At 33.8% G+C, this 62958-nt stretch overlaps 2 protein-coding genes, 2 long non-coding RNA genes and 3 pseudogenes across 5 annotated transcripts; 3 read left to right on the top strand and 4 right to left on the bottom strand.

Moving 5' to 3' along the window:
• Positions 1-9999: 9999 nt before the first annotated feature.
• On the bottom strand, positions 10000-10623 carry LOC120210890. Its single transcript, XR_005524535.1, has 3 exons — positions 10601-10623; positions 10314-10391; positions 10000-10094 (listed from the first exon to the last, which is right to left on the bottom strand). It is a non-coding gene; the product is annotated as an uncharacterized LOC120210890 (long non-coding RNA).
• A 6072-nt stretch (positions 10624-16695) lies between these two features.
• LOC120210889 lies at positions 16696-17094 on the top strand. The gene is made up of 3 exons (XR_005524534.1): positions 16696-16782; positions 16862-16963; positions 17058-17094. It is a non-coding gene; the product is annotated as an uncharacterized LOC120210889 (long non-coding RNA).
• A 987-nt stretch (positions 17095-18081) lies between these two features.
• LOC120210885 lies at positions 18082-28459 on the top strand. 2 transcript variants are annotated; one of them, XM_039209539.1, is made up of 3 exons: positions 18082-18093; positions 26074-26213; positions 26959-28459. In XM_039209539.1, the coding sequence occupies exons 2-3, from the start codon at positions 26133-26135 to the stop codon at positions 28051-28053; spliced, it is 1176 nt and encodes a 391-aa protein (XP_039065470.1). In that variant the 5' UTR covers positions 18082-18093; positions 26074-26132; the 3' UTR covers positions 28054-28459. The 2 variants fall into 2 exon arrangements, with proteins under 2 accessions (XP_039065470.1, XP_039065469.1); XM_039209538.1 differs by lacking the exon at positions 18082-18093 and having other exon boundaries at positions 25918-26213.
• LOC120210886 lies at positions 21110-22118 on the top strand. Its single transcript, XM_039209540.1, has 2 exons — positions 21110-21342; positions 21461-22118. Exons 1-2 carry the CDS (start codon positions 21204-21206, stop codon positions 21925-21927), a joined length of 606 nt encoding a protein of 201 aa, XP_039065471.1. The 5' UTR covers positions 21110-21203; the 3' UTR covers positions 21928-22118.
• A 6702-nt stretch (positions 28460-35161) lies between the features above and the next one.
• Positions 35162-35872, bottom strand: LOC120210888 (annotated as a pseudogene).
• Positions 35873-40332: 4460 nt separating this feature from the next.
• Positions 40333-43714, bottom strand: LOC120210865 (annotated as a pseudogene).
• On the bottom strand, positions 43627-49787 carry LOC120210884 (annotated as a pseudogene).
• Positions 49788-62958: the final 13171 nt, after the last annotated feature.

The following is a 62958-nucleotide window of genomic DNA, read 5'->3' as shown; positions in this document are numbered from 1 at the left end:
AAAATCAACCAATAAAAAGAAATTCACATTTCAACCAACAAACTTCAAACTTTTTTATTTTTCTTTACCTTTTTTGAACTCTTTTCTTCTCTTTTTTTTCGATCACCCTGTTTTTGGAACAAGTTATTCTCTTGTCTCGAAAAAGGTAGCAAAAGAGAGGTAAAATAAAAGGATTCAAGTTTAAATTGTGGTCAAATAAATAAAATGAAAAATAACTCAAAGTGGCTAACAAAGGAAAAATACACGGGTAGACATTTTTTTGAAGGTATAAAAAATTGATAAATCCTAAGTGCCCCAATTATTTCAAAACATCAAATCCAAATTGTAGTCTCAACAAGTATTCAAAAGAAAGTTCTAGAATATATATTCTATGTTCGACACACTTAAGTCAAGAAAAATTAGCAAGAATATAAGAAATTGATCTACAAGTTCAGATCTTACCAAAAGGTGTAACTAGCATCAAGTCAATTGCACTTTCAACCAACGAACTCATGAGATATCATCATAATATTTTTAAGAAAAAAACTAGTCACACTATCCACTTTCATGCATCTTAATCCAAACAAAAATATATCCAAGACTTTCATGGCATTCAAAGATGTTCAACAAAATCAAGATATTTAATAGAAAATTCAGCATATTCAAACTAAAGTATGTCAAAATTCAAACATATGAAAATAAGGGAAAATTTGATTCTATCTCATCCCTTCACTTAAAGAGTATTGTTCTAATATAAAATAAAGGAGAAGGGATTGAAAAACTCCCCATGTCTAGTGTCAGTGGGTTGTCTGATAGTGTAAGAATGTTGGCCTCTATTTGAATCAACGACATGTCTGTAATCCCGAGCTCGATTAGAAAAATACTTAGGAACCTAAAATAAAAAGAAAAAATTAAACACAAATAATGATAAAAATAAAATAATAATAAAAACAGGTTCTGCAATAGATACTTCCTCCACTTCATACATTTTTTCCAACTGAGAGTTTTCTTATGAGAAATTCTATGATTCTCGTAGGCAATTTTTGGATCTTTTCCAACTTGTTTGAAATAATAACCGGTAATACATCTCATTCGACCAAAACCGTGTTCTTTAAGTTATCCAATAGTGATTTCAAATCAATCTTATGTTCCTGTAAAATCAAAGGTAAAGGTTAAAATTTAGAAGAATTTAGGCATAAATCTAAAATGTAACACTCCTAACCCATACCCGACCCGGATACGAGTCTGAGCTGTCACATTGACTTTTCGAATCATTGACTATTAAAAAGTAGGGGAAAATTTAAACTTTTATTTGTATTAAAATGGTGGAACCCTTGAATTAAAGTAAATAATAAAAACTCGCATTCATATTTAAATAAACACTTAATAATTTACATAAATACAAAAAGTATAAGTTTACAAAATAAATCAGAGCACTTCAATTGAAACTTGTAGAACATGCCAACCTTTTACAAAATATCAAGAAACCTACATTTTAAATTGTTCTGATTTGATCTTTTGTGGGAGTATGTTGTCCTCGGCTAGTTTTAACCTTTTGTTTTCTTCAAACCTACATGTGAAACAGTAACACGCTAAGTCGTTGACTTAGTGAGACAAATACGAGTCAAATAAAACTTTGTAAACTGAATTTTTATTCATTTTAATAGAAACATTTCATAAGGAATTCAAATTGCTTTTCATAACAAGAATGTATACTTTTATACATTGTTCGGTTATATAACTTTGTTTTAAATGCCCAATGTATATTACTGAGAACTCTAGATATTTGAGTACATTGAGGTTGTGCACTAATGCTATCACTACAACTCACATAATTTGCACCGAAGTGCCACATATTTGTCCTGAAAGACCACATAGTTTTATCCTGAAGGACCACATAGTTTTGTCCCTAAGGACCACATAGAACCCTCGACTCTTGGCATGCCAACTATACCTCTAATCCTCATACATATACCTTGGGCTTTTAACCACATAATTATTGATCATTTCAATATTCATAGTGTATCTTGTTCACATAGGCGCTTTCACATCGAACATTTTCATATATGTATATTCTCATATCACATTTTCATACTCATATACATATAAACATTAAAACATAGCTTAAGTAATATAACTTGAATAAACATTGTAAAAATATAACATAAAAGAAATAGAAAGGTTTTCGATCAAAAACTCTGAGCTTGGCTTATCGCAAGCCACCCTCGAATCTAATTTAAAACAAATGAGTTGCACTCACATATGCCTCACATAAGTTCTAGCCAAAATCCTTATCACTCTTGATCAATAACTTATCACATCGAATCATCCAAAATTTGTCTTCGTTAAATGTCTATACAATAATATAATCGAAATGAATATCAAAATTCATATTACTTATAACCAACCATTTATAACTTAAGTTGAAAGAAACACCTAATTCACCATTTCAGGCGCACTAGTATTGGTACCCTTCCTACAATACCGACATTTTCCTTCTATGGTATCGATACCCACTTCGGTACCAATACCATTTTGGCATTCTCAATTTCATACTTGATAATGGTATCGATATCTTAATCTTGGTATTGATACCTTTGCCCAGAAATTACCATTTTCATTTTGAACAATTATCCAAAACTTACCAAATCTCCCACTTTTATCTACTTTCATGCCTTAAAACTCAACTTCACTAATCAAAATCAACTTGTCTCAATTTAATACTCTTAAATATCCAAAATCTCACTAGAACACTTGAATCTAAAAATCATACCATATTTTCAACCATGTTCTTAATCATTTCTAATCCTTCTAACTCCTTAATTAGACATTTGACAAGTCAAATTTATCAATAGAAATCCAAAAACTAAACCATATCAACAATTCCCTTGAAAACCCATTTTACATATTCATCATTATTTCACTCATCTTTTAGTTTTAATCAACCATAATCTTTTCTAAAGCTTATTCAAAACGAAACTGAAATTTGAAGAAACAAACAACTTGAATTAACTTACTTTTGCAAATGAAGGTTAACGGCAAGAGAATGAAGAAGAGAAGATGACCTAAGTTCCAGACTTTTCCTTTTTTTTTCCTTGATATCTCACTCCACGTGTTTATATATCTAAAAAGGGGAATATAAATTCCTTTCCTTCAAAAAGACCTTAGTGCCCCTCCAAAATTTCATCTTTGATAACAAGTCCTAATCAAAATTTCCAAAATTAGTCCTTGAACTTTTTAATTTATTCAACTTAAACCATTAAATTTTAATTTCTTACATTTTGGTCACTGACCCGATGTTTGGGGTGTTACACTAAATCAAAGTTAGAAATATTTTCTAACTCTGTTGACACATCAGCTTCATTATTCAAGTCCTTCCACAATTCGTTAGAAAATTTATGCTCAATAAATGGTTCAATTACATCGACAAAGATAACATTTTCCATAGAATTATGATATTTCATGGCTTTGTAAAAATCAAACTTTAATACTTCACCATCAAACTCTATAATAATTATTCCGCTTTGAACATCGATATTTGTTTGTGTCTTACTCAAGAATGGTCTTCCGAGTAGAATTTCAGAAGAACTAATGAATTGATCATTCTTCATATTGACGACATAGAAATTAGTTAGAAATAATAATTCATTTACCTTTACTAAAACATTTTTCGACACTTCTTTTGGGTATGCCACTAGCATATCAGATAGTTGAACTATCGCACATGTCTCTTTCAAAGGTTCAACACTTAGTAAGTTATAAATAGAAAAAGACACAACATTAATTAAAGTTCATAAATCACACATAGCCCTTTTAATTCATACCTTACCAAATTTACAGGTAATTGTGAACATAACTTGGTCCTTGTATGTAGGTGGGATTTTATGTTGAATAACAACAGAAAATATTTTCACCTAAATTTACATTTTCATTTCTAGTGATCTTTCTCTTTTTAGTATAGTGATCTTTCAAAAATCTCTCGTACTTTGAAACTTTCTTGATTACATCGAGGAGTGGAATGTTGATTTCAACTTTTTCTTCAGCCTCCTTATAGGGTTTGCCATATGGTGATGGAACAAGTGGTTACATTGCGGTTTTGGTTCTTTCTTTTTCTTCATGGGATTTGTGTCAATATTTTTTAGGGATCCATATTCAATACAACTCTATTATAGAGGGTGATAGCGCATACACTTTTTCTTGGATTTGGTTGTAACACCCCACATTTCGGACTAGTGGTTTCAAGTTTACCTCGGAGGTTTGTGAGCCCAACTCCAAAAGCAACACTTCCTCCTCCTCCCCTAATTAAAGATCATCCGAGCGTTGTTCCAAGTCCCTATGATGAACAAATAATGGGATCAAACCAAAACCAAAACCAGCAAACTTACCAGAAAACAAAATTTTACGAACTAAAATAGCAAAATCCTAGAAAACTACTACACGGTAGAGAAAATAAGGGCAAAACCCTAGTTGAGTCATGATTTTTATAACTTATTCAAACAAGTTTAATATTATTTTATTATATACTATTAAAATAATATTATAATATCATATATTATTTTAATATAATTGAATATATTATTATTATACTAAAATTATAATATTATATTATTAAAAATTTTAATAAATATATTTTAAATATTTTAATAGTTAATATTTTTACTAAAATGATAATAAATTATTATATTAATATGAAATATATAAAATAATATTATTTTAATTATTTATGCTTTGAAGTGAATAGTTTGGAAAATAACTTACGGAAAATCAGACAGATAGCCATTTTACAGAAATGTAAAGGAAATTCTATTAACTAGAAAAAATATTTTACATTGACCAATCTGTTTTCCGTCAACTAAACACTAATGAATGAGAAAAATCTTTTCCGAAAAATATTTTACGTCAAACAAGCATATTTTACATTTGCATTGATTTATATAACACAAATTATTAATGCATTAAAATTTAATATGAACAAAATCATTTTTCTCTTAAATCTTTTTATTATAATCAATGGTCCTAGACCACGGTCAACCCTCCTACATCTCACTCTATTCTTTCACTTTTATTTTTCTTTTCACTTCACCCATATTTTCCTTTCTTCCCACATATCAGTTATATCGATCTAATCAATATTTTTAGATAATTCAATCACCAAAAACCTATATTTTACATATTTATTATATATATACTTTTTTTTAAATTTTTAGTAAACTATGTTCTTTCGAAAATGGTAAAATGTGTATCTTATATTTTCTAAGTTTTGGTCTTGTTTTACAAAAAAAATTATTTTAGGGTTGCTTTTTTTTTTTGTCACGCCTTAAATTGATAGATGCATAATTCTATTTTAATATATCTATTTTCATTGAATCTGATGAAATGCTAATAAGATGGCTCATTGTACTTTTAGGTTATCTTATCTCGAAAAGTTCACTACTTTAATTTAAATGTTATTCTTATTGTATTTGAGAAATATTCCATTAAAAATTCAACAAACAGCTTTATTAACAAGAAAGTAAAAGAATAAATACCATTCCTCCAAAGATTTAAAGTATGCAAAAAAGTCTTGGTTTTATTGATTTATTTGTTGTGTTGTTTTAGGTTTCAAACTTTGATTCATTCAATTCCGTTTGAACGCAAAATTGGAACCATTGGTTTTAATTTTTGTGTAGAAATCTAAAACAGAATGTTCGTTAGAGAACTGAGATGGGAGCTCTGATGAAATTCAACCATCCCCTTAAGGTGTCATCATACTAGTGGTCCTCCCGGAATGGACCACTGCATAGTCCATGCATGCACCATCGACGTTGAATCTATTCTACCCACTCCTTTCCCTCACCTCATTCCCCAATGGGTCAGATATTGTTTTCATTCAAATCACGGTATCTAAACCCTAAACGAGAAGATTCGTTTCCCTCGGAAATGTAATCTTCATAATCATATGCATGCAAGAAATTGATGTATTATACTGATTACGATATACAAAAATATTTAAAAACGAAATCGGCAACCGCGGAACAAGGGAGACAAAACCTGAGAAGAATCATGTGTAATGTCGGCATAAACACAAAACAATCGACAGCGTCGAAACCAGGCCACACGCACACACACACAGTATCATTTGTTTTCTCAACCACAAAAACCATGCTGTGTTGTTAAGCCCACCGTCTTTTAATTTGGTATATGAGATTCCAAGATCATTACAAAGTCGAGAATAAAAAGATTAATGTAAGGAACCTTGTTGATGGTCGACACGTGTGACGTCAACACAGATTTTGAGAAGAAAAAGACAGCCGACTTTCCATGGCTGTCGGTGTGGGTTTGCGTGTTAAAAAGCTTGGGTGTCTAACTCAGACATGAAACCTCCCATATTACAAGTAGCAGAAGTGGGTCCATGCCACGTGTATTTAGGAAATGTAAGATCTGGCTTGTAATGCCATATCCTATCTATCCCACACGGTATTCGTTCAATAGACCGAAACAGATAAAATATTTTTTATAAAAACTTAAATAAATAAAGAAAAGGGCTTATTCGCTGGCACAATCTAAGGCTTATGCAAAGGGGAAAGCCAAGATATTGACGTCTTTTAATTTGGAAGGTAAAATAAACTATAGTTTGCCAAATTCGTACCACTCTATACGTTTTTTTATATAAATTGTAATACCATTCTAGTTCTACTTTGAGTGAAGGAAAGGATATTTAGGGAAATAAAGAATACTTTTGATGAGTCTAAAATCTATAACTTAAAAAAATATGTAGAAATAAAATAAATAACTTAACCGTTTATATTTGTTTTGTTTTGTTATATTTTTAAGAATTTGAAAGATGCACAAATCAACTCTTGTCAGTGATTTAGAAAATCGTTATTGGTTTTAGAGATTATGGGTTTGAACACGAACGATTATAACAGGATGATTAAACGTTTATTGTAAAATGATTGAAAATATTTAGAATAAATACTATTTTATAATTACCTTAACCTAAAAAAAATGTGATAGATTTTGAGTTTAATTTCTTCATATTCGTCCCAAAAAGTTACCATATCCTACTCGTAACATTTCTCTTATATTATTCATTTTATGTTGTTTTTATAACGGTCCTATTGCCTATTTGAGCTTTTTTTTTCTCTTCCACTCAATGTTTAAAACGACATCAGATTTTAGTCTGATTGAAAAGGAAAAGAAAAAGAAAAGAAGTTGAGGAAATTTTAGATTTGGATTCATATGTTACCATGAAGCTTTTTTATTTGATTCACTTTCGATACTCATTAGGTTGTGGGTCCCAACTGTAAGATGTTTTATTGAGTCATTCAACTATTAAAAGTTACAAAATAATTACATAACTATTCATTATATTCCAAATATGTTCTTTCCGTTAAAAATTTAACGACTATCTCAGCTGAATATGTTAATATGTTGTTTGAGATACGATAAAATTTGATCCCAGAATCTCAAACGATTATCATATCTCACACAACAAATTAACATTCAACTCATACTACTATAAAATTTTTAACAGAAAAAACGAGTTTAGAACATAATGAATAGTTGAATGACCATTTTGTAACTTCTAATAGTTGAAGAACTCAATAAAACAACATCGTATAGTCAAAGGGTCATTTTATAACTTTTAATAGTCAAAGGACTCAAGAAAATAGTGTACTATAGTTGGGAGACCATTTGTGCATTTTACTCAATTATTTATATGTTTATAAATGCAATGGTATAGTCAAAGGGTCATACACACCACTTCCTTCACTACAGCAAAAGTATTCTATAGCGGCGTTTCTAGCAGCGTTTCAAGGGAAAACGCCACAAAATTTAAGCATGTCGCGGCGTTTACAATACAAACGCCACAAAATGATACTTTAGTGGCGTTTTTAAATAAACACCGCAATAGAGTGGTAATTTAGCGGCGTTTATAGCTCAAACGACGCAATAGAGTTGTTTATAGTGGCGTTTTTTCAACAAACGCCGCAATAGAGTGGTAATTTAGCGGCGTTTTTATACAAACGCCACGATAGTGTTGTTTATAGAGTCATTTGTTCAACAAACGACACTATTGAGAAGTAATTTAGCGGCGTTTATCAAACAAACGTCGCAAAAGGTTTGTTTATAGTGGTGTTTCTGTAAAAAAACACCGTAATAGAGTAATAATTTAGCGGCGTTTGTCCCACAAACGCCGCAATACATTGTTTATCGTGTCGTTTTTATAAAAACGCCACAAAAACATGAACTATAGTGGCGTTTGTTTTTTATTAAACGCCGCAAAAATACTCAAAAATACTCTTAATTTAGTGGTGTTGTGCGAAAACGCCGCAATAGCCTTGTACTTATCTGGCGTTTGTGATCAAACGCCGCAATATCCATGTACTTTAGCGGCGTTTGTAGAAAAATGCCGTAATAGTTTTGTCATTTAATGGCGTTTCTTTAATAAACACCACAGTAGTTTTGTCCTTTAGGGGCGTTTTTGTAATAAACAACGTAGAAGTTTGGTCCTTAGAATTTTAATATAAATGCCGCCATTGTCCATCGTTATATCATATATCCCCAATTCTGGTCGATCCCTTTTTTTTATCCCTAATTTTTTTATCGATGGGCAGTGCGTCTTCATCAAATCGTCACCACCGTCGAGCCTCTACTGAGCAATGTTTTAAGCGGCGTTTAGAGAGTAAATGCCACAAATTTTAAATATATAGCGGCGTTTACAATTCAATTGCCGCAGTAGGCAATACAGCAAAATAGTTTTATATTGGCATTGTTCGCGGTGTTTTTATAAATATATGCTGCTAAATTGGTATATATAGCGGCGTTTATAGCCAAAACGCAACAAAATTATTACATTTGCGGCGTTTTTAGACAAATGTCGGTACAAACTCATAATTTAGTGGCGTTTTTGAAAAACGCCATAATATATTAAACATATGGTGGCGTTTGTATAAATAAATGCCGCAATTGTTGTCGTCCTATACCCATTAGAGGCGTTTGTGTTTACAAACGCAACAAAAGGTTCATAATTTGGGGCGTTTTTTAAATAAACGCCGCAGTAGTCTCATTAATCTCTGGCATTTTGTGGCGTTTGAATTTAAAAACGCCACTAAAGTGATCTATTAACTCTTGCGATACCATTTCTCTTCTTTCAAGAACATTTACGATCGAAAATAAATGCTGCCCGTTTCCATTCAAAGTCGTCATCACCTATACTAGTTCTCTGAATCTTCTACTGCCCCTAAACATAAAACCCCAGTCGAATTGTTTGTATAAAAGCCTAGCACGAGAGAAACCCTAGTTCTCTGATTATCTTGCAAAAGAATTAGTATTTTGAAACCCTAGCTCAGAAGAATTAGGAGGGAAATTGAAACATCAAAAGGATATTGGATATCGTTTAGGTTAGTATTTTGTATGATGAACACTCGTATATTGAATCATGTTTCTTCTTCTTCTTTTAATTATGTTAAATCATGTAAATTGTTAAGGTTATAAAATGATATTCTCATGTTACCATCTTTGACAAAATCATTTACGAAAGTCAAAAAAACTCTAAGATATACCCGTGTTCTTGTAATTAGCATGCGTTTCTTATGTTATAGTCACGGTCACCACTCACCAATCTTTTTTCTTTCTGCCATTGGGAGTTTCTCTGTTGTTAATCCTATTTTCCCTTTCGACACAGTCGACAAGTTTTATTCTTTTCAACTGATAATTATTACAAAAATTGTTGTCGTAGGACTTATTGGCCAATCGCAAATGTTCATTGCTTGTTGCTAGATATCCTGAGGTCAGAACTGATTTAGTAATCACTCTGCATGGTGATGCTATTGTTGTAAGTTATTTGTAATTTTCGTTCTCCTGTTACTCATCCTAATGATTTGGTGTTCTAAAGTATTTGAGATGATGTTTTGTTCAATTATATAGGTTTTGCATTTGTTTACAGTAAAAATTTTATGGTAAATAAGAACAATTATTTTCATTAATAAAAATGAAAAAATAATCAACACCATTAACATTAGCTGCAAAATTTAGAGAAAAAATGCTCCTGCTGTAGTTGCCATGGCTTATGATAATCTTCAATCCGAATCACTTTCCACACTCCCTATGGCCTTCAATCCCCTTGGTCTCTGCAAACAAAAACAGGGAAGAAGATAACTACATGCACAATATATTCAAAAACTTCATAGAAAAAGATGAGGGTAGCCAAGGATTCAAATAACAGTTTTGGTCACGATTGTGGCAATAGCGGGTACTATTGCGGTTGTGAAATAATGGTTTCGATTGCAGCCACTATTCCAATAGCGGACCACTATTTAAATCCCTGGAAATAGTTGTCATATGTTTACCTTCTTAGAACTCTTTTTTTCCCTAACTTCGTATCTTTCTTGGCACATATCAGTCAACCATGCCCCAGGGCTCACCAGCTACACAAAATTGAACCCAGGGCTCACCAGCTACACAAAATTGAACCCAAAATTATGAGAAATCCTTATCCACAAGATAAGATCATCATATACCTCAGCTTTTGATACATTTATCTCACATACACGAACGAATACAAGATTTTATATTAGAGATTAAAACAGATTATCAACGTAAAATACAAAGGAAATTCGACAATTGGATTGCTTACAAGTAAGGTCCTTTGGATGATTTGGACCTAGAGGGCATAACACTTGGTGATGATTAAATCAAGGAACATTGACTAGTTCCTTAATTGGGAACATTAATTTTGTTTTGAGGTAAAGTTGAAACCTTAATTGGGATGTATGATTAGTTTTACATATTTGATACTTTGTTAGTACTTAAGTGACTTATACAAACCTATGTTCAATGTTAGTTTATGATTTGATCATCAATAACAATACGTTAAAGTTCAAACATATGTTCCTGTTTGGCTGCAACATATGATTATCCCTTCTCATTTTATTATTTCTATTTTCTGTCTATAATTTCAGCTCATTTGCATTGTCACTCCATCATCAAGTAACATATAAGAGACACGCAATACACTGAAGTTTGCTCACCGTGCTAAAAACACAAAAATCCAAGAGGTAGAAAACAAGGTATGCTTGTATTTTAGATTTTTAATACTTTGTTGTTGTTTCCAGTTACATGCGTGTCTGTTCTTTGTATGTGAAGCACATGCTAGAAATACAAACATGTATACGCATGCACATGCTAGAAATTATTTCCGTATTGGCTATTGAACCTTTGTTAGTCCACATTAGAGACTCCACAGTTGTTTAAAACCCTATTTGACATCTAAAAAAGAAATGGTTACATAAATATATTTAAAAGTCTAGCAATCATCGACAAATAAGGCAATTCAATTAATCCAAATTTCCTCTCATTTAATGGATTAAATGTAGACCATTGTCAAACATTTAGAATTTAGGTTTGGCTCATTCTTTACTGTCACTTTGTGGACCGATGGTGGATGATTAGAGGCTAATTAGTATCCGAAAATGAAAGCATTTGTGAAACCGTTCGTGTTTATTCAAGTTTACCCATCTCGGAATTAGGAGGATGTAGGAGTTATCAAAGGTTTGAACTTCGAATTAGGTTTTAATTGAAAATTAAGTCTTTTATCACTGTACTGATGATTATTTTTTAATATATATATATTTAAATTTTTATATTATACATTTATATTTTATGTGTGATATAAATTATAGAACAAATAAAAATAAAATAAATTATGATATTAGAAAACTAGAAGATGAGCAAGGCTAGATTAAGTGCGTGATTGAATATTGAAGTTCAAACCCATATACCCTTCTGAATCTGATTCGAATATAACAAAACACTTTTTCATTTGTTATTTGATTTAACCTAGATTTAGAGAAATTTCACCTAAACTAAAATTTGATACAAATTTTAAGGTAAAAATACTCATATAATTTGACATAATTATATATAATTTTTTATTAGATAAAATAATGACCTAATTAAAAAATAGATAGAGGGATATTATAAAAAGTATATTTAAATATATAAAGATCAATTATATTATTATTATTGAGTCGAGATTGATAGTTTTCACTCTTAATTCAAACTCAACATAATTTTATTATTCAAAAATCTCAATGGATTAAATGTAACATTTGAATTTGAAACTCCAGAAATACGAAATGGATAAGAGTTTGATGGATTTCTCAAGGGTAAGCGTCGAATATCGAAATGGAGTCAAAAAATTTCTAAATTTAGCTTTTCTGAATGCAAGCCAAGAGAATATGATTCTTTGCCCTTGTAATAATTGTGTTAACATTAACTAGTACATTCGTGAAGTTCTGTACGAGCATCTAGTTAATTTTGGATTTATTCGGGGGTATAGAAAATGGATCTTTCATGGAGAGTTTGTTCATATAGATCTGCTTCCATGAGTTATTCGACTTATCTTGCTCCTTCTCACCATCTAACTTTTAGAGAAGATGACATACAAGAGATGTTACGAGATGCATTTAATATGCACACTCATCAGCCGTATGTTACAGAAAATTATTTTCAGAATGATATTAATGATTTCATTGAGATGAGAAGAATTGGAAGTACTGAAGAGCCAAATGGAGAAGCGACAAAGTTTTACAAGTTGCTGAATGAAATGAATGAACAACTTTATGAGGGATCAAAGTTTTCAAAGCTTTCTTTCTACATTCGTCTTTTCCATTTAAAATGCCTGGGAGGGTGGACTGGTAACTCCTTTACACAATTGTTGGAGTTACTAGGAAAAGTGTTTCCTTTTACAAAAATCCCTCAATCATGCAAAGATATGAAGAAAATAATAAAAGATTTGGGTATTGGATATGAAAAAATTCACAGTTGTCCAAATGATTGTATGTTGTATTGGGGTGATCGAAAAAATCAAGACTCTTGCCATGTATGTGGAAAATCTCGATAGATGATTAGGGAGGCAGAAAATGTTACTGAGGATGAAGCTCAAGCATGATCAAGAAAGAAACCGATTAAGATTCTGCGATATTTTCCTCTCATACCTAAGCTACAAAGATTGTTTATGTCCTCCAAGATTACTGAGTCTATGAGCTTGGAAGCCATTTGACAACAAGTATCCAAGTTTTACGAGAGATCCTCGAAATGTCAAGCTTAGTCTTGCAACTGATGGGTTTAATCCATTCAAAATCATGAGTACTTCGTATAGTACTTGGCCTGTTGTACTTGTTCCATACAATTTGCCTCCCTGGATTTGCATGAAACAATCATCTTTCATCTTATCCATGATAATCCCCGGCGAGAAAGGCCTCGAAAATGATATTGATATTTATATACAGCCGCTAATTGCAAAGTTGAAACAGTTATGGGAAGTGGTCGAAACGTATGATGTGTTGACGAAGGAGAATTTTAATTTACGCGCGACTTTATTATGGACAATTAATGATTTTCCTACGTATGCAAATTTATCGGGTTGGAGTACCAAAGGTCGTTACGCTTGTCCTTGTTGTGCTGTAGAAACATGTTCGAAGTGGTTGGTTAATGGAAAGAAGTTCTCTTATATGGGACATCGTCGGTGGTTACCTGATAATCATAGATTTAGAAGTCAAAAGAATATGTTTGATGGTGATGAAGAGTTTCGAAATGCTCCTGACCAAACAACCGGCTCTCAAATATTCAGAATGTTGAAAAATATCAATTTTACTTATGGAAAGATGAGTCAACCAAGTAGTGCACGATCAAAGAAAAAGGCAAAGCAAGTCAATGAAGAGGTTGAAGTTGACGAACAAACTGATGATGAGTCTGATGAAGAGGATGATCCAAACGAGGTAGACTTGTGGAAAAAAGATGAGTATATTTTTCGAGTTGCCTTATTGGAAAAAACAGATTTTGAGACATAATCTTGATGTAATGCATATTGAGAAGAATGTTTGTGAGATTATTATCGAGACCATTCTGAATGATGGCAGAAAATCTAAAGATAATCTTAAGAGTCGACTTGACTTAGTGGACATGGGAATTCGGCATGATCTTCATCCGCAATTACGTCCAAATGGAAGAAATTTCTTGCCGCCTTCTATTTTTTCTCTTTCGAAGAAAGAAAAAGAAGTGTTTTGCACGGTGTTGAAGGATATAAAAGTCCCAGATGGGTATGCATCAAACATTTCTCGATGTGTCAGTGTTAAAGATCGAAGACTTTATGGTTTAAAGTCAAATGATTATCACATATTAATGCAAGATTTGCTGCCAGTAGCTGTTCGCGGTTTTATGTCGAGTAAGGTGAAGTCTTGTATCATTGAACTTTCTAATATAATGAAAGCCATATGTGGGAAAATTCTAATGGTTGAAGAACTTGATAAACTACAAGATCGAGTCGCCTTGACTTTATGCAACTTAGAGAAGATATTTACACCTTCATTCTTCACAATTATGGTGCATCTGCTAATTCATCTTCCTCACGAAGCAAGAGTTGGTGGTCTAGTTTTCTATCGATGGATGTACCCTATAGAGAGGTGTTATTTGAATTACACGTTTCAAATTACTACTGATTATACCTCTCACTCAAATGTATTTACGTAATGTTGTTTTGTGTTTAGGTTCTTGGGCAAGTTGAAGTTTTATTGTCGTAATAAGCGTTATCCGGAAGGATCAATTGCTGAAGGGTATTTGGCAGAGGAATGTATGACATTTTGTTCTAGATATTTGGAAGATGTTGAAACAAGATGGAATAGACCAAATCGAAATGATGTGTTAAGTACTGATGACTTACCTCAACATTATTTCTTTGGAAGTTATGGTCAACCATTAAGGAAAGTTGAAATTGCACACTTAGATGACACGTCTTGGGTACAAGCACACTGATATGTTATTTTCCATCACGATTCAATAGATCCCTTTCGTACATAAGTCTTTCGGACCCAATCCTAATGAAATCTCTTTATCTTTTATATTTATCAATTCTTAACGACATAATATTCTTTATAGTGAGTTTAAAGAAGTATTGAGATCTCGAGCATGCTCCCGAAGATTAAATTAGCGAGAGCTACATAAGTTATTCACATAAACTTTTCATGAATGGTTAGGCCAGACGGTAAGCAACTAAATCTTACGGAACACTTATAAATTATTTATGTCTTGCTTTTTATATCCACGTCAATGCAAATTAATTCACCATTCATGTGTAATAGGTTTGGAGTGGGAGAGAAGTTAGTGAAGAAGTTAAATGGCTTTCTCAAGGTTCAAATAGAATAGTTAAAAGATATAATGTCTTCCTCATTAATGGGTTCAGGTTCCACATGAAATCTCGTGAAAGATTAAGAAGGACACAAAATTGTGGAGGAGTAGTTACTTCGTCAACTACAAGTTATGCTACTGTAAGGGACAATAATCCACATGAGGGAGAGGTCGATTATTATGGAAATCTTACGGACATTATTGAGTTAGATTATTATGGAAAACGAAAGGTTATGTTGTTTCGGTGTGACTGGGTTGATATAAATAAATGTATAAAAAGAGACAAAACCGGGTTTACAATGGTGAATTTCTCTCGATTAATTCACACGGGTCAACATTTAATGGATGAACCATATGTATTTTCTTCTCAAGTGAAATAAATATTTTATTGTCACGATCCAATGGATGACGGTTGATATGTTGTGCTTCGAAATACTCCAGAGACTTGATAGACATCGGGGATGGAAGTAGAGACGACATTGAAACAAGATCAGAAAGTTTACCTCTATTACCACAAAACTTAGATGAAGCTATCATTAATACAACACAATTTCAATGGGTCCGGGAGGACGTTGATGAAGATATTTATGACAACTGACATTATATAAGACTTTTGTACGATTTTATATCTTAATTTATTTATTTATAATGTTATAACCTTTAACATGTTGTCTTTCAATATATTCATTAATTAATTCATTTTTTTATTACTCATGTTTGTTTATTATAGATATCATGCCGAGGAGAAAAATAAATGATTTGCGGGTTGTTCGAGCTTCTGAAGACCATGAAGAAAGAAATAACGAGGAATCAAATGCACCTGAGTCTTCCAAAGTTCCAGAAACTGTTGAAGAAGACGTAGAAATTCAAAGTAATCTTCGAAATATTATTTACTATTTTGTTCATTTTCAAAACTGGCATTTAATAATTTCTTATATAGTTGAAAATGCTGGAACGCGCAAGAATCGAGGACGTACAACTTTGAAGGAATTATATCAACTTACTCCTGGGCATCGTGTCAAAGTTTCAAGAAACGATGTCGGTCAACCTATTGGCCCAGAATCACGTCTTCTAGCAGGTTACTTAGGCATAGTTGGATGTAATGTGAATCTGTTACTGATCAATTACGAGTCATGGCGCGAAATGCCTAATAGTAACAAAAATCAAGCGTTGGATTTTTTAAGGTAATAATGTCATTATAATACATACTCTATAGAAATTCAATACTAATTTATACTTACGGTGCACACTTATTTGCTATATAGGAGAAATTTTCTTTATAAGTCTCTGATGATTATGTGAAGCAAACGTTAGGGAAGAGATTGAGGGATCACAAGAGCTCCTTAAAGAAGAAATACTTCAAGAATGGTCTCAGCCTTGAAGAGAAGTTGCAAACAGTCCCACCAGGAATGCTCAGGTACCAATGGGAAGATGCAATCATATTTTGGAGTTCACAAAAAGGACAGGTATGATGTATTTTTCAGAAATAATTGTAACGAATTGTAAATCATCATTAAAAGTGGTTGTTTGACATTGTAGGACCAAGAGCATATTAGTGTTGCTAGCAAGCAACAACAAAAGTTTACGCACACGGCTGGATCGAAGAGTTTTGCTTGTATAGCTCATGAGGAGGTATTATAGATTATTGAAATAGTTTTTTCCTTTCCATGTACATACTAACTCATAGTAATTATATTATGGTACATTGTAGGAAAATACATTCAGTTCTAAAGTTGGTCGAATCCAACTCTTCGACATAACACATACGAAGAATGATGGCACTCTTATGACTGCTGACGCTGCAGAAATTATGGTACATTTTTTGGGTAGATGTTTTAAATTTACCTGACTTTATTTATATTTGTACAATGTCATTTTTTATTTTAATTAATTATTCACTTTATTAGGAAAAATTGAGGGAGAAAAAGGCGGAGTATCATGTTACTGCTTCGAGTCAAGGTATTGTTAATGATGATGACATTGGAAACCAAGCTATTAATGACGTTTTGGGTCCTGAAAGATATGGTTGGGTGCGCTGTCAAGGATCATTCTTTACTCCCACCAAATATTTTGGATCCAGTTCATCACAGTACATGTCATCACAGTCTCGATCTTCCCACCAACAAGTTTGTCGTTTAAAAGAAAAGTTGGCTGAGATGGATCAACAAATGGCTAATTTGAAAGCGAAAAATGAAGCAAGGGAAGCAGAGAGAGCAGCAGCAGAAGCAGCCAGAGCAGCAGCAAAAGCAACCAGAGTAGCAGTGGAAGCAGAGAAAGAAGCAGCGGCAGCACAAAGAGAAGCAGCATATCAGCAGAGATGTGAAGAATTTGAAAAACGACTCAATGATATGATGCTGATGATTCAGAAAACGCAACCTCAGAATCCACCATCGTAGTCTCATTTATGTTATGAGCATTCTATTGAACCTTGTTTAACTGAACTTATATTACGTTAATGAAAACTTTTATTTATTATATTGGATTTGATGTTGTTTGTTATGGATATAGAGTTTGATGTTATTATTGTTTTGTTTGTTGGATAATGGAACATGTTGAAAAAATAGTTTTGGGGTAATCAAGCATAATTTTTATGAATGTTAATTCTGTGTTATTTAGCGGCGTTTGTAACAAAAAACGCCGCAATATATATACAGACCTTTACCGACGTTTTTAGCAAAAACGCTGCAAAACATCAAAACCTACTACGGCGTTTGTGGAAAAAACGTCGTAAAACATCAACACCTACTGCGGCGTTTGTGGGAAAACGCCGCAAAACATCAACACCTACTGCGGCGTTTTAGAGAAAAACGCCGCTAAACATCATAAACTATTGCGGCATTTATCTAAAAAAACGCCGCTAAATATCAACACCTATTGCGGCGCTTTTTGTTTAAAAACGCTGCGAACTTTAGCGGCGCTATTTTTAACGGCGGTTTTTGCGGCGTTTGTTTTAACGCCGCATGTGTTTTTAGCGGCGCTTATAAACGCTACTAAAAGTAAAAAAAAAACGCCGCAAAAAATCTGTTTTTGCTGTAGTGCTTCTAGTTTATATCTTAAATCTCTCTTCCCACCTTCAATTACTCGCATATTCATTCTTCTCCAAATTGGACTCCTCCATTGGACTGCTGGCTCACACTTTTACTGTCTTTTTAACTCTAAAAAATTAGGCAATACTGTAGAGAGTTCTATAAAAATCGGTAAGTATGCTCGACTACAAATAATTTGTCATTGACAATGACGTTAGTAATTAGAATTTGAATTCAAGATATCAACCATAACCAGGTATGTGACACAACTAATAATCTCACATTTAAAACGTTGATATGATTTTCCCAAACATTTCCCAATTATTATAAAACCTTTCATGTTAGATTGTTAGGCACACATCCTAATGGACAATGACTCGATATCAAGCTGCATGAAAACTACCTGACCTAAAAGTTTATTTTTTATCCAAAATTATCAAATTTAAGTGGACAGTGTTAAAAAGTAGGAGGACCACAAAGAGCAATATCCAAAGAAAGTGGAAGGGCATATCCAATTTTACAAGTTGAAATGTGTCGAGTGAGTTAGGATCTTCAGTCATCCTCGACAAACGACGAGGCTGTTGTCGTTGATTCACTGCGTCTCGTTTCACGGTCCCAAATTTGTGAATCTCACGTCGATTACATAATAAAATCTGATTAAAATGCAATTGACCTATAAGAATATTAAATATGTTTTTAATGAATATCGAGATTTAATGCATTGAAATGGTGTCATTCGAAGAGATTTAATGCATTGAAATGGTGTCATTCGAAGAGATGAGTCAGAGAAAATAGTGATTGATTACGACTCCGCTGCCCTTCGGGACCATTTGTCCAGCATCCAAAAAGCTTTCGTTTGAAGGACAAAAATGTAGATCATTAGAAATAAAAAAATAAAAAATAATTAGTGTGGTTGGTAATAGAAAAATGTAAAATATTCTTTTCCATTTCCCATTTAGAAGCACAATTCTTGTGGACTTGGAATTTCTGTTTTAAGTACACAAGTGGTTCCATCCACCACCGTGCGTGGAACAAAATGCGTAGACTGTCATTCGGGGTTAGACAAACTAATGAAATTAAATTTCCCGGAAAGTTGGTTTCATCTACAAGCCCCAAAAATTTATAAATACCGTCCAGTCAAGTTCCTTTAATTAATTCTTATGTTAAGATGTTTAGAGGATATTTCTACATACTACAAGTAATCAAACCTTTAATAGAAAGATAAAAACAAGTGTATAATTTTGTTTAAGTCAATGACATGCATGATTATAGTGATGTAAGATTTTATAATTCTATTTAAATTTATTGATTAATTACTCAACTCATACTATCCATCAACTTCTTTTATCCTTTTATAACCGTCCCTATAGGCTATAAATATGTGTTGATTATCGATAAACATATATTTTGTTTGTGAAAATTATTCACGACTTGTGAATTAAAGAGGATATGAAATACGGTAGGGGTGTATTCGGTTCGGTTTGGTTCGGTTTTTTATCAAAAATTGAACCGAACCGAAATAAACGGTTTTTCAAAATTTAAACCGAAATCGAATGGTTAAAAAACTGAAAAATCGAAATTGGTTTTTTCGGTTCGGTTCAATTTTTTAACGGTTCAGATTTTTCGGTTCGGTTTATCGGGTTTTCAATGAAAAAATCACTTGAAACTATAATTTTTTTTAAAAAAATTGCATATTCGATTCAATATGGAACCCGACCCGACCTGACCTGAATATCACACTTAAAAAAACCCGACCCGACTCGACTCGAATATCACACTTAAAAAACCCGACCCGAACAAAATAAAGCTTCATCCGACCCGACCTGAATATATGAATTAGAAATCCGACCCGACCCGACCCGAAATAATAAAAAATTATTTTTATTTAATAAAAACAGTGACTTAATCCGACCCGAATTATATATATTTTCGGGTCGGTCCGGTTTTTTTCACCCTAAACCCGAACCCGACCCGAATATCACACTTAAAAAACCCGACCCGACCTGAACAAAATAAAGTTTCACCCGACCCAACCCAAATATATGAATTAGAAATCCGACCCGACCCGACACGAAATAATAAAAAATTATTTTTATTTAATAAAAACAGTGACTTAATCCGACCCGACCCGAATTATATATATTTTCGGGTAGGTCCGGTTTTTTTCACCCTAAACCCGAACCCGACCCGAATATCACAATTAAAAAACCCGACCCGACCCAAACAAAATAAAGTTTCATCCGACCCGACCCGAATATATAAATTAGAAATCAAACCCGACCCGATCCGAAATAATAAAAAATTATTTTTATTTAATAAAAACAGTGACTTAATCCGACCGATCTGAATTATATATATTTTCGGTCGGTCCGGTTTTTTCACCCTAAACCCGAACCTGACCCGACCCAACCAGAATATCACACTTAAAAAAACCCGATTCGACCAGATTAAAATAAAGTTTCACCCGACCCGAATATATGAATTAGAAACCCGACCCGACCCGAAATAATAAAAAAATATTTTTATTCAATATATGAATAAGTTACCAAAGGATTGATGAAGGTAGTATGTTCAAATTTCAATTCCGTCCAACAAGAGAATTAAATTACATCCATTTTTAGATGAAATTCACTTTCTCTCATTTGATGGAATTCAATTCCATCAGGGATTCCAATTCTATCGGGGATTCTAATTCCCTTAAAAAACTTGAACAAAATATAGAAAAGTGGTGAAATTAGATTCCAATTCTCACCAATTATAAGAGATTCCATCCAACCAAACGCTATCTAAAAGTTTTACCTTAAGAATTGGAATCTTTGACGTAAGCATAGTGGGTTCCTCTCCACTTTTCTCACCCATCCCCGTTGCCGAATAGCATAAGCTAAACTCTATAAATACGGTTCCAAGGATGCCAAACCTAGGCTTGAAGGCGCCACCACACAGCAGCATCTTCATCCTCCTCTTCCTCCGCAGCCGAAAGCTACAACACTGGATCTCTTATCTACCGTACCCAATCCACCAAAAAGAATGGTCGGAACTAACTCCACCGTCAAATTCCTCTGCAGTTACGGCGGGAAAATCGTCCCTCGCTACCCTGACGGGAAACTTCGTTATCACGGCGGTGAAACCCGTGTACTCGCCGTTGATCGGTCCATTTCCTTCGCTGGTTAGTATTCTCTCCTATCCTTTTATCCATCAACTTCTTTTTTTTATTAGAATAATTTTAAGTTGAATCGGGGTTGTTTTAAGCATGGAAGAATGATAAAGAATGATATAATATACAGAGCTATCGTTGAAGATGGGAGAGATGTGCGGGACACCAGTGAGTCTACGTTGCCAGTTGCCTACGGAGGATTTAGACGCGCTGGTTTCGATCACTTCTGATGAGGATATCACGAATCTCATCGAGGAATACGACCGTGTGGCGTCGCCGCCGTCTTCTTTAAAGATCAGGGTCTTCCTTTCGCCGCTGAAATCGGCCAGAAAATCGATTTCTTCGCCGCCGAAACCGGCCAGACAATCGATTTCTTCTACGCCAAAGCAGCCCACAAAATCGATTTCTTCGTCGCCTTCGTCATCGACTTCGTCGTCGTCCAGTCCCAGATATTCCTGCATACGTCAGATCCCGGGGACTCCCGTAGCTTTCCCTCTTTGCTCTAATAAATGGGCGGGGAAGATGATTCCTTACTACGGTTACCATGGTCAACCTAGTCATATTTACCTTGTTCACAGCGGGAATTACAGGCAATAGCATAAGCTGGAAGGGGATCATATGATTTATTAGCCAGTTATGATCCTTCGAACAAGTAATGATCAATACTACCCATAGAAGAAGTTAAACCATATATGATATTTGTATTTGAAAATGTATATCCTTTAAGAAGAACTGGTTTTGATTAATGAGTAGCCATTAATGAATTCTCAGCTCCTATATTCGTTTTCCATCATCTCCCAAAAATCCCCTAGTTTTTTTTCCTCTCGGAATGTTTTTGTTTGTCGAGTTCCACTGAACTTCAATTTCTCTCAGCTTCCCCAATAATAATTCTCCGTTCTGTTCAATCTCCGTTCGCGCTTAATCATTGAAGCAGGTTCCAGAATTCTCTCCCCACGTTCTTCTTCCTTATCCTCGACAGTTTCCCCTCATTCAGATCCACGAGTGCAATATTTTCGCCGGCATTATCATCTTTTACTTCTTGTCCTGATCTTTTTTCCTTTTGCCTGTTAATAGATTACATTTTATGTGCTCTATCATAATGGTGTTTAATGTAATTTTTTTTTGTTATTCGAATTTGGCAGGTCAATGAATTGAGGACTTGAAACACCAAACAATCTTCGGACGATTGGAGGAGTTTTAGCTTCAATGGGTAAGTTGCTTTTACTTTATAATTAAGTCGGAACATTTTATTAACTAAGAATCGATTTATAAAATTTAATTTAAATTAAATAAATAAATTTATGAGTATTATATTTATGAGCAGAAGCAGATAAATATAGTTTCTCTGTGGGAATATGTAAAGATGATACGGAAAGCCAATGGGCATAGATAAGTCGTGATGAGTGATTCAATTTATTGGTTCATTTATGAGCCAGATTGGATCCATTAGTTGCAAAACGGCAAAAGCAGCAGCACCGAAGCAATGGTTGTTTCCAGTAGCAAACAACCCAAGTAGCAATTGCAATAAATTAGAGGGACCATTGGAAGAATCAGATGACTCATCACTCGGATTTATTGAAGAAAAACTGTCTCATTGGACAGCTGGTATGAATTTTTAACTAAATTAAAAAGAAAAATACTAATTCCAACTCAAATTAGTTAGATATTGTTTACAAGTGATCGTATTGATGAATGGAAGCCATGGTCTCCACACATTCAGCAAGGAATATTCCTGTGGGGATATACAAATATTAAAATTGGATTAAGAAAATCCAAATAATGAATTATACTTGCCTTAGGGGAAAATGGTAAAGTGAATTTAAGGTTATCCTATTCCTACCCCACCATTTGCTATCTTTTCTTTCTATTTAAATAAGAGAAACTATGTGACCAAGGTTGGTATCGAGAAATCATGAATTTGGCAACTGTATTGATGGTAAGGAGCAAGAGACCGGGTGTGTGTGGATGGCCTACTGAATGATGAAGTATCCTTGGCCTCTGTGTCGAAACGTTTCCAAGGTCGGGAGGTGCATCCTTTAAAGTTTTGCTTTGATATGTGTATTGAATCATGGTTCTCGATAGTCGCTACTAATTCTTTAAGGTGTTATTGAATCATTCAAAAACTTGTTAATTTAATAAAATTAAAATAAGAAATTAAGTCTATTTATCGGTGAAATAGATCCGAGAATACGTGTGACGAAGCATTAGCACACTATAATGCTCTTTCGATACCTAGTCGGTTATAATGTTTTCTTAAAAAAATGATTAATTTAATTTGTGATCCTATGAGAAATAAATTTTGATTTTGCACCTAAAAATAGAATTAGTTAGTAAATATACAAATAAAAACAGACTTGGTAAGAATAAAATATATATACAAAAATTAATAATAATAATAATAATAATAATAAAAAGAAGGGAATTAAAAGGAAACATAAGAAAAACCAAAATAAGAAAACCATATCAAATTATAAAACATAAGTTGCTGACTAAACAAATTAAATTAAAATTTTAAACAAGACGTGAACCAAGTAAAATTACAATGAATAAAAGTAGTTTGTCATAATTGAAAATTAAGGTAAGTTGAATTAAATTTAAAAATGAACTAATTGGAAACAAAAAGTATGGTTTTGATTAGAGGAAACTTGAAAAAAAAAAGTTAGATTAATATAGAAACCTAAGAATTTAATAATCAAGAATAGGACTAAATTAAATATAAAAAAAAGTAAATTAAATAAGCAAATGAAAAGGAGTTAAAGTGCGATGAGAGTCAGATCGAATAATTCAAAAACTTTCAGGGATTGCAAATGTTATTTTCTCAAGAACCCATGGAGGCACATGTAACTTGTTTGGTAATTGATGTTCTTCTCCTATTTTACTCACTGTATTTTTAATCCTTTCAATTTAACCACTGAATTTTATATATTATTTTTTTATTACTCCGTCGTTAACTGTCTAACAATATTATGATGTGAATAAATTAAAATATTTCCTAACCTTTAAATTTAATATCAGAAAAAAGTTAAATTAAATAATATTCTGAACTCTTCCTGCTTCTTCATCCAATTCGCTTTCTTCTTTCAACTCTTCATCATCATCATCCACAATAAAGCTACCATTCTTCCCCTGCAGCAACAATTTTCTTATGCACACAACTTGTCGTTTTCCAGCCATTCTTCTTTTGCTTCTCACAGTAACCAATTTTAGAAACCAAACACAAATTTAGTTCAACAAATTTCAGAAATAAGTAATCATACTTTGTACTTCAAACTTACGCTCAATTACAAATTATATGATTACAAGAAAAATCAAGTTCTGCAATTACTAATTCATTGTCCAACTAGGAAATGAATAAGTTATAAATCATTTAAAATAACGTAAGTGAATGATTTTTCATGATTTTCATTTTCTTAGTAACCAAACACAAATCCAGCCTAACAAAATTGAAGAATTAAAAAGTGAATTTTACCTTTTATAGAGTTGATATCTTCAATGTCAACATTCTTTGCTCCACTCTCACTACCCAAATTCATTTTTTCTTTTTCATTTTCTTCCGTTTGCTTCAATACAAACCAAACAGGATCCCGACCCAATACACAAAATCAATTGCAGTTTTCCACCTGACCTTTATCAGAACATTTAAAAGAATTTGATCTCTCCGTTCGTTATGCTCCTTACACAAATTGGATTTGTGCCAATTACTTCAAAGCAAATCCTGGGCTCATTTCAGGTCTCCTTGATTTTGTTGACCAGAGTTTCAAGCTCGAGTTCAACGTGACAATGAGAGACGATTCGATAAGTGATGTTGAACCCTCTTGAGTTTTGGGGTTTTGAAAGTGGGGAGGAAGATGATGGTTTAAGATTTAGGGATCCAAGTTTTACGATTAAGGTTTGAGTGTAGATTTTTAAAAAAAATTATTTTTCATTTTTTAAAATTATAAATCTTACATAGAAGAATTTATTATTTGAAATAATTTATGCAATAATTCTGTAAATGAAGAAACCATTAAGTGATAAAAAAAAATTAACGTATAAAGTTAATGATGAAATTAAAAAAATTAAAATTATAGTGAATGAAATAAGAGATATAGTAAACTATAATCATCAAACGTGTAATTTACCCAAATCTGGAATTAGGAAACATAGTCGTGAAAAATAACGGGATTAGTTTAAAACAGATAAAAAGAGATTTACGCTTTTCCAATTCCGCGCCACTCATTTCCAACCCGTAACCGACCCGGTCCATTTCCAATCCTTAAACCTACCATCTTCTTATAACTCATTCACGAGTGAACTCAGTTTGATTTACAAAAGAATCATAGATTTAATTAGAATTAAAATTACGTATTTTATTATTATTGCCACCCATGAACAATGACAGACAGCACCAGGCTTTTCATTTTATTTTATTTCCTGTTCTTGGATTATTGTTTAATTATTTAACTCCATCAATTCAAAAAAAATATTTAATTTGATAAAAATAATTTTAAATATCTAATTCAGATAAGAGTTTAGTTTAATTTTTTTTTATACAATAAAGCCTTATTAAACTATTTAAGCTGGATAAGCCGTTTAATTGTTACAGGCAAGTCTCTCTCTTTTTGGGCATTTTGGGTATTCCGTTGCTAAAGAGAGAAAGAGAGAGAGATGATCGTAGGCTGTTGAGGTAACCGTTGGAGAAGAAATCAGGGAATCGGAAGATAGGGAGAGTGTTTCTGGCAGCTCATCGTCTGGCTTTCGCAGACTGAGCTCAAAGGTTTCTATTTGTTGTGTGCTTGTTTCTTTTGTTTCTTTAAGAAAAAATGATGTGGATGATGAACGAAGGAGGAGGCCATAATTGTCCGAAGAAAACTGATGACACCTGTGGTGATGTTTGTGGCCAGGTACTTCACTATCTTCATCTCCTCTTGTTTTCGTCTTCTCGTTTCATCTTTTTTGGTTATTCATATCTTCAACAGGAATGTGGGGGTCGTTAATGGAGCTGAAAAATCTTCTTGGATCTTAGTTAAATTATAATAATTAGCTGCTGTATGTATCTTGTTAATCTCTTTGTTTTTTGGGTTTCGTATTAAACTTTTGAAGAAGAAAAAATATGCGTTTGATTTGATTTGGGGGATTGATCGTATTCATGTTCATTTTCAATCGATCTGAAATTTTGTATAGCTACGTGTGAAACTATTTGGTTAATTTTTTCTGGATCATGTAAAATTCAGTACAATAACAAAGATTCGAATAAACCTTAAAATCGGATATCAAAGATGTAAAAAATGCTAGGTGACAAGTAATTTGGGAACTTATTTTACAAAAGAATTGGTTTGCCTTTAGTACCTCGAGGAAACTGGCTGGAAAGGTATTGGATTGATGCTTTTGACAGGTAGCTATTTTTGAAAGCAAATATTATTTTGCTTTGTAGCTTCTATTATACTTCTCTAAGGATCTTAAAAGGCATTACAAATTTGTATATGATCTGCACATATTTTATTGCTAGAGATTATTATTTTTCCTGAAAATTTTATACTTCTTTTATGTGTATGGAGTGCCCTGTGTTGAAATATTACTTTGGTTCATAATATCCTAATGTATTTGATTAGTATTGAATTATTGATATAGTATTGTTCTGTGCTACAGGGATCTAGCCGGCTGAGCATGTCGAGAATCCGCTGCATATTGCGTGGCATTGATTTGAAAACATATATATTTCTATTTGTACTAGTTCCAACGTGCATTTTCGGTATATATGTTCATGGACAGAAGATTTCATACTTCTTGCGGCCGCTATGGGAGTCACCGCCCAAGCCTTTCCATGATATCCCGCATTATTATCATGAGAACATGTCGATGGAGACGCTCTGCAAACTTCATGGTTGGGGAGTTCGTGAATTTCCAAGACGGGTATATGATGCAGTGTTGTTCAGTAATGAAGTGGATGTTCTTACCGTAAGGTGGCAAGAGTTGTACCCTTATATTACACAATTTGTTCTTCTCGAGTCTAATTCGACATTTACCGGAATTCCAAAGCCTATGATTTTTGCTAGTAGTCGAGATCAATTCAAATTTGCTGAGCCCCGATTGACTTACGGATCCATTGGGGGAAGGTTCAAGAAAGGAGAAAACCCATTTGTTGAGGAGGCTACGCAGCGAGTAGCATTGGACCAGCTTCTCAAGATCGCTGGAATTACGGATGATGACTTGTTGATCATGTCTGATGTCGACGAGATACCCAGCAGACATACTATCAACCTCTTGAGGTGGTGTGATGACATTCCTCAAGTCCTTCATCTTCGGCTAAAGAATTATCTTTATTCTTTCGAGTTTCTTGTGGATGATAAAAGCTGGAGGGCATCGGTCCATAGGTATCAGACGGGTAAAACAAGGTACGCACATTATCGTCAGACAGATGAGATTTTGGCGGATGCAGGGTGGCACTGCAGCTTTTGCTTCCGCCACCTTAGTGAGTTCATATTTAAGATGAAGGCTTACAGCCATAACGATAGAGTAAAGTTCTCTCATTATTTGAACCCGAAAAGAGTCCAGAGAGTAATTTGCAAGGGTGCTGATCTATTTGACATGCTTCCGGAGGAGTATACATTCAGGGAAATAATTGGGAAAATGGGTCCTATTCCCCATTCTTTCTCGGCAGTTCATCTTCCATCATATCTTTTAGACAATGCAGAAAAATACAAATTTCTTTTGCCCGGAAACTGTTTAAGAGAGAGTGGTTGATTCTTATAATAACTGGAGATGGTTTGGCTAGTTGGAGGTTCTACCGGTGTGACTCCCCACGATGGGTTCGATCGAACAATGGATGACTGCGGTGTCTCATCGGCTAAAAGTCATGTTCCTTGGATGAATGCTTGGGAATTCTAGGTTTGTATATAGCTTTTCTTTTTCCCTTGATTAGAGTTTTAATTAATTGGTGAAGGGATGTTTCATTTACTGAGCTGAGGCCTGAGAATCTTCTTCCTGTTGCGGGTGCGTGTTGATTACCTTTAGTTGATTACCTTTAATTGCGTATTTCCATTTCATCTTAGCAACAAGCAAGAGATGATATTCCAGTCCACAAATCTTGTTTGAATACGTCTGTAAATTGTTCAATGCCACGTTCGTCTATACTATTCAACACAGGTGAAATATGGGTATGAGATGCCATCTTATCTGGTCTGCCCAAAGTGAATGCATACATCCAATCTTAAAAATATCATCAAACTTACAAAAACGGCTATGGATTTGGCCAGCACCCAGCAGAGGTATTCTAAATTTGTATGCAGTGCACCAGGGAAACTGCCAAAATGGGGCCTAGTAGTAACCAGCGGAACAAAGAAGAGACTAGTGGGGGCATGGTGCCTCCAAAAATATTAAAAAAAATAAAAGGTAAACTATATATTTAAACTTTTTTCTTTCAAAATCATACCAACCATTAGTTTAGGTTTCAATTTGGTATTATATAGTTTAAAATTTAAAGGTGATGTTGGCGTGTAATTATAAGATATATAACATCATCATTAAAAAAATTTAAGAAAATGACACATCAATAGTTTCTATTACAATAGTTTCTATTAAATTTTTTAACAATGAGATACCAAATTGAAACCTAAACTAGATGTTAAGTATGATTTTAAAAACAATAAAATTTAAGTACTAATACAAAATAAAAATAATAGTTTAGATGCTAAAAGTGTAGTTTTCACAAATAAAATGTATATATTTATTTACTTATAATATATATCTATATCCATATATTAAATTTGGTCCTTTAAAAAACATGTATTATAAATTATTAAACTTAATTATCTAAAAAAGTATATTTTACTTTAAAATTTAAAAACCACTTGAATATCATTTATTAGAAGATATTAACATTCATTTAATTGAATGAAAATACATATATTATTATTATTATTATTATTATTTTCAAGATACTATATATATATATATATTATGTTTGATTGTCCAACTTCTTTAATATGTTCATCTAAATCATCAAACATTCAACATCAAGCATTCAACATTTAATTTTATTTCAGTTGAAATTAATTTTTTTAATTCAATTTATATTTATAGTTTTATTAGAAACCTAAAAATAAAAATTTAAACCCCTATTATTTTCTTAATTTTTTATGTAAGTAAATGAATTTTAAAAATTTATAATTTTTATTAATATGATACTGTAACTCCTTAGGCTCGGCCTGAGAGTTACGATCGAATCCAGGCAATCCATGTCATATATAGAAATCATTTTAGTTAAAATAATACATGTAATGATAAACATATACATATACTAACATCAAAAGTATGTATATACACATCCATAAACAAAATACAAGTAATACATACACATAGACAATAATAAAACATGTGTCACCAAAATATAACATAAAAAGTGTATAGAAATTTACAATGATACAAAACGGAGAATAGTCGATCATCCTGATGCCAAGTGTGCTAGCCTAATTTTGAGTAGTATCTGAAAAGTTAAAAATTAAAGAATGAGCTAAAAAGCCCAGTGTGCTCCTTGCGGTGTATAAAAACATTTAGATAAAATACTTTGGTAAAAGTTACGTACGAAATAGGTTTTGAAAACATGAACACTACCCTAATTTGAACACTAGAGTGTGTAGGTTTCTCTGAACCATACACCCAACTGTACACCTGGTAAGGACCTTATACTAATAGCATAAGGGCTTGCAGTAAGGACTTACCATGTGCACAAAGCATATGAGCTTACGGTAAGGTCTTTCAAGTCATAGAAAAAGCTTGAGATACTTTCTCCAATCATACCCCCAATGATAGTAAATTTGCATGTATTTGAGTGAAAACAATAGTTTAATTTATTAAAATGTTAAAACATGCCATATACTAGAATCAGATACAAAAATATAGTAACTAGAAATTATGCTGAAAGTATACGATAATCAGATATCATACAATCAAAGTGTTTAATAAAATTAGAAATTTAAAACAATTCAGACAAATATTTCAAAACAACACTGTAACACCACTAGGAACACACTTGTACCGGTCTGAGAAGTCAAGGACGGTAGCCTACTCTTGAATCTGCCTTCATGGTCAATGATAGCTAGATCCTACAAATTGGAATAACTAAATCAAAATACTAATAAAATACGTAATAAACTTTAATTCAACTATTTATAAAAACCTACGAGTAGGTCTTAAAGTTCACGGATCGCCCTGATCTACCAGACAAGGAGCATCGGATCTAATTAACTATCGATCAGAGGATTCACGAGCACCTTCATGAAAATATAATTCAAGATCAATTATATAATCAAATCTCAAATAAATAAGCATAAATGTTAAAATTACTAAATATTTTTGATTTAACGCGCTCAATTCGAAGCTTTCAGGTCAGAATTTGGCGAAACGAACCGTAAAAGCAGACTCAGGAAATCAAAAAACCTCAACAAAGAGGTTTTTGGAAAAAGTCAACGTTGGTCAACGGTGGTGATTAACGGTCAAGTCAACTGTTCAACGCGATTCGATGTAACTCGACTCGACTTGGTCCAGTACGAAAATAGGCCGGTATGGTTAGGCTTGTTTGGATTTGGGTTTGGGCCATACAGGTACACGGGTCGAGTCGGATACGGGTATGGATCATACATGAGTACGGATCAGGTAGCGGGTCGGGTTGACCTACTTCTAGAAGCCCACCAAATCGGTGGACAAGCCCTATGAGCAGCGGTGGAGTGAGCGCGTAAGGGGCCACTAAGCGTAGGAAAAATTTCAGAAAATACAAAAAATTATTTTAAGGGATTTTAAATCACTTACCTAGCTCGGTTCATAAGGATGAATGACGGAGAGTTCGATATTGACTCATCGAAAACTTGTTATCGCTCATCCCTTCACACGATGTGCGAAGATGACAACATGGTGATCACTGTTAGACTTAGAACGACGCAAGGAACACAATGGTGTAGGCAGTGTAGCAAATAGAGCTATGGTCAACGACGAAACGATGTTTGAAATTTTTGAGAAAAAAAAATACTAAAATGGGAAGGTTTGGAGAGAGATAAGTTTGGTTTCTAAATTAGGCAAATTTCTGTATTTTTTATATAATACTAGTATTCGATTTATTGGTTGACTGATTCGGATCGAGTATTGTAGAGATAATAGTGACTCTTTCAACCCAGTTTCCTCCATTCGTAAACAAAATTTATTATTTTTATTTAATATTAATATATATTGATAACGAATGTTTAAATACATTGTCGTCTTTGGTGCTCAAACCTGAGATCTCTAAAAATAACAAATATTTATTTAACCATAAATTGATTTGTGTAATATATATGATTTTAAAATCATAATATTATACATTTATTTCGATATTATGTCCTAAATCAGAGACGTAACTAAATCCCCGACAGAGAAGACTCAACCACTGTTAACACAATTTTATTCTTGTAACCGGAAAAAATCGGAGACGTAAGTAAAGGGGTTCATAATGGCCTTGGCTCTTAAAGTGAAGGATTAATTTTAATCTCTTTATATTTTGAAGTTTAAAGTTTTTTTTTATTAATTGGCGTAAGTACATGAGAATATCTATTTAAAGATAAATCTCATTTATTTGACATTGAATGCTCCCACTTATACCAACAGTCAGTTGGTCTAGTGAGATGAGCTATTAGATCTCTTAAGCAAGGTTAGAAGTTCATATTCTGACGATTGCGAATGGAGCAAATTGAGTTGAAAGGATTGTCATTGCCTCTGTAGTAATCCTGAATTAGTCGATTAATAGATCAGATATCGGTGGTTACACCAAAAAATAAAAAAAAATACTCATACCTCTGACATTCTTAGTGCTCGAATCTGAGTCCTCAAAAAATAACAATAATCTTTTTTCCACTAAGATCATTTAATTCGTGCCGAAACTTTAAATATAGATAATCAAAACTTATACTTTACCTCTCTAAACTAAAAAATTATAATAAATAAAAAATTATAATATTTTTTTTATAAGTTAAGTCAATAGTAAAATTACCTTTTCTTCTTTTAAAAAAACATAATTTACTCTTGACATCCTCTCGAAATTCCTAGCTTCATTATTGATAATCATTTAATAAACAATAATTAAAAAACAACAAATAATTACACCAATAATAAAAAAATAGTATGATCATATTATTTAAAAGTAATAATTGAACATACTTTTAACAATTTTAAGATAATAATTTCATCTCCCGCTATTTTATTATAGATATTTTTAAGACAAATTATGTAAATATTACTAAATTTTATTAGAATATTTATTTTAGTTACTATTTATTCGATGCAAGATTGAGATATATAGTAAGGTGGATTGTGAGAAGAAAAATAGAAAGATCTTCAAAGATATTAAATTTATTAAATTTGTACAAAATTTTAATTGTTTCATATTTATAAAATCATAAATGATTGGAGTTTTTATCATGTTATATTTATTAAACAGTGATAATTTTATTAAATTAAAATATAAATTTTAATTTACTCATTTAAATTTTTAAACATATATATTCGCATTTAAAGGCTGAGCTAGAGGAGTTGACGGTGGTATTAGTTCTTCCTTTATATTATTAAATTTTAAATTTACATAATAATTAAATTATATTCCGATCCTCTAAAATGATCAAATTTTAATTTTTTTAATAATTATAAAATTAGAAATTAAATCAATAATAAGTTTATGTTTTTTAACTTCAAAAAAATTATAATTTATTTTTAATGTCTTTTTTTTATATATAATTATAGATATTCGATCGACTAATCTAGATTGACTATTATAGAGAGACAAGAGCGACTCTCCAAATCCATTTTGCTCTATTAAAAACTGTCTAGATTCGAACCCCAGACCTTACTTAAAGGATCTAATGTCTCATCTGACTAAACCAGTTGTTTTTATGAATAATTTATTTTTTGGATAGAAAATGATTACAAGGTAGTATATATTCAAAATCTGTCTTAACTATTGATCCCCACACACATTTTATAAACGCAGTTGCTCGAATTTTTCACATTTAGTGAAACCAACATTTTTTTTAATCACTAAGACCATTTTATGAGTTCGAATAACTTGAAACTTCATCCGTACCCGAGAATGAAGAAGCACAAAACAAACTTCCAAGGTAGAAGGACTTTAAAAAAAAAAAAACATCAACCCATCACTTTCTTAAAGGCTTTATTCCCTTGCCACTAATTGATGCGAAAACAGACTTTATTCCCACCACCACTCACCTAATTGATGATATTAGGGTCTAAGGTGTAATTTACAGTTTTAAGAAGCTATATCCAATGATGGGTCAACCTCGACGTCGCTAATAATCTTGTCATCGGATTTGGTTTCGGAGAAAAGGTTCCATCGGTACAGATTTGGATACGCGTTTTAGGAATTCGTTATGCCTTTGCTTTTATCTCACCACTTGGAATTACTTGTCCTCTTCCTTCATCGTCTTCTTGTTTGGTTCGAATTCATTCAGTCCACCAACTTGGCTTCGTACTCTTAGATATTATATTGATGGTGACAAAAGGATGGGAATTAGATTCGTTGTCATCTTCAAAACGTCGTCATCTTGTACTATAAAACTGCAATCTCATAACTCAAAAGTTTTCATAATTCAGATACCTTGCAAGCACGAGTGAGTACTACACAATGTATAGCCCTCTAAACCATGACAACCGCCCTAGGGTCAGATGGGGGGACGCCTCGTATGGCCATCAAGTTTATGTTAGGACAACAGAGCCGATGCCTTCCCCGTCGAACCACCAACCGAGGCATCCGGTTGTCGATTTCGAGTTCCACAAGGGTTCCGACGATAAGCATGTTCATGATGTTCCAAGAGCCCATATGATGGGATTCGAGCATTATGGCCATCCCCGACTTGTGAAGACTACTGATAGTTTTCAAATCGAGGAAGACGTCGACCAAGAAGCTGAGGACTTTATCGCAATAGAGCATAAGAAGTTTGCGTGTTCGAGGACGGGGATGCCGACGAGGAGTGGTTGAGAAAGGAAGAGTGTAAGCATAGGATGAATAAGCTCCACAGATTATTATAAGAGCATTGATAATTTATAACTACGCACATGCTTGGTGGGGAATTATTGTCAATAGGTCAAGCACTTGTGCTTTACTTGTTCTATTTCTTTTGATGTTACTCTCTTTTAAAATCTTATAATAAACAGTGAGAAACAAAACCGTTGGAACAGAATGTGAGGCTTTGAACACCAAGACAAAGCATGTGATTCAGCTAAATCCCCCTGTATTCCCTTGATTTCAACCTAAGAACTTTGCCATTCACCTTTACCAAAACAGAAAGCAAAATAATGAATGTAACCAGAGTTCTCTTCTTTTATTTCTTTCCCCAAATCTTTCAGACAAATTTTATGAGGCCAAATTTGTTGTATGATCTGTTGGTAGAATATCGAATTTTATGAAGAAACTTCTGGATTTTTTAGATGCAGAAACCAACCAAGTGTCCTCATCCAATCCAGATTTTGAGTCCATTTATGTAGTAAAATCAACATGCATGGGTGATTTTTCATGTAGGTTATTTAGCTTACAAAAAGGGAAATTTGTGATTCTTTTGAACAATAATAAGATATGACAACACTGAATCTTACATATCAGTTGCCTGCATGTTGTGGATCCTTCTTCATGGTTCCAAACTGTTCACTTTTAGTTCAACTTTTGTCTCAATTAGCAGCAAAACGCCCTAATAGACATCACAGACAAATCTGAACAATGCCCATTGTTAAGCCCAGGAGAATATTACACCATACAAAAGGCTACTTCTATTGAAGAAATATGGTCCATCTGATATCATACAATATAAACATAAAGGATCAAAATTTGTTCAATCCCTCCATTAATTCTTTTATTGATACACTGTCTGTGATACTTGTACACAATGTAAACACACAGAAGATAGAGCAAAAGGAAAAAAAAATAAGGACAATCTTGTATGCTCAAAAATGAACCAAGAAGGGAGAAAAAGAGAGAAGAAAACAGTAGGTCTGATCTGAATAAGCCGAATCTGTCTAGTTAACAGCTCGGCAAAGAGGGCAGGTGCTATATATGCTTGTTGTTGAACCATTTATCCAAGCAACCTTTGTGGAAAAATGCGTACAAGACAACTCACTCACCTCCTCGTCAGCTTCAAACCCACATAAACACACGCAACATCCGGCGGCGGAGTAGTAGTGCCTGTTGTGGCACAAGGATTTGAATCGAGTTATGGATACCCTTCTCTCCCTTGTATTCCTGGACTCGTCCAGTAACTCATCCGAGTGGTCGATATCTAAATTGGAAGCAGTGAAAGTAGTCGTCCAAGTTGCAGCCATCACTTGCAGCAAAGATCTCAACATGTTCTTCAACAAAGCCGCTGATAGAACCGTGTTCAGCACCAGCATTGGAAGTATACCTTCGGATGCACTAGGAAAGTTGGACAACCCCATCCTTCTTTTCCCAGCAAAAAAAAAACACGCTACAACAAGAACCCAGTTTTTATTTCAGGGGAATAAGCTTCCTCAAAAAATGCATTAACAAACGAGCTCCTGTTGTTTCACCAGGGGTGGTTTCATTGGGTACACGTGTAGGATTTGTGAGAGATTAGTGATGTATTGTGTTTAGGTGATTTTAAAAAACAAGAGCTGGGAGGGAACCTGGAGGATAAATAATAAGAGGCCACGTGTCTGGTGAAGTATGATGTGGCCAATGAGGTGGGTGATAGTGGCAAAAGGATGGGGCTGGCTTCTTGTTTTGGGGGGCTGCACGAAGTTTCTTGATTTCCGGATGCCGCGTAAGCTTACGTCGGTCAACTCTAATCATTATTCCCCAGTTTTATTTTTAATTAATCACGGTATCTTATTTATTGACCGATTATTCTAGATAGTGCACTGCAGAGGTGAGGATGATCCTCCTAATCTAGTTTGCTCCATTCGTAAACGCCAGAATTTGAACATTTGACATTGTTTAAGGAAACTAGCGCCCCATCCAACTAGATCAACTAATTGTTGGTATTCTCTTGATTCTTTTATTCAAATATACTTTAATATTTTGTTATACTCAAATTTTAAAACAGAATGTTATACTTAACTTCGAAATCTCGAAATATAATGAAAATCACTTAATTATTAAGGTGTTTGTGCAAAATAAAATTACTATTAAATGTAAAGGTTTAAATATTTGTTACAATAACTATATTACCTAAACTCCTTTTCACTTGTTTAAACTTATTTATTTTCATATATTGTGCTAATGATGATGTTAACAAAGGTAAATTCAAATGCCTTACACGCAAAATTTTAATTGTGCTTATAGTTATAAGTAGCAAATAAAGTAGGGTTTTAAGATATATCACTCTAATCTAATCCTATTTAAATTATTTACGAATATAGTCTTTAAGGGTAAATTACGTGTTTAATATCTATATTTTCAGTTTTGATCCGTTTTAATACCTAAATTTTTTAATTTTTTAAAATCATACTTAAAGTTTATTTTTTTGTTTCATTTTAGGATTTCACCATTAAAAACCTTACTTTTGTTTCATTTTAATACACCGTTCAAAATTTAACGTTAAGTTCTGAAAAAAATTAAAAGATTAGATACTAAAACTTATCAAAGCTGATAGTTTAGATATTAAAAGTGTTAAGTTTTTAACGACGAAATATTAAAATGAAATAAAAGAAAATATTAGGTATGATTTTAAAAACACGAAAGTTTAAATATTAAAACAACTCAAAATTTTAAGTACTAAATGCGTAGTTTACCCAATAATTAAATATGACTGAATCAAATATATATATATAAGGCAGAACTTTCGAGATAATGTTCTGGAAAAAATTAATTCACGAGATAAAGCACTCCCAAGATTACTTGCTTAAATAAGGTGAAATCCACAGTGTTGGCCGTAGGTCGCCATGCCTTCCGGGCGACCTACTAGGTCGCCATGTCTTCCCGGCGAGCTACAAGAGATTGCATGTGCCATGCACGTCCCAACACGCTGGGCATCTGAGGCTATCCGATCGAGGCCATCCGACCGAGGCCATCCGAGAGCATCCGAGGTCATCTGACCGAGGCCATCCGAACGAGCTATGTGAGGGCATCCTAGGGCAACCGAGCGAGCTATGCGAGGGAATCCGAGGGAAGCCGAGCGAGGGTAGGTCGCCCGGAGTGCATGGCGACCTACAAGGTCGCCCGGAGGGCATGGCGACCTACAAGGTCGCCCGGAGGGCATGGCGACCTACAAGGTCGCCCGGAGGGCATGGCGACCTATGTGTTGGGCGTGCATGTGCCATGCAACACGTTCATTCTCTCTGTTTGAGCAAGGGTAGGTCGCCCGGAGTGCATGGCGACTTACAAGGTCGCCCGGAGTGCATGGCGACCTACGGCCAACACTGTGGATTTCACCCTATTTGAGCAATTAATCTTGAGAGTGTATTAGCTCGTGAATTAATTTCTTTCAGAACATTATCTCGAAAGTTTTGCCCATATATAATTATAATTGGTCAATCATAACTTTTTATGATATCGAATTTCGAAATATACGTTTTTTTATTATATTTAATTTTTTATTATGATATATCATCAATTTTTGTATTTTTAATTTGATTATGGTTTAATTAAAAAACTTAAAAAAATCAATTTAAAGTACATAAATGAAATATAGAATTTAAGTATAATATAGAGAAAAAAAAGAAAGGTATCATACGTCTGTGTACGTTTGAAAAAAAAATAATGTAGTCTTCTAACTCAAACAATAAATTTAATGTGGTCTTTTGATCAACGCTTTTTGTCGTTTAACTGTTATAATATTGACGTGGCGGTTCACGGTGCTGATGTGACAGTCTATCTGCTATGTTTGAATTATCAATTTAACCAATCTATCATGTTATTTCTCACGTTATCAACCATCATAGATTGTCGTGTCAACACTATGAACTATCATGTCAACAATGTGGACCATCACGTTAGTACTATGAATTACCACGTCAGCACTGTAATAATTAACGACAAAAAATGTTTATTAAAGAACCACATTAGACATATTTTCTAAGTTAGAGGGTCACATTGAAAGAAAAAAATAATACAAGAGTCACATTATTTATTATTTATTTTTGAAAAGTACAAGAACCTCTAATGTATTTTTGCCTATAAGAAAACTTAATAAATTTAATGATATTGTTTGGATCAATATCAAAATCTTGTCATATTATCTTTGTATTGTTTAGGTCACAACCAAAATCTTAAAATATAAAAATATAATAATTAAAATCGACCAAATTAAAATGTAATGACTAAATTCAAAACTTATACATAGTATGAGACTAATGACATAATTCCACCATAAAACAAAACTTAATATTTTTCCATTATTATTAGAAAGGAATAAACATTCCATTCTTAAACTATAAAATTCTCCTAATTTGTCTTTGAAATATCTTTCCATATTACTATCAAAATGTAATATTTTTTAATTTAATAATTGAATTTAAATTATTAATCTTTTAATTACACTTTATTTTGAATTTAATATTTTGAAAGGGTAAATTACACCGTTCATCACTAATCTTTATTTTCTCTCATTTTACTCACTGTACTTCTAATTTTTCTAATTTGTTCAATAAACTTTATAGATTGAATCATTTTGCTCACTCCTTTGTTATCTTTATCAAGTTGTGATGACATGTTATTTTTTATTATTATTTAATATAAAATAATTGAAAATTTAAAGGGTAAATTATATTGTTCTTCACTGAACTTAACTCTCTCTCCTATTTTTCTCACCCAACTATAAAATAAAAATAGAAAGTGTCTGGATGCCACTGCCGACCATCGTAGATGGTGGCCACTCGGTCCCAAATTTTATGGGTTGCTTCGCCTTGACACATTGAGTTTGAATCCGACCTCTATTTTGTCAAAACTTGCTCTGAAGTCCACGAATTGGTGATAGAAAGTGAGGAAGCCAAAATATTCAGTCGATATTCACATATTTGTGACATTTTCCGGTGAAACAACCACCATATTCGGACTCAATGGGTCGAGACAAACCGACCCATGGATTTTGAGACCGAACGACCACCATCAACAATGGAAGACGGGTACCAGAATGAAAAACGACGTAGTGGCCAGCGACGACAATCGATCACCTTATTTGCAAAATAGAGAGAAATGGGGGGGGGGGGAAGAAGAGGATTAGAAACGTCTTTTTGGTGTATATTTGAGTTTTTCAAAAAAGATATCGTTTTGATGTTTGTGTCATGTCATAACACCGTTAAAAAGTTAACGGCTGAGTGAGCTAAATGATTTAATATGTAAAATTCAGTGAGCAAAATATAAAAATTGAAAGTACGGTGAGTAAAATAGGAGAAAAAAATTAAGTGAGAAACGATATAATTTACCCAAAGGATAAAAATTTAACCTAAAAAACAAGTTGGCAAAAAATATCTATCATAAAATTTAAACTCAAAAGTATTCATAGTTTAAAAAATATATATATTAGATTTCCCCAGCAGAAACATGCGGGTTAGTAGTATATTTGAATGGGTGGTCCCAAGAATTCAGTGGGTATCTCTATCATCATCAATCAATGAGCAATCCAAGGATAAAAAATGGAAACTTCGTTTTTAAAAAGTTGGTGCTACGCAACAAAGCTAGCAATGGTCCCTTTTAAAAGGAAACTCGCCCCATGGCCACACAATCTTCAAACCTTAAACCTACACCGCCTGCTTCATTTGCTTTTTGTCCATTCCTTCTTGGAACAGGACACCAACAAAAAGATTCTGATAACTACTTTCCGCTACTGAAATTTAATATCACAAATGTTAATGAACAAGTTTCAAATTTACATTAATGCATAATATGATTAAGAAATTATCTATAATAATTTTGGTTACGAAGGGCATTATTTGTCCTTTTGGGACAAAAAAGTAAAGATCATTTAGTGAACAATGGGATACAAAAAACAATGCGTCACCTACGGTTTCTATGTGAATGAGAGAGGAAATAAGCAGTGTAGGAAGTTAACTCCAAAATTGCAATGCATACCCCTTTCCATGGTGCCTTCCCGTTTTGAGACTATCCCTACCAAAAAATAAATCATTTTAACTCCGAAATTGCAACTTAACGAGGGTAAGAAAAAGGATGGGAAATTGGAAGATTAGAGGAAAATTTCCATTGCCTGGCTCCCAAGAGAGGGAACAGATTGATGAACAATCCACTGAGCATCTACGACGCCAATCTTCTCGTGGGCGGGCTGCTTTCAAGATACACAACCCTATTCAGTGAACAGTATTCCAATTGATGAAGAAAGAAGTCGAAGAGTTGGGGGAATGGAACCTATCACGACCGGTTGATCGATAAGGTACTCTCATTTTTACGTGTGTAGCATTGTGCTTACAAGTTGATATTGTTCCCTATAGCAGTCCTTATCACAACTCCATTTGATCTAACGAGCACGGGATCAAATAAGAGTACCTGGTTGATCAACCGGTCGTGACAGGAACTCATACAAACATGGATAGATTCAAGGACAGAAGAAGATTAACAGAGACGGGAGTAATAGAATGCTAACCTCTAAACATTTTCTGAGGGCAAAATCAAGACCCCACCCATGGACCAAGTCATTCTACAAATTGTCCAAGAAAAACAGCAGAGTGAGTAATGCCAAGAAAACAATGGGAGAAGCAGCAATGTAAAATGAACGAATAAGAACAACCTCGATACCTGAATCATATGCCATACACATCGCCGTGCATCACGTGAGAACACGGGAGCCATTATCTCAACGAACCTACATTTAGAAAGAAAAAGTAAGTTAATATTTAACGAGCTTATGGAGAATTAAAAGCATGATATATGAACAACAATGCTCAAAGTTATACATACGCTGCACATGGAGGAACATGTGGATGATTGCACCAGCCTGGTTTCTCCTCTGTTTCTCCGGACCGAAATTCAAAGATAGAAAAAGTTAACATTCAATGAATTAAACTGACTTTGACGATTCCTGGTATAATTGCCTACTGCTTCTTACTTGTGAACTTCACGATCTCCTCTCCTCTTTGTCATTTGCCAGGTTAACCCTTAGGTTCCAAACCAGGTTGTGAAATCTCCAGTCCATGCTTCCTCACCAGTTTAATGTATCTGATTTTTTTTAAAATTGTTTTAAGGTCTTTTTAAAGGAAATGGGTTGAAGTTGAACGAACAATTTGTTAAGAAGTCCCGGAATGTTCAATGCTCACTTTTCTGCATTGAAGTGCTCAACCCCCAAGTCCTCATCCCGGATGAATATGTAGTCATATGGTGCCACGATGTCAGGGTGCAAGAACCTCTTGGCATACCACCTAGGTTAATAGAATTTTTGTGAGTTTGATCTTTAAAATCATTAAGGAACATAATAACTAGTCATTCCATCCAATTATGACAGCAAAAGGACTTGAATTTGAAAATCTAGATTAACTACTTACTATTTAGTCTGCCTCCGAACACTCACGTGTATTGCCTCTTTTGACCACTCAAACTCATCCCATTCTGTTGTTCGGCCATCGTAATGAAAGAGGCTGGTAAAATTCCCTGAAAACTGTTGGAAGCACATTTTTAGTCGCAACATGCAGTGTTCAGAATCACATGAGCAACATAAAACTCCATCCCACCTCAGCATCCTGCCCATCTTCCAGAAATGCCTCCAAGAAGATGTGTATAAGGATGCACCCTTCACACACGCGTTCAGACACAAACTCATGCATATTTCACGCACACAGATGCACAGGTGAGCAGATAGAGAAACAGAGAGGAAAGAGAGTGGTACCTTTTTAGCTGCAGCATCAATATTCTTTCGTTGATTATAACCAACAGTAAATGTGACGAGATACTTTGGTGTGCTGGTGAAGTCCTGTAGATGCCAATAGTTTCAAACCACAATCATGGTAAGAGAAAACTCACAATATGTTTTATACTTGTCCATACAGTTCATTGTTAAATCTATGGACTGACAAATACAATAATGCTTTTTATCATGCGAATGGCGATTAACAAGGCAAAAACAACCTCTCAGGCACTAAAATCTGCCTTTCTGAGATCCTGAAATGTACCTAGATATTTGAAAAGGTTTTACGCTGAAGCAATAAAAGATGCAGATATCACTTCATCTCATAGCACAAACCCTTGCTTCCTTGACAGTAATTCGCTAATCCGTCCAACACCCTGACCCTTCCCTCTATATGCATCAAACATTCAACAATTCCACATATAGTCTCTTGTTGATGTTATACTTTAGCATATGCCCAGGAACAATAACGAAAAAACTTGTAACAAGAGATGTTTCCAACAATTTCGAAATTGATATTTCATTTATAAAGCTTATCCAATCAAAATCAAAGCAACTTATCTATACATACTGTAACGCCCCGAAACTCGGGTTAGAAGTTCGGGTCAACCCGAGACTCATTTTAGAGCCCAAGATATTTATTAAAATGGTTTGAATCAAGTTTAATGGGAATTGAGCTGGGTTGGGCCCAAAAGAATTAGGAAAGATGATAATTTTCTTGTAGTCTTGAAAGTGTAGGGACCTAAAGAGTAGTTTACTCATTTTTAAGCGAAGCTGAAAATTTCCCCCATTTTATATCAGATTCACGTGAATCAAACCCAAAAATTATCCTACCAAATACCCTTCTTCTTCCTTCTTGCATTTTCTATTTCCCAGAGCCAATCTTCAAGCACTCTAATCTTAGTTAGCTTGAGCCAAGGTAAGATTATGAATCACCATTCAAGAGCCAATCTTTAAGCACTCTAATCTTAGTTAGCTTGAGCCAAGATAAGATTATGAATCACCCTTCTTCAAGCTTTAATTTAAGCTCCATCTTACAAGTTTTCCTCTAGGATTTCCAAGGTAATATTATAAAATTTGAGTTATTAGGGTTCAAATCCTTTGGGTAAGAGGTCTAAGGTTTGATTTTCCCCTTATTACATACAATATTGGCTGATTAAAAGAGAGAAAATAATATAAAATATATGTAAGTATTACTATTAAAATTTTAATAATTAAAAGAGAGAAAATAATATAAATTTTTTAAAAAAATATATAAATACTACTATGAAAATTTTACTAATAGATGATTAAAATGAAAAATTACAGTAGTAATATACTTTTGCAGAGAAATTAATTTAAGATCCAAAATAAAAAAAAAGAAAGAAAATGAATATATATTAAATTGATAAAATCAACCAGTTTTATTATAAACTTTAATAATCAATCATTTAGAAGCATATTATATGTATACACAGCACCATAATACACTAACATTTTCCTTTTCTCCCTGATATATACATACAAGTCATAACCCATGTGTTGGTGGGAGCAGGGACTTCCAAAATAAGCCCAGCTTTCTGGAATACCATGGAGGAGTTCCATCAAAACAACACACTGTCCTTCCTTGTTATACCTCTTGACTAAGGTTGTTTATGTCGGATAATGCTGAAAAAGAAGGAAATCATAGTTCTACACGAGTCCCACCTGCTCCAAGAGCGGCATTGGTGGTCTGGGGTGAAATGACACGGACAACACAGCCATAACTTTCAAGTATTTCACGTGCTACAGTCAGCCCGGCGACAAAATTCCATGTCATGTTGTCTTCAATCATGTTTTCCGAGAAGAGTTCGGCACCAAATAGTGTGAGGGAATGCATCTGTGTCTGCAAACGCATATAACAGCGGAACAATTTGTAGACACTCATTTTCACCCGAATTTGAGTTTTTTTATTTTTATTTATTATAGGAATATATACGATAATATAATATAATTTTTGAAAGTGTTTTTGAAAAATATAACATATAGTTTACAAAAAATGGTTTCTGAAAAATATATATAATATAGTTTTTTTAAAAAAACGTTTTTGAAAACTTATATACAATATATAAGTTTTAAAAACATTTTGAAAATTATATAACATATATTTTTGAAATCATTTTGAAAATATAATGTATAGTTTAAAATAAAAACATTTTTGAAAATTTTATATAATATATAGTTTTAAAAATATTTTGGAAAACTCATATAATATTTTTAAAAATCATTTTTGAAAACTATATGGTATATAGTTTTGAAAACATTTTTAAATATAATATATAGTTTAAAAAATATTTTTTGGGATATATATATTATATAGTCTATATTATTATTAGTATTATTTCTTTTCATTTTTATTCACTTTATTCATTTAATTTCATTTATTCTGTTTATGGTCCAGGTCCAAAGATTGGGTCTAAGAGAAGTCCACTGTTCGGGTCCAATATGTTTGGGGCCTGAACCATCCCAAACCCTACAAGTTAGGGTTTACTCGGTCAAGCATTGCGCCGCACGAGGGAGGAACAAGTCACGCACAGCCAGGCGAGAAAACCGGCCAAAATCCGGTCACGAAGCAACCAGCCCCGGCTAAATCGGGACTGACCCATCCCGTTTTAGCCGGTCAACCCACAACGGCCACCAGCCCCGTATTTCGGAACAGGAAAACGGCCGATGAAGGCCTATAAATACCAAATGGACAGAACCCACGACGGGGGGGGCATCTTAACCACGAGAGTAAACAGAAGACCATCAACCACGATCTACCCAGGAAACAACCACCAAAGCCTCAACAAGGCACAACCACAACATCATCGAGAGGTAAAACCACCACGACAGTACCATCAACGGTACCAAGATCGACCAACACAGATCAAAAAACCAGAGAACACAACCAAGAGCCAAAGCACCATCATCAAACCGAATCATCGAAACCACGAAACCATCGAAACAAAAACATTACAAAAATACAAAAAACCAAGCAAGAGATCAAAGAACACTCAAGTTTTTGAAGGATATCGTCACAGCCGAAGGCTTTCGTCTGTGGTTGCATCGGGAAGGCGAGGAGCTTTCGTCGGCGAAGGTGAAAAGCCAAGTACATTTGTGTAGATCTACTCCGATCTAGGGCCTAGTTCGTTGTTTGGTGGTTAGATCCGGGCTCCGGGGGTGGAGAGGAATATTTTGAGGGGTTTTAGTTTTTCGACCGCCGCTCGCGGCGGCCGTCGGCGGCTGTAGACGACGGCGGCCGGTGATCAGCTTCCCATCGGTGGGATGGCCCTAGAGAGAAACCAGAGTTCTCTCTTTTAAGAGAGATGGAGCCAAGTTGCAAAATGGGGTGAGTGACCGTTTTCGGCCTGAAATACCCCTTATATAATGCGCGTAAAACGGCGTCGTTTTGCTCAGGGACTTTCTGCGTAATTTCGTTCATGGGTAAACTATGTATCCGCTCCCTGGAACCTGTAATGCTTACGTTATAGTCACTGATATTAGCTTTTATTATTTTTAATTCTGACTTCAAATTTCAGGCGTATTTTATTTCAGTCACTAACAATTCCTTTTTTTTTTATTTTTTTGGGCCAACGTTTTTCATTTATTTAACATTTTTTTTATTTTTCTTTTCCGTTTCCTTTTAATTATTTAAAATTTATTTATTATCTTTTGTCTAACATTTCGATTGTTTTTTAGAAACTTCAGTCAATCAAAAGTAAGCTTTTCAAATCGAATAATTTTAATTTTAATTTAAGTTTTTTTTTCGCAATTAAAGACAACCGAAAAATTAATTGGTACCGAAAGGGCGGTTCAAGGGTGCTAATCCTTCCTTGACCGTAACCGACTCCCGAACCCGACACGTTTCTGGTACAACGCAGATCAGGTAAGATGGTGTCCGACCTACCTAAATTCGTTTTAAAGTGGTCGGTGGCGACTCCTAACCCAACTACTCAAGTCGAAGCCCAATTCCGGGTCCAACCGAAAGACGGTCACGACACAATTCATTTGGGGTGAGCATGCGATAAAGCACAAAACCAAGTGAAATAAAATGCTATTGGGCATATCAATTATCGTCTTCTCATAAACCTTTCAGATTTCACAAAGCCATCTGAATGCAGGAACTATAGAACATATGACATCACCCGAAATAAGGCGACAAATGAACTTAATCTATAACTAGTAGCATTAATCCCACTTATAAATAATCCAAAGAACATGGAAGGTACATGAACTACAGAAGGTACCAAGGAAACAAAAACAACAAATGCTACTTTATCAGTGAAAATATTTCTCAAAAGTTGCAAACTAAATTTAGTTAAATCTAAATGTTGAAGGGTAAAAGTAAAGAAGAAATGAAGTTTGGTTTAAGGTCGTAAAACCTAGTTATTTCAGTTTCAACCTTTTAGTTTCCCTACCATAGAAAAAGATCCCCCTCAACCTATTACTCCGAAAATCAATTAGCGAACTACAAATTGCAGTTGTTCTCATATTGAGATAATAAAAAAAGGCTTGCCATCGACTATTTGCCTATAACATTTAGTAAACTTTGCATTTCCTACATAGCTGGAGTGACACTAAGCATTAATGAACAAATAGATGTATTGATGGGGTAGCTAGCGACGGAAACGATATAACAATGGCAACAAAGGCTATCACAGAGGAAAAGAAGTTTCAACAATACCATGTAGCGCATATCCGGCCCGTCATCATCTATTACCAGTAAAGCACCACCTTCTGGTGCACTGGTAGAAACAATTTCAACCTTCCCACCGACCTGGGTACGAAATAATGCACCCTCTATCAAATTGCTCAAGGCTTGGCGCAAAGCAGGTTCTATAACCACTTGCAAAGGCTGTGAAAGTTCACTTAGTTCCACAATGCGTTGCTGCTGATGAGCGAGAGGTTTCACAGCATCAACTAAATCAGTGAGTACATCAGAAATATTGCAGGACTTCCTGACAAAAAAGAACCACTATAATCAAAATAATAATAATTTTATCAACAAAATAATAATAATAATAATAATAATAATAATAATAATAATAATAATAATAATAATAATACTGCTAAGTGAAATCGACAGTATAAATATATTGCACGTCCAATAAGGGATGGGGCCGGATTGCATTCAATTGAAACACAACCAAGTGATCTTTCTCAAGGCTATTTAAAGGAAAGATATACAGTTTAGCCTATATTCAGCTTTAGACTACAACATAGGCTACAGTAAACTTCAGGCTATAACCTCAATAGTCTCCAATCATTAGCTTCATAAACAATTTTCTACATGATTTCTAAAATAAAACTTCAACAGTGAATGAGGTGTCTATAACGGGGAACATAATTGATATATTTTCTGGAAGGACATTGCATACCTGATCCCGTCCTCTTGTAATTGGCCAAGAGTCAGTGGTGGCATTGGCATCTCTAGATCCTTGCTTGTTATACTTAGAGATGGTAGTAAACCAGAGGTTTCTGAACTATTGTTGGAACTATCTCAGGAGAAATCATCTGATAATTGAGATATCAGCGACTCGGGTTGGGAATGAGTTGAATTACGCATCTTTTTCAAAGATTCTTCATTGTAGCTCATTATATTAGCCTAAAGAAAAGTCAGATGGGAAAGTTAATAGAAGTGAAAATGTTGCATTCTTCATATAAAATATATATATTAAAGAATTCAAATCCATGAGAAGTTTGATAACAGGCTTGTAGTTCCAAATTGACAACTGTGAATATATACATGAAGGAAAGCAATGACAGTCTGCATGCGTGTAAAATTACCTTTGTCAAGTGAACAGCATCTTGTAGTTCTTGAAGGGTGTCCTTGATACGATTACCTTGCACCAATACGTCTTCAACAATGTCATGAGAAATCTGCAAGAATACACTTTTGTTAATTAAATATATGAGAGCCAAAAGATTAGCAGCATGAAATCCTTAAAACTGAAAAGTAGGACCAACATTTCTTCAGATAGTTTAAGAAATAACCTCGTTTTCTTTGAAATGAGTGGATAACATTTTACTCAAAGTCCGTATGCTCGAAAGAGGCCCGCGAATCTGTAAGAAAATTTAATTTGGATGAAAAATTATGATAACTTGAACAAAAGAAAAAAAAAATCAAAATGCATCTACAGAAGGAAACACATTTTACCTGCTCAACAAGAGCACCCATTCTGACATTGTTTTGCCATGTTGATTGCCGTAGTAGAATAGCTTTCTGTGGAAGAAATACAGTTAATGTCAACTTCTATGTAACTTGGAATGCATCAAAAGTTGCAAAATGTTGAGAGGCGTTCTAGACACGTAACACAAAAAAAAATTTGCCAAGATGAGAAAAAACTGATCATTGACAACAAATAATAAAGATTAATTTATGCTAAGAATTTTGCTACAGACAAATTCAGCAAAAACACCATTAGAAAATTTGTCATGGTGTATAACCACTCCCAAAAAAGCAAAAGAAAGATACATCTTTCCCAGCAAAAAGCAACAATAGTAAAACTAGAGTTTGAAACATAAAAGTTGCAGTAACTTGAATACTCAACTGAATAACATAGAAAAAGAGTAAATCAGCAAACATCTATGATGTTTGTGGAATATTTCACATTCATCGACGACTTTTAAAACTCAATTTACATGAGTGCAGATGAAGAGAGGTGTGATTCTTAATGCACAAAAGCGCTATGCTTTCTAAAACTAGAGGACAGGGAATGGTGGAGCAAGGGAGAATATTGATACGAAGGTGGAGCATTCTTATATACTATTGATAGTATGAAAGATAAGAGACAAATGTGGCGCGAGTGCTTAACCTGATCCATAACATAAGCCACCGCTAAAGTACGAGATATATTGATGGCGTTCGATCTCTGGTCGACAGTGAATAAGTCATTTTGCCTCACAGGTTCGTTCTCAAGGGACTGAATTTTCAACATTTTTTTTCATACCCAGTCCTGGAGAAGGAGAAGACAATGCATAAGCTTCCTGTGGAGTCGGGGAAATGAACCATCTTATCCATCTCCGGGAGCTCCGCCACCAAGAACCCCACAACGAACGGCTGCTTCACCATAGGAAACACCACCGCTCTATGCTCCCCTACAACTTCCATCTGTTGACTCGAAAGCGCGGCTTCAGCGTCACGCAGTCCTGCAGGGACAGTGAAGTTCCCGACTAAAAACACAATCTCGACGGCTTTGACACCCGGATACGACGTGACTCGACGTAACTCTAGCTGGTCCATGACATAGCTACCGGCCGGTCTGATATAAACGGAGAGAACGGCGTCGTTGTCGACGATTCGGCAAAAGATATCGATTTGTTCGAGGCAAAGGCGCTGGAAGTCGGGGGTAGACATGATTAATTTGTGGTTGCGGTGGTCGTTTTTCTCGATTCGGTGAGTGAAATCGACGGGGGAGATGGAGGCTCTGCGGATGGCGGTGGAGGCGGCGGAGGGGACGAGGGTGGATTGGGGTTCATCGTCGTCGGGGAGGGTGGGGGGCGGAGACGTAGCGGAGGGAGCTGGAACTGAGGTGGAGGCGTTTGGGAGGAGATGCGGAGGAGAGGGGCACGTGGAACTGTCTGATTGGGGGAGGAGTTTGGCGGGGAAAAAGGCAGTTGGGGAGTTATTGCAGAGAGAAGCATTGCAGTGGAAGTGAACAAGGAACCCGTGCTGTGGATAACAACAAAATCAAATGATGGGGTGTGCTCTTTTTGAAACGACAACGTTTCAGTGCTGTTTTATGCATTTAAAATTTAAAAATTCAATTTAATTACTAAAATTTTAAATTATTTATATTTTAATCACTTTTTGACTTGAATTATTTTAATTCATCTTATCCAAAATCACCCAAAAAATAAAAAATATCTATTTAGTAGCCTTTCTCGAATATGTTCTAAACTAACACCATTTCTAACGAAATAAGAAGGTGCGTTTCGTAAAATTCATCTTACTAATGTGGCCCAAAAAGACGTCATAGGTGCACGTTTTCCATGACTTTTGTTGTTTTAGCGCGTCACAATGGAAAGCGCTTTGCAAGAGTCGTGTCTTTCCAAGATTTGACTGTTAACTAAGAGATGTGTTACACAATGCGCACATTTCCCTTTTTTCGCTCACCATTCCCATCCAACATACCCACCTAAACCCCTACCTCACCCCTATATAAACCTTACACCATCTCTAAACTAGTTACAACAAAAAATTATCATCTTTCTTTCTAATATAATCTCATCTTTCTCTTTATAATTTCTTTTAAGTTTGTTCGTTATCGGGAAAATTTTTTGAATGTATAAATTTGTTTTAATTCTTTTAACATATTTATTGAATATTTATTATTTTATTAATTAATTGTAATTACTATTTTTTTCTACATTATAAAATGAAAGGCATGATGCTAATTACAGTTAAATTTGTTCGAGTCATTTTTTCGATATGGTAAATATATTAAATTATGTTATTTTACTTTTTTTAAAATTTTTATTTATTTTAATATTTTTAATATTTTTTCAAATTTTAATTCATATAATGTTTATTAATTAGGAAAATGATCATATATTCGAAGTGTTTATTCGTAACAATAAGATGAACACACCGCGTCATATCTGGAGGTATTTATCTAAGGCTAGATTTGGTTACATAGAGAAAATTGTTGGAGGGTGTAAACTTAAACCCGTCCTAATTTCTGTACTAATCGAGAGGTGGAGATCAGAGACATATTTCATTTTTCATTTTTTATGTTGGGAGTGCACCATTACCTTGGAAGATGTTTTATTGCATTTGGGGCTTCCGATGGATGGAACTGTTACTTTTGTTGTGGCGAATGATGATTGACATTATTTGTGTATGTAGTATCTAGGAAACTCCCCTATTGAGTTCAACGATGTTCGAATAACGTTATCATAGTTGTAATCCACTTTTGAAGTGTTGAGTGAAAATTTGTTCAGAGGATGAGAGAAAAGTATTTGCCCGCACATATATATTATGAATCATAGGAGGGATCTTGATGCTTGAAAAATCTCACAACCAAGTCCATTGTATGTGATTGCGTTACCTCATTGATTTTGAAGTAGCCAACATGTTTAGTTAGGGCTTCACAATTTATGGATATTTGTTTAGAGAAATGTGTCAGCAAAGAATTATAGTAAAACTGGTAATGATGTATGTTTTCTTCTTCTTCAATCTTGAGCGTGGTATCAAATGCATTTTCTATGCTCGATCGTGAATGAGCCATTTGTCTTCCGGTTATTATTAAGTTAATTTTAATACTGAATTTATTTATAAATAACTTTTTTGACTATAAAATGAAATATATTTTTATATTAAATAAGTGGTCATCTACAAGAAAAAATCATCTTGATATCCCTTATAAATTAGAAGATATCTCTTATAAATTAGAAGATATTTGATTACTCGTTGATTAAAAATATGGTTTAGAGGTACGCTTTTAAATTTTATTTTTTATTTAATTATCTTTATATAATTAGAATCTTATTTTAATTTTGATAAGAAATATATATTTTTGTTTTAGTTCCAATGGTTTCTCTATATGAATGATGAAATGAGGCTTGCATCTCACCTCACTTGAGTGAGCAATTGGACGTATGACTGACTGTTGTGCCTTATATTTGTTATGCCTTATATCTGTTATGCTATTGTTGAGTAACATTCGATTGATTGTGTGCTTCGTCAGTTTGGTTTCATACAATATATTCATGAAACAACTATAAATATCGACAATATGCATAGCATTGATAGACGAGGCAAAAAGATGTTAATTGAGTGGTGAAGCATAAAGTGTTGAAAACATTTTGATGTTTCGATATAACAAATTATGTATAAATGAATTTTAAGATTTTACAAATGATTTTCTAAGTATATTCGATTTAATTACTCGAATATCAAATTATTACTCCAAGTCTTCAAGATCAATTTCAAACCTTACTAAATGTGTAAAATTGTGTTTTATACTTAATATATTTTTGAAACAATTTTCACAAAGTATTTTGAACCAAAATCAAGCCTAAAATCAATTTTTCAAAGTAATGCATCGATGCACCAATCCATGCATCGATGCACCAATCCATGCATCGATGCACCATGGAATAAATTGAACATCGAATGCATTTCATGCATCGATGCACTCAGAGTTTTATGAAAACATCGAATGCATTTGATGCATCGATGCACTCTGGCTATTTTGAAACATCGAATGCATTTTATGCATCGATGCACTCTTAGTGCACCGATGCACTAAGGGTCCAACGATCAAAATATTTGAATTTTACACTTGATGCACCAATGCACCTTGGGTATGCATCGATGCACCAATGCACCTTGGGTATGCATCGATGCACTGACGCTCCCAACTGATTTTATTAATTATTTTCACACTTAAACGACTCTATTGACTCCACTAATCATGCCCAACGTTCAGAATCATTTGAAGATGTATTTAAACAAGCTTAGAAGCCATTGATGAACAACAAGAAAACACAAGAAACAAGAATCAAGAGAGAATCAAAGAGAAAGCATCAAACCTCAAGTTTGAGCATTTCAAGCCTATTTTTCATTCAATATTCATTTTGCTTTCAAGAACACTACTTGTACTCAATTGTATTCATTTTTGAGTGTTCTTTTTTCTGTTCTAGAATTGTGTAAACAACCTACCTTGTGAGATTTCCTTGTAAGTTTGCAAATTTGTAATCTTCTCTTTGAGAAAGAGTGTTCTCAAGAATTGGGGTATATTCTTGAGGGTGTTGTAAGGTTATCTCTTTGGCCTCAAAAGAATGAACAAATTAGTGAATTTGTTGGAAAATCCTTATTGTGGATAGCTAAGGTAGTGGACGTAGACTTTGGTTAAAGTCGAACCACTCTAAATCACTGTGCAAATCTTTTCAATTTTCTGCAAAAGCTTCCACCAAAATTTTAATTGCCAATTCACCCCCTATTGGCCAATTCCATCGATCGATTAACTCAACAATTAGTATCAGAGCCTCACTCATTTGAAGGTTTAATCGCCTCTTGAGTCGATTCGGGAAGAGTTACATTGATTATCAAGTCATCAATGGCCTCTACTTCAAATGTCGACTCCGGTCTCGATTCGATGCCCGTTAACAAGCCTCCTTTATTCAATGGAGGTAACTATGCCTATTGGAAGAATAGGATGATGTATTTCATTCAAGCAAGTGACATGGGAGCATGGAATGTTGTAGAAGACGGATATATCAAGCCTCTCACCCATCCAAGATTGTGGAGTGAAGGAGAGACAAGAATGTTCCAGCTCAACTCCAAAGCCATCCATATCATATTTTGTGCTCTTGGACCAGAAAAATATGAAAGAGTTTCATCTTGTACAACCACCAAAGAAATATGGGATAAACTACAAGTCACTCATGAAGGCACCGACGAGGTAAAAGAATAAAAAATTAGTCTTCTAACACATAGCTATGAAAAGTTCAAGATGAAACCAAATGAAGATATCAAAGCTATGACGGATAGATTCTCAACGATTGCCAATGGTCTCAAATCATATGGAGAAATCATTCCAAACGAAAAGCTTGTGAGTAAGTTAGTTTACTCACTTCCAAAATCATGGCAATCCAAGAAGACGACAATCATCGAGGCTAAGAACCTAAAATCCTTAACTCTTGAAGAGCTAATTGGTTCCCTCCTCACTCATGAAATGATGCTTGAAGATGAGGTGAACCTCGATAAGATTTATGAGACACCAAAGGAGAATGAGAAAAAGAAAAACATTGGAGTTGCTCTCAAATCCACAAAAAGATTAGAGTGATTCAGATGAAGATGACGATGACGAGAAAATGACATTGTTTGCCAAACGGTTCAGAAAAATTATGAGACCTTACCGAGGAAGAAAATTCAAACGAAATGAAGGCCTAAAAAATGAACCAAAAGAGAATAATCCTATTATTTGCTATGAATGCAAAAAGCCGAGGCATGTCAAATATGATTACCCATAATTGAAGAGAAAGGGTCAATCAAAGAATAAACACAAGGCTCATGTGGCTACATGGAGCGATGAAGAGGAACAAGAAGTAGCAAACTTGTGCTTGATGGCATTCGGGGAAGATTCTAAGGTAACCTCTAACTCGTCCGAATTAGATGATTTATCTTATGATGAGTTATTAGAGGAATATAATGAGTTGGCTTCGGATTATGAGAAATTGTTTTTAAAATATAAAAATAATGTCTCAAAATTGAAAAATAAAAATAAGCTCATTTCCAAGACCAACAATGATTTTGAAAGTAAAATCAAAGATTTGCAAATCAAACTAGAAGAGTTTGAAAAGAAAAATTCGGATTTGCAAAATTTACTTTCAAAGGTCAATGATGATCATCAAAAGAAAATTGATGATCTTAAAGCTTCTTTTGATAAAGTTGGAACAAAACGTTTTGAAAATGGAGAAAATTCAAAATCCAACTTTGTTAGAAAAAGTTTTAAAAACTACAATCATAGAGGTCCCCAAAGAACCTCTAATGGAAAAATCGTCAGAAGTATATGGGTTCCTAAAGGACTCATTACTACTAAAGATAAGGATATCCTATAAAAATGGATACCTAAGGGGACTAGGATTTTGGAAACTAATGAATATGGACCCAAAAGAATTTGGGTACCAAAAATTAGAAATTAATCTATGTTTGTAGGAAAAGGAGTATTGCTATAAGGCACGGGAAACAAATTCAAACTCATGGTACCTTGATAGTGGATGCTCAAGACACATGACCTGGGGCAAAAGCCGGTTCATAGAGCTTAACGCCAAAAATGGACGAGAAGTGACTTTTGGTGATAATTCAAAAGGTCACATTGAAGGTATAGGTACAATATGTAATACCTCTTCCATACAAATTAAAAATGTTTTATATGTGAATGAGTTAAAGCATAATCTTTTGAGTATTAGTCAATTATGTGATAAGGGATTCAATGTCATGTTTGAAACTAATGGTTGTAAAGTCATTGACATTGCATCTAATCAGATTATGCGTGTTGGTCATAGAATAGGAAACATTTACATGGTGCATTTAGACTCTATTGATATGACTAATTTATACCTAGTTGCTAAGGATGAGCATGATAGTTGGTTATGGCATAGGATACTAGGACATGCCAGTATGAGCATTTTGCAACGACTAATTCAAGGTGATTTAGTTCGAGGGTTGCCTAAACTAAAATTTGATAATGATAAAATCTGTGATGCTTGTGCTAAAGGAAAACAGAAGCGAGTTTCTTTTAAATCCATTAACGATGTATCAACTAGTAGAGTATTACAATTGATTCACTTAGATCTTTTTGGGTCATCTAGAACTACTAGCTTGGGTGGAAAACAATATGCATTTTTCTTGGTAGATGACTATTCTAGATATACTTGGGTTCTATTCTTAAGTACTAAAGATGAAACGTTAGAAAAATTCATCACGTTTTCAAAAGTAATCCAAAACGAAAAAGGTAACTCTATAACTAGTGTTAGGAGTATCATGGAACTTTATTTGAAAATCTTGGATTTACTGAATTTTGTAATTCAAATGGCATTAGCCATAAATTTTTCAGCACCTAGAACCCCTCAACAAAATGGAGTTATTGAGAGGAAATGGCTAGAACCATGCTTTGTGAAAACAATTTGCCAAAATATTTTTGGGCGGGGCCACAAATACCGCTTGTTATATTATTAATCGATTAATGATTAGGCCTATTTTAAATAAAACTCCATATGAACTTTTTAAAAATAAAAAGCCTAACATTAGCTATTTTTATCCTTTTGGATGTAAATGTTTTGTTTTAAACAACGGTAAAGACAATCTTGGCAAATTGATGCTAAAAGTGATGAAGGAATTTTTCTGGGATATTCCTTAAATTCTAAAGCTTATCGAGTATTTAATAAAAGAACTTTGGTTGTAGAAGAGTCTATACATGTTTTTTCGATGATAATCTCCTTCCGAGGAAGGATTCTTGTTTGAATGATGATGTAGGTGTTATAAATACAAATGACGTTGGACATGACGTTGGAGAACCATCATTAAAGGAAGAAACGAAAGATGAGGAAACTCAAGATCCTCTCGAGAATCCAACCATTGAAGAAAGGGAAGTATCTTTCCCAAGGGAATACAACTATGTCAAGGATGGTGAGATTATAGGTGATCAATCCAAAGGGGTAACAACTCGATCTTCTCTTAGAAATATTTGTAATTATGTTGCATTTATATCATGCATAGAGCCTAAGAATATTAAAGAAGCATTAAATGATGAACATTGGATTATGGCTATGCAAGAAGAATTAAATCAATTTGAGAGAAGTAAAGTATTGACATTAGTTGAAAGGCCTAGTAATAAATCTATTGTAGGTACTAGATGGGTATTTAGGAATAAGCTTGATGAAAGTGGTAATATAGTGAGAAACAAGGCTAGACTTGTTGCTCAAGGGTATACTCAAGAAGAGGGCATAGATTATGATGAAACATACGCTCCCGTAGCTAGGATGGAAGCAATTAGAATGTTATTAGCATTTGCATGTTTTAATGAATTTAAATTATACCAAATGGATGTTAAAAGTGCATTTTTAAATGGTTTTATAAAGGAAGAAGTGTATGTGGAACAGCCTCCAGATTTTGAAGATTTAAAATTTTCAAATCATGTTCTTAAATTGACAAAAGCGCTTTATGGTTTAAAACAAGCTCCTAGATCTTGGTATGAAAGATTGTCAAACTTTTTAATTGAAAAAGGTTTTTCAAAAGGGAAGGTTGACACTACATTGTTTTTAAAGCATAAAGGTAAAGATTTATTAGTAGTTCAAATTTATGTTGATGATATAATATTTGGTTCTACTAATGATGTTCTTTGCCAAGAATTTTCAATGCTAATGCAAAGTGAATTCGAGATGAGCATGATGGGGGAGCTCTCATTTTTCTTGGGACTCTAAATCAAGCAAAGAAAAGATGTCATCTTCATCAATCAAGCTAAGTACGTCAAAGACATACTCAAGAAGTTTGGACTGGAAAATGGGAAACCGCATGACACTCCAATGAGCTCATCAACAAAGCTTAACATAGATGAAGGAGGTAAATGTGTGGATGTTAAATTATATAGGTCAATGATTGGTTTTTTGCTTTATCTAACTGCAAGTAGACCGGACATTATGTTCAGTGTTTGCTTATGTACTAGATTTCAATCATGCCCTAAGGAATCACATTTACTAGCTGTTAAGAGTATCTTTAGATACCTTAAGGACACTCCTAGTTTAGGTCTTTGGTATCCTAGAGACTCTAGCTTTAGCTTGCATGCCTTCTCTGATGCGGATTATGGAGGATGCAAATTATATAGGAAAATCACCTCCAGTACTTGCCAATTCCTTGGAAATATGTTGATTTCTTGGTTTTCAAAGAAACAAAATTGTGTTGCATTATCTACCACTGAAGCGGAATACATTTCAGTCGGTAGTTGTTGTGCACAAGTTTTATGGATGAAACAATAACTTTTTGATTATGGAATTGAAGTAGGTACCATTCCTATCAAGTGTGACAATACTAGTGCTATTTATCTCACTAAAAATCCCATCCAACATTCTAGAACTAAGCATATTGAAATTAGACATCACTTCATTAGAGACCATGTTGCTAAGGAAGATGTAGTTCTAGAATTTGTTGATACTTTGCACCAATTAGCGTATATCTTTATAAAACCTTTAGACAAAGAAAGATTTTGGACACTTAGGAGAGAATTAGGTTTAACTGACCTATCATCACTTAGCGTTTAAAATAATTTTAACATTTTTAAGAATAAATGAAAAATTCTTATAATAGTAATTTTTTATTGCATTTATTGCTATTAGTTAGGGGGAGTTTATGTTCTTTGGTGAAAATTAATTTTATGTTCAAATATTGTTTAAGGATTAATTTGATTGATTGAATATGATTAATTTTCAATATATGAGTTGCCAATACCACTAGAGCTAATTAGTTTAGCATTTTTGAGTGTTTAAAATGGATTTTTGTCATTTTTGTGCTTCATGCATCGATACACTTAACAGTGCATCGATGCATCCCTTTGAATGTGCATCGATACACCATGAAGGTGAAACGATGCACGCCTTAAATGTGCATCGATGCATAAGGCCATGCATCGATGCATCCATCGGGTTTTTGGATAAAAACCCTATTTCTTCCTTATTTTCTCAAAACTCTCTTAAAACCCTCTCTTGGCCGCCGCTCCTCTCTCTCTCATTACTATGAAAATTGCTCCAAATCCTTAGTTTTTGATCAAAATCTTCGAGCTTTTCAACTCCTAATCATGCTTTTATCATCAAATCGTGCAAAACAACATCTTATTCTCATCAATCCGAAATTTTCAAGGTAATATTTCAAAAACCTCTATTTTATTGATTTTTGATCCTAGGACTAGTTTTAATTATTTCTAGGATGAACATTATATCGAGCATTGATTGTTTGATGATTAGAAACTAGATTTTACAACTAATTTCATCAAAAACTCACAAATTTTCAAAGAATTTTTGAATTTTCGAAATATAAAAAAACGAAAATCTGAATTTAATTTTTAAATTTGATGTTTTTGATTTAATTATGTTTTTTCATGAAAACTATACATATTATGATTTTACAAAAATTATTTTCAAATATTTTTAAAAAACCTTGCCCATTAGGATTCGGTCTAGAGAAACTTGAATTATTGAGGACTCAATTGAGTTTTGGGATTAATTCTATTGCATACATATGTTTCAATTTGCAGGTTATATTCCTTTTTCCGATTCCTGCACCATGTCTAATCCCAAACGCCCTAGAACTTCATCAAGTCGTTCTCGCTCAAACCAACCTCCTAATCATGTTTCTCCTCCACCTAATAGCCTATTAGGATCTTGTTTTGATATGCATGAACGTCGTAGAGACGAATTGTACTCTAGGTACATAAATTCTTTCCAATCCTATAGAATCCGGGAAGAGCGTATTCCTTCTCTTCAAGCCATGATTGATATTGACTTCGAATACCTTCCGATTCTTAAAACTTGGAAGTTTGATAAATTATTTCACCTCAAACCTATCTTCTATCAACAGTTAGTCCGCATCTTCTACTCCAATGTGGTATACATTCAAAACCAAACTCAATGTAGGACTATAGCCATTAGATCCTATCTTTTAGGCCAATATATTAATATTGACCCCGAGACTATAGCTTTCCATTTTGGGTTAGATGATGATGGGTTATATAATGAGAATGAAAATTTGGAATATCCCTATGTTCCAAACTCTAGTGTTAGTACTCTACGATCTTATCACGATCGTTTTCTTTATTTGATGATCTTTTGGTGGTTTAGACCATCCATAGGTAGGTACTACACTCTTCGTACTAGGGATTTATGGTGGATGCACTGTATTAAGAATAAAATCAAAATAAATCTGCCCCACATTATATTTAGTCAACTAGTGGACATCATAAACATTGTTCCTTCAAAACATGTCGAAACATTGATTTATGGATGTCTTCTTAGTAACCTTTTTATCAAACTCGGTCTAAACGTCTCTCTCGACAATCCTATCCCTCTCCAAAATCAAATCAATCTCACCTCATTGAAGAAAGCGGATTGGAAACAAGACGAGGAAACCGGTCTTTGGGTTTTTCGACCCGGTAAGAAAACCCCGGGAGCTAGTTCTTCACGAGCTGCTCCTAGCTCTTCTCGTGCTCCTCCTCCTCCGGTACCGGCTGCTGAAGATGATCCCAAGTTTCAACAACTTATACAAGATATCGATGATCATGTACCAGACGATGAGCCTGCATCGGAACCAGCACGACAAGAAGATCAAACACCACCCTATTTTTGATCTTTCTTGGAGTCGTTTGATATGAGGTTTGCCTCCATAGAGTCTCAGATTACTGAGTTTCAGCGGGAGATACGTGAACGTATGGACGCTCTCACTCTTGAAGTTCGAGCTCATTATCCTCCTCCTCTCGATCCTCCGATGGAGTGAATTTGTTTCCTTGTTATGTTTTCTTGGATTTTCAAACTTGGATTGATTTTGATGTTTCTGGATGTTTAAATTTGATGGTTGTTGGATGTTTTGAACTTATTTTTTGTTTTATGGATTCTTGAACTTAATATTTATATATATTTGGTTTGATTTTAACTTTATTATTTTGAGCTTAATGTTTCTTAATTTTTGCATCATATTAGTTCATTATGACCAATTATGCCATTTCACATTTGATTATGAATATTGATTATGAAACTAATGGCTAATCTCTCTTTTGATCTTTGATCTTAGCAGTTTAAGCTATATATATATATATATATATATATATATATATATATATATATATATATCAATTGGCTATGTTTTTCAAAACCTTGTTTAAATTGATTTTTAAGTCTTTTTGATTTAACAAAAGGGGGAGAAATGTTAAAGTGTTAAAATGTTTTAAAGGGGAGAATTGTTAAAGTAAGGGGGAGTAATTTTAAACTTATATTTTCAAAGAAAATCTTAAAATTACACACATGTTTTGTTATATCAAAAAATGGGAGATTGTTGAAAACATTTTTATGTTTTGATATAACAAATTAAGTATAAATGAATTTTAAGATTTTACAAATGATTTTCTAAGTATATTCGATTTAATTACTCGAATATCAAATTATTACTCCAAGTCTTCAAGATCAATTTCAAACCTTACTAAATGCGTAAAATTATGTTTTATACTTAATATATTTTTGAAACATTTTACACAAAGTATTTTGAACCAAAATCAAACCTAAAATCAATTTTTCAAAGTAATGCACCGATGCACCAATCCATGCATCGATGCACCATGGAATAAATTGAACATCGAATGCATTTCATGCATCGATGCACATACTATGCATTGATACACTCAGAGTTTTATGAAAACTTCGAATGCATTTGATGCATCGATGCACTAGCCATGCATCGATGCACTCTGGCTATTTTGAAACATCGAATGCATTTCATGCATCGATGCACTCTTAGTGAAACGATGCACTAAGGGTCCAACTGTCAAAATATTTAAATTTTACACTTGATGCACCGATGCACCTTGGGTATGCATCGATGCACTGACGCTCCCAACTGATTTTATTAATTGTTTTCACACTTAAACGACTCTATTGACTCCACTAATCATCCCCAACGTTCAGAATTATTTGAAGGTGTATTTAAACAAGATTAGAAGCCATTGATCAACAACAAGAAAACACAAGAATCAAGAGAGAATCAAAGAGAAAGCATCAAACCTCAAGTTTGTGCATTTCAATCCTATTTTTCATTCAATATTCATTTTTCTTTCAAGAACACTACTTGTACTCAATTGTATTCATTTTTTAGTGTTCTTTTCTCTGTTCTAGAATTGTGCAAACAATCTACCTTGTAAGGATTTCCTTTTAAGTTTGCAAATTTGTAATATTCTCTTTGAGAAAGAGTGTTCTCAAGAATTGGGGTATATTCTTGAGGGTATTGTAAGGTTATCTCTTTGGCCTCAAAAGAAAGAACAAATTAGTGAATTTGTTGGAAAATCCTTAGTGTGGATAACTAAGGTAGTGGACGTAGACTTTGGTTGAGAAAGTCGAACCACTCTAAATCACTATGCAAATCTTTTCAATTTTCTGCAAAAGCTTCCACCAAAATTTTAATTTCCAATTCATCCCCCTCTTAGCCAATTCCATCGATCGATTAACTCAACATAAAGACTGGATAGTGATGTGGGAGAACTGGTATCAACGCATCCCCCATCGACAGTGTATTTTGGAAATTGGTTCCTCGATTTCAAATGACTATATTGAATGGTTCAACAGAAACGAGAAACAATTCATACTTTCTGAGGAGGCACGAGGTCAGGTTATTCATCGTCCCTGAGAAAAACAACCACCGATACAATATCATCGTCCCCGACTCGTGAACGAAGAGCATATGCTTCTGACTCATCCTCAGCACCACCACCAGAAACATCACATCCACCATCACCACTGATTATGAGCATCCTGGGGTTACATCCCAAGCCCGCCAGTTTACATTGTGATTATCGGTCTAGATGTCACCATCGCCGGTTCATATACCACCGTCACTGGTTACATACTAAGTCTGCAAGGTTATATTCCGAGTCTACATGGTTTTGTGACACCCCCTGGAGGATATTATACACCTACGCTATTGATCCAACATTTTCTTCATATGATTCTTATATGGCGAGTGGTGCTCCTCCATAGACACCTTCACCTTTGTATTGGTCGCAGACATCGATGTTAGTATTTTCACAATTTTTTTCAGTTCTCATTAAGCGGTGGGATATTTAATGATACACCTCTAGACTCATTATTTTATAGAGATCTTTCATCGTCATCCATTCATAATCAAGAAAATGTAGTTGGGGTCGATGATGATGATGATGATGATGATGATACTGAAGATGATGAGAGTGAAGAGGAATGCCAACCTAGACAAAGAAACCCTCATCGAAATAGACAACCACGGCATTATGGAACTCATTCAAGGAGAATACATCGTCAGATTTTATTTAATGTAATGCTTTTAATATTTCTTTATTTTTAATGTAATATTTTAAGTAAATCTTGTTTTTATTTAATGTTATATAGTTTTTGATAAACTTAAATGAATTATGTTTTTTATATTAAGTTTATTTTTTTATTTAATGTTATGTAGTTTTAATAAACTTAATGTTTAATGTTATCTAGTTTTTCTTTTTGTATTATGTTTTTATATTAAGTTTTTAATTCCCATTAACCATTAAGGAAAAACATAACCATAAAATTGAAAGTGGTATCTATT

This window comes from Hibiscus syriacus, unplaced genomic scaffold, assembly GCF_006381635.1.
Source record: "Hibiscus syriacus cultivar Baekdansim isolate YM2019G1 unplaced genomic scaffold, ASM638163v2 tig00109937_pilon, whole genome shotgun sequence".
Lineage (NCBI taxonomy): Eukaryota > Viridiplantae > Streptophyta > Magnoliopsida > Malvales > Malvaceae > Hibiscus > Hibiscus syriacus.
This window is presented reverse-complemented; position numbering and strand designations above follow the sequence as displayed.

Excerpts from the sequence above, each read along its gene's own strand:
- LOC120210886 (XM_039209540.1), top strand. The coding sequence starts at position 21,204 with ATGGTCGGAACTAACTCCACCGTCAAATTCCTCTGCAGTTACGGCGGG. Across the intron at positions 21,343-21,460 it reads TCGGTCCATTTCCTTCGCTG|AGCTATCGTTGAAGATGGGA; the intron begins GTTAGTATTCTC and ends TATAATATACAG.
- LOC120210885 (XM_039209539.1), top strand. The coding sequence starts at position 26,133 with ATGATGTGGATGATGAACGAAGGAGGAGGCCATAATTGTCCGAAGAAA. Across the intron at positions 26,214-26,958 it reads GTGGTGATGTTTGTGGCCAG|GGATCTAGCCGGCTGAGCAT; the intron begins GTACTTCACTAT and ends TCTGTGCTACAG.